Source organism: Cricetulus griseus, chromosome 2, assembly GCF_003668045.3.
Source record: "Cricetulus griseus strain 17A/GY chromosome 2, alternate assembly CriGri-PICRH-1.0, whole genome shotgun sequence".
NCBI lineage: Eukaryota > Metazoa > Chordata > Mammalia > Rodentia > Cricetidae > Cricetulus > Cricetulus griseus.
The window spans coordinates 11,905,634-11,976,133 of NC_048595.1; the positions used below are offsets into that span (position 1 = coordinate 11,905,634).

General features: G+C 52.6%; 1 protein-coding gene across 2 annotated transcripts; it reads right to left on the reverse strand.

The window, feature by feature from the left end:
- Nucleotides 1-19,466: 19,466 nt before the first annotated feature.
- Nucleotides 19,467-47,719, reverse strand: Epha2 (EPH receptor A2). 2 transcript variants are annotated; one of them, XM_027399910.1, is made up of 17 exons: nucleotides 47,638-47,719; nucleotides 42,161-42,228; nucleotides 39,208-39,883; nucleotides 31,951-32,106; nucleotides 31,541-31,873; nucleotides 29,869-29,984; nucleotides 29,371-29,524; nucleotides 28,187-28,286; nucleotides 27,691-27,746; nucleotides 27,342-27,467; nucleotides 27,048-27,236; nucleotides 26,858-26,919; nucleotides 26,555-26,764; nucleotides 26,274-26,423; nucleotides 25,336-25,529; nucleotides 24,758-24,913; nucleotides 19,467-20,464 (listed from the first exon to the last, which is right to left on the reverse strand). In XM_027399910.1, exons 1-17 carry the CDS (start codon nucleotides 47,717-47,719, stop codon nucleotides 20,359-20,361), a joined length of 2,934 nt encoding a protein of 977 aa, XP_027255711.1. In that variant the 3' UTR covers nucleotides 19,467-20,358. The 2 variants fall into 2 exon arrangements, with proteins under 2 accessions (XP_027255711.1, XP_027255712.1); XM_027399911.2 differs by lacking the exon at nucleotides 47,638-47,719 and adding an exon at nucleotides 46,824-46,928 and having other exon boundaries at nucleotides 20,359-20,464.
- Between the last annotated feature and the right edge of the window lie 22,781 nt (nucleotides 47,720-70,500).

The window sequence follows — 70,500 nt, forward strand, 5'->3', positions numbered from 1 at the left end:
GTTCCTTGCAGGGCACTTTCAAGATATGGAGCCCTCTCCCTGCTATGCCTCCCCCTGGGCACAGTCTTTGGGGAGTTAAGGGAGAGTGTGGATCACTTGCCTCCCAACTAATAAGAGGTCTATGATGGCAGAGGACCAGCACAGTTCCACACTTGACATGCAATGTTTAGTCACAGCAATGCTGGGAGATGCAATAGGCCCCCATGTATCTCAGATACCAACATCGTTCCCATTTCCCAGAGAGATAAACTGAGAATTAAGGCACTGGCCTGAGGCACTCAAGTCCTGGCATAAAGTGAATGTTCTTTGGATGTTTGTTGAAAGAATAAAGCTGCATGGTAGGGCGCAAGCCTTGTCCAAGGGCAAGCTGCAGGATTTGAACTCAGGTCCATGCTTCCTTTGTAGCCACAGAGCAAGCCTGTCTACCTGGCTGCGACGTGCCCCTCACCAGAACCCTGAGTAAAGCTTTCCTTTCAAACAGAAAAAACCAGAAGTGTCCCCTGAGTGTGTGCCATCCCAGCAAACAGAAGCAGTGTTGCAGACTGCCATGTCAAACAAAGCCAAAGTACAATCCTACCGTGCCACACGTCTGAACACAAATGACAAAAGGAACGCATTGTACCACAGAAGGACCCAACATTCTCCATCCTGGCTGGATGAATGGCAGCGACTTTAGCTTCACTTCCTGTCTCTTCCTTTTAGATAAAAATCTCTAAGATTCCCCATTTACAGTCACCTCCGCTCTGCAACAACACCTGACCCAGAACAAAGCCACACTTCCTAACAACCCCCAAAAGCACCCAGTACAAGCTGAGGTCATCTCAGTCCTTCCCAAGACCACCCTCACTCCGTGCTCAGACACCCCGCATTTTCCAGGTGTGTGCACCCAAGTTCTAAGCAGCAGTAGAGTCAGCCAGCTTTGTCCTGTGGCTGGAAGGCTTGGACATAGTCCTTATGACAAAACAAGACCTGTTTTGTTCAGCCCATTTTGTTGATGTTTTTGGAGCTGGGAGCCAGTGAAGCGTCAGTCTCCCGTGAAGCATGACGGAGCTGGAAAGGAACCTTAGTCGCTGATGCTGCCAGGGGGCCTGTTTCCAGGATCCCAGACAGGGAGCTAGCCCTACAGCACCTGCCTGCCCCTGGCCACTAAAGACCAAGTATGGGGTGTGACAGCCCTGCGGGTCCCTAGGGCAGGCCCCCATCCCCTGCAGGCATCCTGTGTTCAATGATAGGTCAGAAGGGAGGGAGCACTAGGCTGGGAGTCAGGAGACCTGGTTCTGTTTTGTGGCTGCCTCTCTTATGGTTTTATGGTCTGCATCTTAGTTTTACCATCCAGACAATGGACAGGGCGGGGATAAGTGGGACCTCGCTTCATACCCTGGAGCAGGTAGGTGGAAGTCTCTATACTGGCTCTGTGAAGGTTAACCCATCAACACTGGGCTGAACTGAAGAGCAGATGAGGGTTCAGGTGGGCCTCATAGTCCTCAGTCACTAGACTCCTGGCTGGCAAAGCCATATGGCTGAGACCATTGCTAAGAGCTCAGGGTTCAGGGCTGTGTTCTTCTACCCTGTCCCTCCTTGTTCCTAGATCAGGGCCCATGTCCAAGGCAAACAGGACAGAGCGGAGGTGCCACAGGAAGGCCCGGCAGAGCCTCGGGGCTCATTGCAGGATGAGGACTCTACACGGTGGGGGTGGTGAAGGAGCCTCTCTGTAAGGTCTTTCACCTCTAAATCCTGTTCTCTGAAGCAGCGGGATGTGGCCTCCACCATTCCGCCCTGGGCAAGAGGGAAGGAAGGAGTCTAGCTGTGGGACTGAGGTGTGAGCCAAGCACTGTGACCTTTCCTGAAAGCAAGAGATCAAGAGAGCTAGCTGGCTTTCCTTGGAGCACAGGGTCCTCCACCGGCTCTTGTCTAGAGGAAGAAGTGGGAGCACTAAAGTTTGCCCTTCCCTCCTGCCCCAGCCACCTTCTCTCCCCAGAGGCGGTGGTGGTGCATTGACAAATCCTTTGCCTGGGCTGCCCTTCCCTCCCACAACCCTGTTTGCCTGGTGATCGTTCCTCATTCTTGCAACCTCAGCTTTAATTTGCTTCCTCCAGGAAGCTTTCCCTGATAGCATCCTGGTTGCAAGGTTCCTCAACCATAACCATGAAGGCTTGTAACTTCCTGTCTATAGCCTGTGTGTGTGTGTGTGTGTGTGTGTGTGTGTGTGTGTGTGTAGGGGGGGGGTGGCTGTGGCTTGTAACTTCCTGTCTGTTATCTTCCTGGTGTGTGCCGGGGGTCAGGGACAGCCTGTCTCATTCGCAGCTGAATTCCCAGTGCCTGTGAGGTACCAGTGCTGGACGTGGCACAGTGTGCCTGCTTGATGACGAGAGACAGCAGCAATGGAGCGAGCGTTGGGGAGCTGATTGCAATGGGTCTTCAGTTGGGATGGCTTGTCATGATGACATAGTCCTGGGTAGGGCTTGGAGACGGTGCCAGAGATAGGTAGGTAGAGGCTACACGCTGGCTGAGGCATAACCTGGGCAAAGGTGAGGGGAAACCAGTGTGACGCTGTGGCTTCAAAGGGACTTTTACTTCAGGAAACACAGCTGTCACTGAGACCCACATTGCTACTGAGGAAGATTAAAATCTCAAGGTCCAATAAAGTACTTTTTATATTTGGCTGGAAGATGGCTCAGCAGTTAAGAGCACTAGCTGCTCCTCTAGAGGACCCAGGTTCAGTTCCCAGCACCCTCATGGCAGCTCACAACTGTCGAAACTCCAGTTTCAGGGGATCTGACACCTTCACACAGACATACATGCAGGCAAAACACGAATGCACATGAAATAAAAATAAATACATTTGTAAAAAAGATTTATTTATTTATTATTTATTATGTGTACAGTGTTCTGTCTGCATGTGTGCCTGCATGCCAGAAGAGGTACCCAGATCTCATTACAGATGGTTGTAAGCCATCATGTGGTTGGTGGGAATTGAACTCAGGACTCCTGGAAAAGCAGCCAGTGAGTGCTCTTAACCCCTGAGCCATCTCTCCAGCCCCCTAAATGATTTTTTAAAGTTTTTATGTTTACTTATTTATTTTACAGGTATGGGTTTTTGCCTGTATGTGTATATGTGAACTGCATGCATGCCTGCTGACCATGGCAGTCAGAGGCAGGCATCAGATCCCCTAGAATTGGAATTATAGATGGTTATAAACCACCACATGGGTGCTATGAACTGAACTAGAGTCCTCTGCAAGAGCAACAAGTGCTTTTAACCTATGTGCCATCTCTCCAACCCTGCACAATTGAATTTTAGCAAGATATTTAAAAAATTCAGTGTGTATGTGTGGTGGGGGTAGGTTTCAACACATTTTCTGGATATACCTCACACACAAAATGACTAAGCTAAGATGGCCATGCCTTTAATCCCAGTTCTCAGGAGGTAGAGGCCAGCCTGGTCTACAGAGTGAGTTCCAAGACAGCCAGGGCTACACAGAGAAACCCTATCTTGGAAAAAAACAAAACCAAAACCAAAGCCACCCCTCTATTGCATGCTTGTATCACATTCACCATTAACTCTCGGTGAGGATGGAACCCCCAGGATGATAGTGGCCTATCACAGAGCATCTGAGGGCAGGGCGTTACTGCACAGGCCCATAATCCCAGCACCAGGGAGGTAGAGGCCAGAGGACCAGAAATTCAAAGTCATTCTCATCTACCCAGCAAGCTAGAGGGTGAGTTATATGAGAATTTATCTCCAAACCACAGCAACATCAAAAGAAGGGGTATGAGCCCCTCCCCTATCACCACAAGAGTGTCCAGCAAGAAGACAGTGACTGCACCAGGGAGAGGCCCCTCCCCAGAGCCAGCTGTGTGATCGCTGTCAGCTTAGACTCCCAGCTCCCCAAAGTCTGAGATTGTTTATAAAATGCATTTATTTATTTATTTATTTATTTATTTATTTATTTATTGCCTACCTACGGCACACATGTGGAGGTCAGAGGACATGTTTAGGGAATCAATTCTCTCCTTCTGCCGCGTGAGTCCTGGGGATCAAACTAGGGCCAATAGGCTTATCACCAGATATATTTACCCAGAGGGCCATCCCACTGGCCCAACTGTGAGAAATTTGTTTCAGTCGTTTGAGTCACCCAATCTGTGGTATTTTTGTTACAGCAGTCTGAGTGAAGACAATGTCATTAGTCACTAGGAAATAGAAACCACAATGAAATTCCTTTTCACACCCACTAAAATGGCTGCAACCAAAGAGACAGGCCATAACAAGTGTCACCAAGGATGTGGGGAAACTGGAACTCTCAGTAACATGACGGGGTGTAAGATGGGCCGCCATTTTGGAAGTCAATGTGTGGTCTCACAGGACCCAGCAATTCCTCTCCCCGAAGGACCTCAGAGAACCGGAACAAGTGTTCATGTCACACACCTGTGATCCAGCCCTCGGGAAGCTGAGCAGGAGGACAGAAGGTTCCAGACTGCTCTGTGAAGGGACCAGCTTCCCTTTTGGCAGCCATAACGGCCGAACACGTGCTTCTATGACCTTGACCTAGTCACTAGAAAGTCAGATGCCTGCCTCGTGACAAGGAACCAATCAGAAGTTAGCTGGTGGCGCTATGCTTTACGACCCTGGGTGTGCTTTACGGACAAGCGCACAGCAATGATGCACAAAGCATAGCAACCACCCTGGGAGGGCCTGTGGGCCATAACAACCAGTTGACCAATCAACACAGGGCAAGCCCTCCAAGGCTGGAGGCACACCAATCCTGAGCCTGTGCGTACCCCTAGACACTCCCCTTACGCTGCCCTATAAGATCTTTCGGAAGCCCCTTTTCTAGCCATCCGCCATGGCGGGTGGGTGAAAGGCCCGAGCTAACATGGGGTTAGCTCGTTAAATTACAATAAAGCCTCGTGCAGTTTGCAGCAAGCTCTCGAATCCGCCTGGTGATTGGGGTGACCGAGAACGTGGCCTGGGACCCCGGATACTTGAGTTTTCGGGGGTCTAACACTCTGGATGACGCAGTGAAACCTTGTCTCAGTAACAAAAACCAGGCCTGGGGAGGGATGGGCTGGGGAGTAAGAGTGCTCATTGCACAGGCCTGAAGAATTGTGCTGTACTCTCAGAACCTGCGCGTTAGAGGTACAAAGCCAACACCTGAGGATTATCCTGGGGCCTCCACACTGCATGTATGAGACCACACACACTCACGCACACTCACACGCACCCACAAACACACTCACACACACACTCACGCACATGCGCACACGTGCATGCACGCACACGCGCACACACACACACACACACACACACACACAGGCGCAAAGAACCGAGCAAAGGCAGCTGGGCTTGGTGACGTAGGTCTGTAAGCGTGGATACTAAGGAGGCAGGAGGCTTGACAGTTCAAACCAGCCTGGGCAACTTGATAAAACCCTGCCTAAAATAAAATGTAAAAAGGAGGCTAGAGCCAGGCATTGGTGGTGCACGTCTTTAGTCCCTGCACTTGGGAGGCAGAGGCAGGTGGATCTCTGTGAGTTCGAGACCAGCCTGGTCTACAAGAGCTAGTTCCAGGACAGCCTCCAAAGCCACAGAGAAACCCTGTCTCGAACCCCCACTCCCCCCCTCCCCCCCCAGAAAAAAAAGGAGTCTGGGGGCTGGGCATGATGGCTCATACCTTTAATCCTAGCATTCCAGGAGGCAGAGTCAGGTGGCTCTCTGAGTGCAAGGCCAGCCTGGTCTACAGAGTGAGTTCCAGTACAACAGCTAGAGTTACACAGAACAACCCTATCTGGGGGAAAAAAAAAAAAAAGGAGGCGAAGAATAGAGCTATACCCTAGCCCTGGCCCTGGCCCCACCCGAAATCCCCAAAACCAAAAAAGAAAACAACAATGAGAGCAGATGAATGAAGCAGGCTGCAGAGACACCAGGAGTGACCTTGAAAACCTCAGGGCAAGTGCGTGTGGACACGCTGCAGACTGCATTTCCATGAATGTGTAGACTGGGAACACCTTGGAGACAGAAAGTGGACAGAGGGTCTCACACCTTCCCCCTCAGCTCTAGTACCAGTCTGGCATCTTTAAAAGGTAAACACGAGCCTGAGAGATGGGTGACCCTGTCTTCTGTCCTCCTGGTTATGTGCTCTGCCTCAGGTCCTTTGAAACTGCTGTCCTCAGATGTCACCCAGCTGCCCCCTTCTCCTTTCAGGGGAATGTGCTTCAGATGGCGTCCCCCTCCCCCTGACACCCAAGGCTACCTGCACCTTGTCACAAACCTCCTGGCATTTGTCCCTCCAATTTTTTTTTTTTTTTGCACATGTGGCATGCCTGCATAGATAAGTTCATATACACCCATGTGTGCAAATACCCATGAATGTACAGTGTGTCTGTGTGTGTGTATGCATGTGTGTGTGTGATAGGGTGTGTGTGTGTGTGGTATGGTATGGTGTGTGTATGTGTGGTGTGGTGGTGTGTGTGTGTGTGTGTGTGTGTGTGTGTGTGTGTGGTGTGTGTGTGTGTTGTGTGTTGTGGTGTGTATATGTGTGGTGTCTATGTGTGTGTGTGTGTGTGTGCACACGCACGTGAGCACATAATTTTTTCTTTTGAGACAGGGCTTCTCTGTGTAGTCCTGGATGTCCTGGAACTTGCTCTGTAGACCAGGCTGGCCTTGAACTCAGGGATCCACCTGTCTCTGTCTTCGGAGTGGCATAGGCACTACACCTGGCTTACCGAGTAATTCTTTGCTGATTGCGTTTATTGAGACATCAGATCTCTGCTTGGTCGGTAGAAAGACTGCTCGCCCCTTACCCCAGTGTCAGGAAAAGGCCTCCAGACAGAGCAAACAATCCCTCCGGGGAGGCAGACAGTGGCCTGTAGCTGAAATGCAGTCACTATTCAGGAAAAACGTAAGAGGCCATAGTGCACAGGATCAGAGCAGGGTGGGGCGAGGGCTGGGTGGCGTGGCTGCTCACATTTGAGATTTCAGCATTTAGAAGGTGGAGGCAGGAGGATCAGGAGTTGCAGGTCATCATGGGCTATGTAACAAGTTTGAGGCTAACCTGGGCTGCATGTCCCCTGTCTCAGAGGGGAAAAGAAGTTGCTTGGAAGTGGACCAGTCACGGCCCAGTTCTGCCTGTGGCAGAGAGTGGCAGACCAGCTGTAAACCCAGCTTCAGTTTCATTGTTCATTCATCTATTTTCCTTTTTAGATGCTGCATTTCATTTTTAAAATTTTTCGAAAGTACGTTTATTTACTTGTGTGTGTCTGCGCCTGTATCTGTGTAATGTACATACGTGTGAGCTCAGGTGGAGGTCAGAGGACAACTAGCAGGAGTTGTGGCTCCCAGGGATGGAACTCAGGTCGTCAGGCTTGGCAGCAATCACCTTCCCCTGCTGAGCCATCTCACTGCCCTCCGGTTTCCTTCACAGCCGCCTCTGAAGTTCCTTTCTGGGCTTCCACAGCACCCCCACCCCATGACTCCTGTCTTCTCTCTGGGCTGGGGTCCTCCGGTGGCATTTGCAACAGGTCCTGGGGTTGGTGATTTCAGAGCCACCAACCAGAAGGAAATCCAGCCACAGTGTGCACAAGTCTTCTCTGGACCCCTAAGTCTGAGCAGCCCCTCCCTGCAGATACTCACACTCCCTCTTCTGAGCTATCAGTTTCTGATCATCCTGTCCCCAGCCCATCCGGGAGTCTCTGAGACCTCTTCCCCTTTGTTCCCAGTGCTACTGACATGACATCCCACACGCTCCAGTCTGCATCTTTCTGCCAGTTTCCATATCCTTCTCTCCAGACTCCCTCACCCCTGCCCTCCTCCCCTCCAGAGTCTGTCTCTCCCCTAGTGGCTCCAGTGGTTTGGACACCCTCAGCTCTAACTGCCCGCATGACCTCACTTCCCCCACCACATGCACACGCCCGCTGTCACACACAAACTCACAGACATGAACTCATACAAACACACAAGGACACACGCAAGGCACACACAAACATGAACACACTGCCACACACAGCGCACACACACACACACACACACAGACACACACACACACCCCTCTTCTCAATATCTTGCCAGATTGGCGGAGTCAGCCTTGGTGCCTCATGGCCCCCAGTCAGGAACTTGCCTACCTCATCTGGTCCCTGGGGAAGAGAGAGTAAACTCACATGGGGCCAGGCAGGCTGGGCTTATAGAGGGCCAACTCTGCACATGGTGCAGCCTGTCCATACCCTGCCTGGCCTATGCATGGAAGCCCCAAACCCCTCTTCCTGTAGCCTACCTTCCACTGGAGAGCTGAGGAGCCTGAGCATATGGGTCAAGATCTCCCTATTCTTCCGAGGGACTGACAATCTCCTCTGTTCCCCACTCATCCCTCTGCTTTCTCCAAAGGAACCAAATCCTGGCTGGGAATTGGAGAGTTGGGCCCAGCCACCTCAGCCATCATCGCCCTGGGAGACTCTGGCATGTGCCTCAGTTTCTTCTCTGGAAACCAGAGTCCTGGCGCCAGTCTGGTGGTGTTGCTGGCAAGCTACAGACACTGGGCAGTGATGCACAGACTCCTACCCTCTTTCAAGCCCCCCATTCTGGGCCCTGGGTACCTCTGTAGTTAGTCCTCCACTCGTGGCCTGTGTCCAGGAGAGCTTCCCAGCAGACTTGGGGGGTCGGAGGGAAGGGGTAACCGGCCTTCTGCCTTTTAATTTAGATTCCTGGGTTTATGGCAGGAAGCACGGCAGGGCTGACGCTGTAATTAAGGCGATTCCTGAGGCCAGAGGAGGCAGAGAGGGGAGCCCACTAGGAGGCTGGTTCCCACATCTCCCTCTATCCAGCCTGAGTCCCAACCTTAGCTTCAGCAGGCTCCTCTGCCTCAGCGCCAAGGCACTGACTCTCCATTCTGCATCCCAGAAAACCAGAGCCGGGCAACTGCATGCCAAAGGTCGCACAGCAGCAGAAGCCTGTGTCTCCCTCAGATACCTGTGGTCTGTCCAGGAGTGCAGACAGTGTTCAGATTCTGGGACTTCAGGCTTATCTTCCCTGGCATCCCGGCACCCAGTCCTCACACCTGAGGAGTAGGTCAGAGTCTGGCTAGGGATATGGTGGGAGGGGCAGATCCCACCCAGGGTCAAGACCAGGCCAGTGTAGCCTAGGGCTGCTGAAGCTTGCCAGCCAAGGCCCAGGGCCCTGCTGGGCTCTGCTGGGCTAGTGCTGCCGGGAGACCTGGGGACACAGCATCTCCCATCCATGGGCCCAAGAGCTGGAACTTAGATTATCTGCAGGTTACTGGATCCTCACGGTCTTTTCTTTTGCTTCTTCCCTGTATGATGCCTATGAAGGGAACAACTGTCATCAGGGCGTTCTCTCCCACCAGGACACTCACTAGCTTTTACCTCCCAGCTCCGAGTCCCTTCTTCCTTTGTTGTCCTCCCAGGCTGTGCACCCTTTAGCAACCCCTCTTCTCTCTGGGCCTCTGAGGTTAGAATCAAGGGTCTGGCTTGACCAGTGCCTCAGATCTATAATTCCAACTCCCAGGAAGGTTGAGGCTGGGAGAATGAAAGTTCATGTCCTGTCTGAGCTACAATACAGGAGAGATGCTGCCTAGAAAAAAAAAAAAAAAAATGGCTGAGTGACTGGAAAGATGGCTCAGCAGGTAAAGGTACTTATGACCAAGTCTGATGACCTGAGTTTGATTCTCAGAACCTTCACACAGGAAGGAGAGAACTGACTCCCTAGGTTGTTCTTTGATCTCCACACAGGCACTGTGGTAAACGTGTGCATACACACACATCAATCAATATATATATATAATATATATATATATATGTTATATATATATATGTTTGAGACAGGGTTTCTCTCTGCAGACCAGACTGGCCTCTAACTTAGAGATCTGCCTGTCTCTGCCTCCAGAGTGTTGGGATTAAAGGGGTGTGCCTTCCCTGCTTGTCCTATAATTTCTTTTTAAAGAAGGCTCTGGAGACAGTTTAGTATACATGAGGTTCCAGGTTTAATCCCCAGTTGTAGGCAGAATTTTTTGCCAGGACCACCAGCTCCCAAATAACCACACAGAGACTTATTAATTATAGCTCTTTAAAGGTAACATACATATCTGCATTAATACAAGTATAGCTGTGTGTTGTACACAGTTAGCCAAAGATGATTTTTTGTTGTTTTTGTTTTATGTTTGAGTCTTGTAGTTTTTCTAGATTTATTTCTTTATGTCTGTAGCCAGGATTTCCAGGGGGTCTTCCTCCTCCAAACTTGGTCGTCTTCAATCTTGAATGAATCCACAGCCTTTCATTTTCTTTTCCTTTTTTTCTTTGTTTCTTCTTCTTCTTCTTCTTCTTCTTCTTCTTCTTCTTCTTCTTCTTCTTCTTCTTCTTCTTTTTTTTTCAGACAGGGTTTCTCTGTGTAGCTTTGTAGCCTATGCTGGCACTTGCTCTGGAGACCAGGCTGGCCTCGAACTCACAGAGATCCGCCTGCCTCTGTCTCCCGAGTGCTGGGATTAAAGGCGTGCACCACCAATGCATGGACGCCTTTCATTTTCTGTGGGATCAAAAACATAGCCTCTTCCCCAAAGCAACACATCTTTGACTTCCATTTTGAAGTCAAGACATTTTAAAAACCTATAAATTGGTTTAATCCAGCAGCCCCCATAACCCAATGTGTCTCAGCAAGTGTCACTCATCCATCAACAATCAAAGAATCTAAAGACAACACAATAGCATACAGGATCCAGACCCCTGTGTTTTTTTCATCTTTAAGTGGCTTTTAGTTTATATTACTTTACACCTTTTTTAAGGACTTTATTATTTTTTAACTAATTTTTTTCTATGACTATATACTTTCTCTCCTAAGTTTATATTTTTAAACACACTGTAACCTATTTAGAGGTTTCCTTCATCTGGACCTGTCCTTCCTGAGTATCTGTAATATTTCTGTCTGCATGACCAAAATCTTAAATTTTCTTTAGCTTTCTCAGGTTTTACACTGGATATTCCTGACCGCACATTGGCCACCATATGTAAATGGAATTTTTTGTCATGATGGCTGGCTCCCAAATAACCATATAGAAACATTGTTGCTGGACATTGGTGGCACACGCCTTTAATCCCAGCACACGAGAGGCAGAGGCAGGCAGATCTATGTGAGTTCGAGACCAGCCTGGTCTACAGAGTGAGTGCCAGGATAGGCTCCAAAGCTACACAAAGAAACCCTGTCTCAAATAAACAAAGAAAGGGCTGGAGAGATGGCTCAGAGGTTAAGAGCGCCGCCTGCTCTTCCAGAGGTCCTGAGTTCAATTCCCAGCAACCACATGGTGGCTCACAACCATCCGTTATGAGATCTGGTGTCCTCTTCTAGTGTGCAGATATACATGGAAGCAGAATGTTGTATACATAATAAAAATCTTTGAAAAAAAAGGCAGATTTAGATTTACAAGAAAAATAAAAGAAAAAAAAAGAAAAAGAAAAGAAAAAAGAAACATATTGTTAATTATAAATGCTCAGCCGATAGCTTAGGCTGGTTACTAACTAGTTCTTATATCTTAAATTAGCCCATATTTCTTTTTTTAAAAAAAATTATTTACTTATTATGTATACAACATTCTGCTTCCATGTATATCTGTACACCAGAAGAGGGTACCAGATCTCATAATGATGGTTATAAGCCACCATGAGGTTGCTGGGAATTGAACTCAGGACCTCTGGAAGAGCAGTTGGTGCTCTTAACCTCTGAGCCATCTCTCCAGCCCTAACCTGTATTTCATATCTGCACTCTACCACGTCCTGGTTGTACCTTTTTCCACATGGCATGTTCATCTCCTGTTTCTCCTGAGTCTTGCTGGAGAACCCCTGGCTCTGCCCCTCTTCTTCCCTGCATCCTCTCCATTTGGCTCTCCTGCTTAGCCTCTTTCTGTCTAGCTATCAGCCAGTCAGCTCTTTATTAATCCAATCAGAAGGCACCTTAATGAAGACACATCTTCACAGTGTACAAAAAGATTGTCCCATAACACCCAGTTCTGCAAAGAGGGCCATGGACAGAATACTAATTCTGAAATCTGTTATCAAGCACAAAGACATAGAACAGCTGGGGGGTCGTGGTCACAGAGCACATGATAACTGTTCAGCTCCCAGTTGGCTGGGGACATTTTTGTTTGGTTGGCTCTCTTTTTTTTTTTCGGAACAGGGTTTCTCTGTGTGGCTTTGGAGCCTATCCTGGCACAGAGATCCACCTGCCTCTGCCTCCCTAGTGCTGGGATTAAAGGCGAACGCCACCAACGCCTGGCCGGCTGGGGACAATTTTGACCTCAACTGCTTAGTACTTATGGTGGGACTTGGGGTCCAACCTGAGGGCTGAGTTATTTGGAGAGGATAATGAGCATGTATGTCACAGTGGGCTGGGCCTGCAGCTGCCTAGTGGGCGGCTCAGCCTAAGCCCTATGGAATAAACCCTGGGGTTTGGGTCCTGAAACCAGAGGCTGGAGGGAGTGCTAGGCATTCCGCAGGCTGGGGAGAAAGGGGTCTTTGTTGCCTGAAATTGAGCCCTCCCTCAGCCTCTTTGCATGCCCAGGCACTCTGCCAATGACAGAGGAGAGCCCGCATGGTGTTGTTGGGGATGCCAAGGCCTCTGCTGGAACCACAACCCATCCTGGCCTGGGTGTCACCCATCATCTGTGCCCTCCTCACATCAGAGGCCAGGACAGGTACAACAGAGGGTACAGGCCCAGCCAAAGGGCCAAGAGAGAGGGGAGTTAGGGTGATAGTTAAGTTGGAAACCTCTTGCCATCATCATGAGGCATGCTGGCCTGCATTGTCCTTGGTTCACAAACAGTAAACTGAGGCTCAGAGAAGGGAAGGACTGAGCACTGAGAAAAAGGCCACAAGGCCAAGCTGGAGCCTTCAAAGTCCCATTGGCCCCTCTGTCCAGCTGTGGCGAATGTGAGAATTTCTGGGGAACTTAGGACCAGCTTGGTCCTTCTCTGAGAACTGACAGAGTGGTCATGCTAGAGCTGGTGATGGCCAGTACCCTTCTAGGTTTATGAAATTAGCTCAGTGTTTAAAAGAACTTATTAGAGCAGGTGTTGGTGGCACACACCTTTAATTCCAGCACTCAAGAGGCAGAGGCAGGCAGGATCTCTGTGAGTTCAAGGCCAGCCTGGTCTACAGAGCAAATTCCAGGACAGCCAGAGCTACACAGAGAGAAACCCTATTCTTAAAAGACAAAACAAAAACAAACTTGGGTGGTGGTGGTGTCTTTAATCTCAGCATTCAGGAGGCAGAAGCAAGAGGACCTCGGTGAGTTCTAGGCCAGCCTGGTCTACAGAACAAGTTCCAGGACAGCCAGGGCTACAATAGTTTATTGATGTTCTGGGTAGCGGGACCCTGGTACACTCCCCTGCTCACTTGCCCCTCCTCTGCCGTCTCCTAAGCCTGCCTCCACCAGGCCTGTCAGAGATCTCTGCTCTCTCTGGCTCTTGATGGTCCCTTTCCTTGTCCCAAATGCTGGGGTTCCTCTGGGGCTCCCCTCTTCATTCCACAGGCAGAGTATTCAGACTGGTGCTGGGCTCTGGACTTTGCCTGCAGCCTCCTCTATGGCCTCTTGCTTTGTGGGTGATGTGAGCTGGGAAACTTAAGATAGCCCACAACTGGGGCAGCCAGGCCTTGCCCTGACCTGGAGGCCCAGCTGGGGGTGGGGAGAGCAGGCTTTGGAATGCATAACGCTTGTGCCTACCCCTTCCTCAGACATGGTTAAAACAAAGTCTCTTCCTTTGTCCAGACACCCCCACCCCCCACTGCTTGTTTAATAGGATTGGGCGGGGTGGAGAGCGGGCCTCTGGTGGGGCAGGACTCCCCCTGCATAGGCACAATGGGGCCCTGTGAAATCACACTGCCCCCTGCTGTGATGTCAGGGGCGGTTACAATGGTTCGACCCAGGCTGGGACAGATGGCTGGGGACTGGGCCATGGGGGTGGGATGGGGACACCTGCACCAAGGAGCTAGGCACAGGCTGGGAACCAAAGGACAGGCCCAGGGCCCCACAAAGGGGCCCTCGCCCAGTTTTGGTCAGAGTCAATACTTGAGAAGACAGGGTGAGATGAAGACAAAGACAGACAGACAGACAAGGGTCTGCAGGCCATGCCCCCTGCTGTCATACGACCATGGCTGACAGCAGGGGTCTGTGCAGAGGTCTCTTGGAGAAGCAGGGTAGAGGTATTAGGGTAAGGGGACGGTTTCCAGGGCTGAGAGGGCCTTGCAGGGAGGAGGGCCTGTGGAGTTAGTGTGAGTCAGGGGACAGCGGGGGCGGGGGAGGGGCGGGGAGTCTGGGAGCAGTAACTATGTGCAGACGTTGGGATTGGCCAGAAGCCCCTGGACCTGGTCCCTGATGGAGATGGCCTGGCCATCTAGCAGGGGACCTGGTCCTGAGCTTCCAGGCTATGCCAGACCAATGTGGAAACTGCGTGGCTTGGCCTGGGCTGCCGAGCAGGGAATGTGATGAGATTGCTGAAACCCAGCCTGGGCCTAGGGGGAGGCAGGGGCCGTCCTCAGCGGGCATCTGCATGGGCAACAGTTTCAGAAACAGGCTGGCGTGGTGCTGAGGCTAGGGGTGGCAAGTCTGGGAGTGCCACCCTGCACTTGAGGGTCACCCTGCCCCTGGGGGGTCATCCTGCCCTTAGGGGGAGTCACCCTGCACTCCCTTATACTACACCACCACACCAAAGGCCCAGGAGAGCGTTGCAGGCTCTCCTACTATGTCCTCGTCCAGCCCATGGCTTTTCCCACCGAATCCCAAGAGAAACCATCCAGCCTTCAAATGTCAACAGAGGTGCTCCTTGTCATATCCCAAAGCATCAGTCACCTCGTAGCTATGGCATTTTGTTCTATAACCTCACCAACCTTGGTCTTTCTATCTGTAAAATGGAATAAATGAGGAGGAGTCTTGCAGGGCCATGATGGGGGGTGCTGGGGGTGTAAGGTAGTGGGGGGCTGAGGGTGTAAGGTAGTGGGGGGCTGAGGGTTTAAGGTAGTGGGGGCCTGAGGGTGTAAGGTAGTGGGGGGCTGAGGGTGTAAGGTAGTGGGGAGCTGAGGGCGTAGTTCAGTGGGTAGAGTGCTTGTTCGCACACAGGAAACCTGGGCTCAATCCCCATTACTGCATAAACCAGGGTGGGGTGGACGGCTGCCCGTCTGTCAAGCCAGCTCAGGAAGGAGGATCATAGGTTCAAATTCATTCCATGTTAGAGGAGAGGACTTTGTTGGCTCCATCAAAGGGCGGCCGCAGCCCCTGCAGCTTGGAGCCCAGGAAAGGTAGCTGGCTTCATGCTCATTGCCCACAGGGAAGACTGAGGGCAGACATAGGGCTCTGCTCTGGGTGGACATGAGCAGGCTGGTGACACAGGGCTGTTGGCAACAGGGTCACCCGGGACTCAGTGTGGGCATGGAGGTGGAACAGGCTTATCCTAACCAAATGAGACCCTGGTGTGGAAAGGGGCTCAGCCCCACCCACAGATGATGGGGGGGGTCAAGGCAGAACCAGGCTCTTCTGGGGTACACTCTTGTCCCTCACCTCAAGGGCTCTCTCCTACCTTAGTTTTAGCTAGTGGGCCCCCCTCAGATATTCCAGAGTGAGCCAGGTGGTCCTCTCTGGTTCCTTTCCCTAAGCCTTGTTCTCACTCCATCGTCATCGCCACCCTACTGCTGAAGGCCCAGTAGAGACAGAAAGACCTCAGGGGGCCTGGTTCTTGTCTGGCCTCTGTGCTGGCCTCACACAATGGGAATTAGTAACCACTTAGGGGAGGAACCAAACAGCAAGCCACTTGGATGCCTGGGGTGTAGTGTTTAGGAATGTTCTGGAACTTCAGTCTCCCCAGATCTGACTGTCTCCCCTGCCCCTTTATTTTGAGACAGGGTCTTCTCGTAGCCCAGCTCCCATTAAAACAGAATCTTTGAACACCTGATCCTTTTGCTGAGTCCATAGGTGTGTGCCACCGAGTTCAGCTGCTTAGATCTTTTCTGGAGAGCCCATGGTGGCAGAGGGAGGAGCTTCCTGTCATGGTGGTTGAAGTCGGTAAATGGGAAAGCCGGACTTGACTGACCTCCCAAGAGAGCTGAGTAGTGGCTCTGGAAGGTTCCACTCTGCCCTGGCCTCAGTGTTCAAACCTTTAAAATGGGACATCACACCAAGCACTTAAGAGCAGTGGGTGGTGGCTGGCAGCCAGGGGATTCCCTGCTGTGCAATGTTACTTTTCACCCACAGGGCTCTGGCTCTGGTAGCTTTTGTTTGCTTTAACTGGTGATGTTGACTTTGATCCTTGGTTACAGCAGCACTTGCCAGCTTTTCCCCATTGGGAGCTTGCTTTTAAGCCTTACTATTCTTTCACACTTCCTTTTCTAAGATTTTGTTTTTAAGCTGGTGGCGCACACCTTTCATCCTGGTACTCAGGAGACAGAGGCAGGTGGATCTCTGGTCTAAAGTGAGTTCCAGGACAGCCAGAGATATACAGAGAAACCATGCCTGGGGTGGGTCAGGGAGGTTTTGTTCTTAATTACATGTGTGTGTCCATGCACATAAAAGTAGTTGTCTGTGGAGGCCAGAAGAGGGCGCTGGATCCCCTGGAGCTAGGGTTACAGGTAGTTGTGAGTCACCACATGGGTGTTGGTTCTCTGCAAAAGCAGTAACACTGAGCCATCTCTACAGACACAACACTTCCTTTCCTTGGAAGGGCCAACAGTCCACTTGCAAGAGAGCAAGGACATGAGCTCCACCCAATGTAGAGTGAGAGAATCTATATGAACTATTTTGAAATCTATAAATCAATCTCTCCGTCTACCGACCTACTATCATCCTTCTATTTTCTTTCTTTCTTCTTCTTCTTCTTCTTCTTCTTCTTCTTCTTCTTCTTCTTCTTCTTCTTCTTCTTCTTCTTCTTTTTTTTTTTTTTTTTTTTTGATACAGGATTTCTCTGTAGCTTTCTATCTATTTTAGAAACAAGTCTCTCTGTGTAGCCCAGGCTGGCCTCAAACTCATGTTCCTCCTGTTTCATTCTTCCTCAGCACTGGGATTTCAGGGTGTGCCACTAAGCTTGACTCTTCCTCATTTATTTGTTAACTCGGCTGTTTATTTGTGCTAGCATGAACTCATATGTGTTTCTTTCGTACTTTGGGTCCTAAAGTGATGTCACCATATTTGTTCTGTTGCTCACCTTGCCCTAGATCTGCCCAGTGGAGGCTTTGTCATCTTGTTCCTGTGTGTCCTCAACATGGTCTGTCTGGGTTGTTTTTGTTTTGTTTTGTCTTTTTGGTTTGTTTGTTTTTTGAGTTCTTCCTTACTCTTTGTAGATGCTCCTGCTCCCAGCTCATCTTGGAGTTTCCCTGCCTGAGCCCTAGGGTTTTCTCTGAGAAACCATGGTTATTTTTATTGGAGAGTGGAGCCCTAAGACTGGGTAACTAGTGGCTACAAGGGCATCACTACATCCAGTCTTCCTAGGGAACACACTTCAGTTTGCATTCATTTAAAAATGAAGTTCTGGGAGGATGAGATGGCTCAGTGTGTAAAAGCACATATCTGGAAAACCTGGTGACATGGATTCAACTCCCAGACCCCAAGGGTGAAGGCAACAATGGACTCCCAAAAGCCGTCCTTGGGTTTTCATGCATGCACTGTGGTATGCACACACCTGTGTTCATATATATACTATTCAGGCATAAATAGTAATCATAAAATTAAGGGCTGAAAAGATGGTTTAGTGGTTAAGAGCAATGGTTGCTCTTCCAGAGGACCTGGGTTCAATTCCCAGTACCCACATGGCAGCTCACACCCGTCTGTAACTCCAGTTCCAGGGTTCCAACACCCTCACAGAGACATACATGCAGGCAAAACACCAATGTATATAAAATGAAAATAAATCATTAAAAACAAATAATAAAATTAAATGGCATTTTTACTTTTGCTGATTAAAGTGTTCATTGGTACATCAGGTAGCCTCTCGCTACCACCCACCTCTGAGCACTGGGCAGTCTTTGGCCCTCACTTGATGCCACCGTCTTACAGGTCCTTAGGAAAGCCTTACACCCATAGGGGCTCAACGGGAAAAGCACCTGAGGTTGACACCTTTATGCTGAACCACCTCTTTTACTATGTCTGTTCAAATGAGGACATCAGGTAGTTACCTGAGGACAGGACCTGTGCTGATTCTTCAAACTCTGTCAGTAGTGAGAGCTTGGAACCTCTCTGAAGAGAGTGGTCACCCTGGCTAGGTCAGGTAAGGGTCAGCCATAGAGATCTTGACTCAGCCACTGTGCCTAGGACACCCAGGTAGCCTAGCCTGGCCCTAACGGGCAGGTCCTAGCTGCTTTGAATGACCATGTTGTCACCCAGGCCCAGCCACCCAGGTGTGTCTCACCAATGCTCAGTGGGCTAACAGGACAGAGGAGGCCAGCTTCAACACCTCAGAGCAAGTGGGGTGCTTGCTGGTCTCTCTTGTCTCTCCATTACTCGATACTGAGAGCCAGGAGGCCTGAGTTCCAAGCTTGGCACAGCCTGCTTGAAAACTTCAGTGTCTCCCCATTGCTGTCAACTTAAAGTCCTTGCTGCCGGACCTGCCTTATGAGGCCCTGGGGATCTCTCAAGCATCCCACAGCGTCATGCTTTAATAACACCAAATTGCTTGCAGCTCCCTTGCACAACTGTGTGGTTTCACACCCCCACACCCGACTGACTGCCCTGTTCCCTCCAACTGCTTCACTGGTCAATTCCTCCTAGTTCCAGAGGCAGCCCAGGGCTGTCCCCTTCTCCAGGGAAGCCTTCCTTTGGAAGTTCTGCTCACTTAATCATTCTCTGGTTCCCTGTGTGTGACATCTTCCAAAGTCCCCACTGTGACCAACCTGATATGTAAATCCAGTAGAGGCAAATGCTTGGGATTTGAAGAGGGGAATGACTTCCTTGGAGGCTTTGGCTGTGTGACCTTGGGCAAGTCACTGCCCTTCTCTACACTTCATGAGAAAATGGGGGTGGGGGTGGGGGGCTCCTCTAGGCCTTTTTTCAATTCTGGTCTGACTCTAAAAAGCTATGTGGCCTCAGGGAAGTCTGGTCACTGGACATAGCCTTAGCCTTCTTCCATAAAATAGAGATGCCCACAAAAATTCGTGAATGCCTTGACTCCAACATGACGAAACGTGTAAAGGCTTTGTAGCTAGCCCTCCTGTCTGTTATAGCGTCTCCCACCAGGGGAATGAGTGGGAGGAAAGCTAACAGCTATTCTCAATACTTCCCAGCCCTGCAGAAGCCTAGAGATCAAAGGTGATCAGGCTTGCTGGTGTGGAGGCCGGGGCATGCTCCCTGGCTTCCTGCCCACTCCTTCTCCAAGGGTGACACAACACCCTTCCTTGTTGTGCAAGCTCTATTTAAATTCAACGCTTGGAGTCGGGGGTCCCCTTTGGCCCCAACAGGCAACCACAGACCCTACTGAGCATCCAGGATCAAAAAGCCAAGGTCAGTTTCAACCATCTGCAGCTTTATTCCAGAGCAGAAATAAGTTGTTTTCTAACAATAAATATAAAAAAAAATTAATAAGTTAAGGTTCAAAAAAACAGAACAAAAACAACCCAATAAAATCAGTAACACTGACAGCATAGCGACAGTCGTCCAAAGGGGCTAGAGATGAGGTGGCTGGGCAGTGACTCTCCTGCAAGTCTGGCCAGCCCCCAGCCTGGGAATGTCTACTGCAGGGCATCCTCTGTCCCCAGCCTTGGCAAGGTCCCTGCCACACACTCAATCTTTCCACAAGTACAAAATAAGTATTAAAAAAAAAAAAAACCTCAACACAAACAAGCATCCTGAGGGGGCCCCAGGAAAGTAAGAAATTGGCCCAACAAGGGCGGAGGGCAGGGCCCTGGGTCTGAAGAAGGCACTGGTAGATGGGTGTGGCTCCACCCAGCCAAGTCCATATTCTACCCTCTACCAATGAGGGTGGGGCTTACGGTGCCCTAGTCATCTGGTCTTGGGCTCAGCGCCCAACCTCAGCTCCTGAGGTGGCTTCTTGGGGAGAAAAGGTGATGGGAAGGTCTGTTCAGAAAGGTCCCACGTGGCAGTCAATGGTCTTGGTGCCGCTCTAGCCCCAGGGCACACTGGGAATGCAATGGTAACCGCTAAGTGCTTAGCTGGGTCCTTGGCAGAGGAAGAGGCCCCTGCCCAGAATCCAGGGGTTTCCCTAGCTCAAGCCAGGGTGTCGTTCAAGAGGCCCCTGCAGAGTGAGTCCTCAGGGTGTCGTAGATGAGGAAGTCGAAATAAATTAAGTCCTAGTGGCCCGGCACAGGGACGGCAGGGAGACCACTGCGTTTTTTTCAAGTATTGTTGGTCAAGGTGGGCACAAGGCTCTGCCGGACTCAGATGGGGATCCCCACAGTGTTCACCTGGTCCTTGAGTCCCAGCAGGCTGTAGGCAATGCGCTTCTGGTGGCCGGGAAGACGAACCCCAATCCTCTTGATGTCACTGTGGGTGGGGAGGGAGAGAGGGAGTTAGGGACAGGGCTGAGAGGCAGAGAGGAATGCAGGACACAGGAAGGGGACTTTGAGAGGTCCTGTGGTGAGGGTGGTCCGGCTATGGCGGGAAGGAGTCACATCCTAACATGGGCTGCCAACTGACTCCCACTGAGCCTCTTTTCCAAGCAGCTCTTCACAGGGAGTGTGGGGGAGGTGCTGTGTGTGTGTGTGTGTGTGTGTGTGTGTGTGTGTGTGTGTGTGTGTGTAAGCGGGAACACACACGTGTATAACAGATGGGGATGTCAAAGGGCTGGCTCACTTTGGGAGCTGCTCACTTTATTCTGAGACATGGTCTCTCAGCACCAAGCTCACGGACATGCCTGTCTCCTCCTCAGCACTGTGAGTGCCACTGTGGGTCCTCATGCTTGCCCAGCAAACACTTTACTGGAAGAACAATTTGCCCAGCCTTAGATGCCCTTCTTACCCCTGTCTCCTAGGCTAGGAAAGTGAATCTCAGAGAGGTATAGGGACTTTTCCGAGGCCACACAGCTAGGAGGTGCCAGAGCTCAGAATTACACCAGCTGTGAAGAAATGTCTTCCTGTTTTCCTCCCTAATCGACAAGGGGCAGCTTCAGGTAGTGGCTTTTCAGGGATTCTCTAGGAGTGTCCTATCAAGGCCCTTCATCCAAGGACTGCCCCATCCACCCCCTCCACTCTTTCTCTCTCATCCCTCCCCAACTCCAATGGCAAGTATTGACCCTTCAAGGATAAGGCTCTGCCAGACCCTAGTGGGCAAGGCCTGCAGGTCACCAGAGGCAGGCTGCCTTTCCTGTGGGAATTCGAGGGATAATATCGTCCAACCCAGGGCTTAGGATTCAGTGCCAGGCTGACAATGGGTCACAAGGGACCCATGAGCAAGGGGCAGGCTGGCCTGGCCTCTCCCCCAACCCCCATTCTAGGCAGAGCCACGCAAGCTTTTTGTCAGCAGATGTCTGTTGCTAACTTCAGGAGTTTTCTCTTCCACTGTCCTCACCCACCAGCCCTCGCTCATGAAAACACCCAGGTTTTTACAGGCCAGCTCTTGGCTGTAATTGGAGTTAATTATATGGTACAAGCTCCGGGAGCTCGCAATGCCAGAGACATGACTTTCCCACAGGCTCGGAAAGAGCCAAGCATCGAGCAGGGATGGGCAGACCCAGGTGGGGAGGGAGGGAAGGAGGGACTGCTCCTGCTGCAAGCAAGAAGGCCAGAAGACAGATGGGGGGAGACACGGGGGTGGGGGAACCACCTCCAAGCTCTACCACAAAGCGGCTGGGATGTTTTGCACACCCCTTAAGGGATCATAGTGTGGGGACTGGATAAGCAGAGTAACCACCAGGGAAGGGGCTCTTATGCAAAAGGTGGGGCCCTAGGGAACTGGGGCTCACTGGGCCTGATCCCATCCTGCAGTGCTGAGTAAATGGGTGTGTATGTGAACACCACTGTAGGGCTGCCCCCTGCCCCACCTTGAAGCCTTCTCCCCAGCAGAGCAGTTCCTTTCCAGGCTGAGAGTCTAAAGATTCTCAGACCAGATTCATGTCAAGGCTGTGGTCGGTCTGGTTGCACCTCCCAAGCCCGTTTCCTTTTACAGAGGCGATGATGTATTCCTGAGCAGTGCGCTCGTTCCCCAAACAACACAACCAACCAACCAACCAGCCAGCCAGCCAGCCAGCCAGCCTTCCTGAGTCAGGGTCTCGCTGTATAGTCCTAGCTGGCTTGAACTCGAGTGCAGACCGTCAGACTGTCCTTGAACCCAGAGGTTCTTTCTTTCTCCCTACCTCCCCAGTGCTGTGACTAAAGGGCACCTTTTCTTGACGACATATAGAACAATGCACTGGGGTGAGAGTTAGAGACACGCCAGGGTCCAGGCTGGCCCCCGTTCCCACCTCCGCTCTCCCCTAAGGGATGCAGTGCAGATATCCCATTGACCCTTGTGCATAAATGGAGAGACATAGGCCAGGTCACTTCTGTATCCTCTTTTCTTTCCCCTGAGCCAGAAATCCCAGGAATGCAAGTACCCATCTTCATGGTCTCAAAAAACCTACCATGCCCAGGGCAGGGTGGGGGGTGGGGGATAATAGTACCCAGAGACTCAGGAGTTGCATCATTCACACCCAGCAAGTGGATTCCAATCCTTAAGACCCATCTAGAGCTTGTGCCCAGCTTGCACACAGGATGCTGTATTCTGTAGCTTTAATGTTGGGCAGGACTGGCTTCTGGGTCCGCTGTTTTGTTCAAGATACAGTACAATCAAACACTTTCTGTGCCAGGTGTTGGTGGCGCACACCTTTAATCCCAGCACTTGGGAGGCAGAGGTAGGCAGATCTGAGTTCGCGGCCTGGTCTGGTCTACAGAGAGTTCTAGGACAGCCAGAGCTGTTACACAGAGAAACCCTGTCTCAAAAAACCAAAACCAACCAAACAAACAAACAAACAAAAAACCCCACTATCTCAGGTCCTCAGAAAGCCATTTTGATTGTATCCAGCTAGGAACTCAAAATAGCATGGGAGATGCCCGCTGAGAAGAGATAGCGCTGAGAAGAGATAGCGACTATGGGGAGAGGAGACCAGGTCCTTGGAAAGGGAGGCTGCTCAAGGCAGGGAGGGACAACTGAAGCCTAAATCATGGCCCTACCAGGAAGGGGACTGATTTCTTCTACCACGGGGTCCTGTTGGGCTCCATGGTACGGTCAACAGTCTGTGTGTTCAAAAGGCGCTCAGATCCATCCCCACATCCTCTCAGAGAGTCAGAGGTAACCCTGTGAGTCGGTGGGTCTGAACATAGAAGGAAGGAGCGCTCAACGACTTCCGGGCTTTATCCAGACACTTTCCAAATAACCCGTGAGCATGCACACTGCCTGCTTGTGTGCACTGCCTGTCTGTCCAGGAACCTGTCCTGGCTCGTGGGAAAGGATTTGGCGAGGGGCGCCCCAGGCTATTTTGGGATGTTTCTACGGCCATGTGTTTCCTGTAAACCTGCTCCTCACCCTCAGTGCTGGTCACTAGAAGAAAAGGCTGTGCTTTCCTGGGGGAGAGGACCTGAAGGAACCCAGGGGGCTGACCCAGGTTGCCAGGGAAATGGAGAGGGACTCAGGAACCAGGGCATGATGTTTGGGCTCGTGGGAATGGCAGAATGAAAGAGATAAGGATCGAGACATCTCATCCATCTGAATCACACCCATTCAGTCCCCACATGGAGAAAGGGGCACCAAGGTCAAAGCCGGACCAAAATCATTTGCATGGCAGACCTGGGACATGAACTCAGGTGTGAGCCCAGATGCTGGCTGGCAGTATGGGACATGAACTCAGGTGTGAGCCCAGATGCTGGCTGGCAGACCTGGGACATGAACTCAGGTGTGAGCCCAGATGCTGGCTGGCAGCAGGAGGTGTCCTGGGTTCTCTTGCTAACCCTCCATATTCTTGCACTTCCCTCTACTCAGTTTTCCCTGTCCATTTCCCATGACCCACCGTTTTCATGGCCACAGTCATGGCCAGCAGGTCAGAAGCCCAGCTGGAGGTTGTCAGGGACCCCGGAGAATGTTTGAGTTTAAGCCCAGGTCCCAGAGCGGCTAGAACCCAGGAACATGGGACGCCCAGGTCATCTCCTCCAAGCAGTTCCCAAAACCTTCCCACCCCAGGGTTTGTTTCTAGTATGGCCTTGGACACTTGGATCCTGGGCTGTTGGGACCCACAACTATTTTTAGAAGCACAAAGGCTAAGAGGACAATGTTGCATCCCTCCAGGGACGGGAAGAGATGTCCCTGCCAAGGCTGTTCTGGGAAGGGTCAGTGATGGAGATGGGTGGGGTGGCGTGCAGAGAAGAGTGCTGAGGAGTGACCAAGTAAGTCACTTACATAGACTGACTAAGGGCATCTCCAAGGCCAGCAGGGGGTGGGTGGCAGGGCTAAGTTAACCACACAGGGAGAGGTTGGCAAGGCTCTGGTTCCCAGGCACCAGGAAAAGAACGCCAGGCTCTGGGTCCTGCTTGGTCAAAGCTAAAATCTGCTTCTGGTGGCTGTAGGATCCTGGGCCTATGGAAGCAATGATTCCTTACACTGCAGTCCAGGGTGGGCAAATAGCCCTCCATATAGGACAGCTTTGTGATGTCTGTATCTCCTGGTGTGTTCCCATTCTGGAGGAAGAGGTGTGTGTGTGAGGGGGAGAGTAACAGAGGGAAAGAGAGAGGGCGAGGAGGGGGAGGGGGAGTGACATTGGATCAGACACTGTCCCTGGAGGTGAACAGGAAGCCAAAGGTATGTACTCACTCATTGGACATCTGTACCACCTTCTCGATGGCTGTGTAGCCAGCTGCCATGAAGTGTTCCGTGTACTGTTGCATTTTGATGCTTTCCAGCCACTCGGACACTGTACGGAAGGGGACTCCCTCTGAACCGCTGGTGCTGGGCAGCCGGATGGACACTCTAGGGTGGAAATCCACAGGCTTTGAGTGAGGGGCTGCTGAACATGACCTACTAAGCCCCTACCCTCCTAACTCGGGCATAGGGCATAGGGCTGGCTGTGCCTCAGTTTCCTCTAAGTAAATGAGAAAGCCCAGACAGGGAAGAATTCATAAGATGTCCTGGTACCCTGTGCCTCAGTTTCCCCATCTGCATAGAGCTGGTTTCCTGTGCTGGTGTTACTGGACCATGCTTAGCTAGGCCTTTTCCTTTTTCAGTTACTGGGGACTGAACAATTCACCAGTTGGCTTCATCACCGGTGCTGATACGACACTTCTGAGCCCCTTCACACCCGACTCCCACCTAGTCATCCAGTCAACCTGAGAAGCCGAGCGACCCACATGAGTGAACTTGATGCTAGCATGGGCAAAGGACGTGAGGCTCACCGGGGGTCAAAGTCAGCCAGGGTCTTGAGGGAGTCAGGGGCTCGGATGAGCTTGTCCAGGATGCTGACAATATCAGCGAACTTGGGCCGGCGGGAGCGGTCCTGCTGCCAGCACTGCATCATGAGCTGGTAGATGGCAGAAGGGCAGTCCATGGGTGTGGGGAGACGGAAGCCGTCATTGATGGCTTTCATGACCTAGGAGAGAGACACGAGCACCAGGGAGGCCTTAGCAGGAAGCCACACAGAACCGTTACACAGACGCCCCGGCCCAGGGGCCCCAGCTCAGAAATAGGGAGAAGAGCCCCAGAAACAGACAAGCACCCTTTCTTAAGTACATACACAGTTCAAAGTCATCCATGGGGCAAGTGCTGAGGGGCCCTAGAGGTCAGCGCCATGGGCCCCGCAATCCAGCCTGCTCCCATCTCTACCCTCCCCACATACTGGGGATCAGCCTCTCTGCCATGTCTTAGCCTGTCTGCTTTATTCACTCTCCCAGGTCTCTGCAGGGATGTGACCCCTATGAGCAGAATCCCAGGCCTCCAGACTAGGTGAGGCACCAGGTACATGTAACATGCACACATACATGTACACACACATATACAAATGCACATATACACATGTATCTATACAGACGTTCATATACCTACACGCAGACATATGCGCACATGCATGTGCCTACACACACAGCCATGGACACACATGCAAATGCACACACACCCAACACACATTCACACGTGCACACAACAAATCCTCCTCTTCTTGCCACTTTTGTGTTCACTAAAGGGGCTGGCTGCTCTCCACGATGAGCCACAGAAGAACTGTCTGCGTGCCTCTACTCGATGAAGATTGAACCCAAAGCTCTTCTGTCAGGGAGGCCCCAAGGTATGGGAGGGAGGGAAACCTTGATACTGAATCAGTTTGGGAGAAAGAGGAGCCTACCTCGTGGTTTGACAGCTCCCAGTAGGGCCGCTCTCCGTAAGTCATCACCTCCCACATGACGATTCCATAGCTCCACACGTCACTGGCTGAGGTGAACTTTCGGTAGGAAATGGCCTCTGGCGCTGTCCACCGAATAGGGATTTTGCCGCCCTGCAGGAGACCAGCCCAAGTTACCCCTGTGCCAGCCAGACTCTCTATGACCTAGAGTCATCATCTTCACTCCTCAGGTCCCAGATCCAGCCCTCCACCCCCAGGTATGACAGACGCCACCTTTGACTCACACTAGTGGTGTAGGTGGCCTCAGGGTCATCCTCCAGCACACGGGACAGGCCAAAATCGGACACCTTGCATACCAGGTTGCTGTTGACAAGAATGTTTCGGGCAGCCAGGTCCCGGTGCACGTAGTTCATATTGGCCAGGTACTTCATGCCGGACGCAATGCCACGAAGCATGCCCACCAGCTGCAGCACGCTGAACTCACCATCCTTCTCCTGCAGACACAGTCCCTCAGTGTTCCCAGGGGCCCCAGCTTCCACCCGTTCCCTGCCCCCTCCCGCCCCCACCTCCCCCGACCATGCCCTTACCCTAAGGAACTTATCCAGGGCCCCATTCTCCATATACTCTGTGATGATCATCATGGGCTTGTCTGTAGAACATGGAAACAGGTGTGAGTGAGGCCAGCAAGCAGGGTGGGGGCTCACGCAGCCAGCGGCAAGTGGTCCCAGAACCAACCCTGACTACCTGGGCCACCCCTGAGCACCCCCCAGGCCTCACATTTAGAGACGACACCCTCTAGGCGGATGATGTTGTGATGGCTGAACTGGCCCATGATGCTGGCCTCGCTCAGGAAGTCCACGCGCTGCTTTTCCGTGTAGCCAGCTTTCAGAGTCTTGATGGCGACAGGTATCTCTTTCTTCCCTGATGATGTCTTCAGTGTCCCCTTATACACTTCTCCAAACTCTCCTGTGGACAGGCAAGGCGTGGAAATGTCCTCATTAAAGCCTGGGCATTAGGTGGACCACCCGTCACCTGTCTCCTTCAGGTGAACAGTACAAGGGTGAGCCTCACCTGCTCCAATCACCTTCTGCCTTGCAACACAGGATGGGTGGATCTCGGTGGTAAACTTGAGTACAGCCTGGTTGGGGTCTTCATAAGTGTGGGGGTCCACATAGGTCTTCAGGGGCTTCAATTGTTCTGGAAGGGAGAAAGAGACAGGGTGGAGGGGCGTTCACGGAGAGCCTGAGGAGGGGTTCCTGGGAGGTGAGGCTCTAGAGAAGGGGAAGGCACATGACTAGGGACCTCAGGAAGATTTGGATCAAAGGGTTTCAGCCAGAGACCCTAGGTGAAGCCTCTAGGTCCACCATAAGCAGGGAAAGCTCCCGGGGCACAGGAGCTGACTGGGGTTCCTGCATCTTACCTGACTTGGAAAAATAGACATCTTCGGAGGACTGGCGGGCTCTCAGGGTCCTCCTCCTGGAAGAAACCCCCCAGAACAAGACACACGTGGTCAGTACAGCCTGGGCTGGCCAAAAGGATCTACCGACCATGCCCTGGCCACACTGCCAAGCAATCCATTAAGCCTCCATGTGAGGCAGAGGGTAAGGGGAAGGCAGGGGAAGCCACCAGGTCCAGACTCACACTTGGAGCTCTCTGCAATGGCCACATAAGCAACTAGCACGAGGGTTTCTCTCGTTTGAACTAGCTAGAGCACCCTGCCCCATGTCCGGAACAAGTTAAGAAGGAACACAATGACTTACGGCCACTGTGGTCCCTAAAATCCCACTCATCCTCCCATAGGCAAGGATCCCACAAGCCTGGATTAAATTAGATTAAATCAGCTTGGCCTACTTGGGGCTCTGCCTTTCTGTATCCAACCAAGGCCCTTGGGGAACCCAGGAGGAGGTGTGACAAACCTTCTATGGATGAAGAAGCCGACTCCTGCCAGCCCTAGAAGCAAGACCACGCCAACAGCCACACCGCCGATCATCGCCATGTTGGCAGATCCCTCCGTGGCTGTTGGGAGATAGCAGCTGATGAGAGAGCCCCCACTCCAAATCCTACAGACACACCCTACTGCACTCAAAGCTCCCTTTAGGGACCTGAGGAGCCTGGGCACGAACAGCATGCTGAGTGTGTTTACTTTCAAGTTTCTTCAGGATTTCAATTTTTTAATTGAAAATTTTTTTTTTTCTTTTTCTGGTCACACTTTTCCCTTCCTAGATCCTTCTGCCCTACCAACTCCAGGCCTTCTCTTCTATTTAAGAAACAAACAAACCCGCAAAGAAACAAAACTAAAAAACACACATACACAATACAACCTTATAAAAACAAAAAGAAAATGGGAAGCAAAATATACAAATAAAAGACCAATAAGACAAACAGATTTGTTTTTAATTATGAATATATACATGGGGGTGTGAGTGCAGATGCCTGGCCCTGGAGTTATAGGTGGCTGGGAACTGTCCCACGAATGCTGGGAACTTGGGTCTTCTGCAAGAGAAGTACTCCATCTTACCCAAGCCACCTCTCCAGACTCCCTCCTGGGGACATTAATTACCAGCTCACAGCCAGGCAGAGGGGGGCCTTCCTGATGGTCCATGGAGGAAAAATTAAGGACCCTAATCTTTAGCTGTTTGTTAATTTTGTTTTATGTATTTATTTAAATATTCATTTAGGTTTTAAGGCAGAATGGCTCATTAGCCCAGGCTAGCCTCATCATGTTTAACTGAGGATGACCTTAAAACATCTGATCCTTCACAGGCACACACTGGGGATTTACACATGTATAAAGGATTGAACCCAAGGCGTTGGGGATGCTAGGTAAGTCCTCTACCAATTGAGCTATATCCCAGCCCAGTGCTCACACTTCCTTGTGCAGGGTTTGAACTCAGAAATATCAATACCAGGGCCACAGCCTCCCTTCACCTCTTAACACTGCCCTGAACACACATCCCTGGTCCTACATGCCAGTCTTGGTCCTGGCCCTCCCCCACATACGCTGCTCCATGCCCTGGCTAAAAGGAAGGGGGCATTGTAGACTCTTCCTCCCCGACAATGTCCTACTTAGTTCAGGGTCACCCCCGGTCCCCTGACTTACACAGTGTCTGGAACTCGTGCACCTTGCTCCCGGCGCCCTGGCCTTCCTGTGTCAATGCCTGCACCTGCACCAGGTAGGTAGTATCGGGAGCCAGGTCATCCAGGGTCACAGAGAAGCCTTCCGTGCGGCGCACATTGTAGCTGTTGGCATCCCCCTGTGGATGGTGGTGGTTAGAGGATCAGACAGTGAAGGTAAGGTAGGCCAGGGCCTCAGCTACGAGCCAAGACCCCAGCCAGAAAGGTGGTTTCCTGTGTTATCCAACTAAACAGATACTCTTGGGACCAGGAAACCAAGGTGCAGAAGTACAAAGACTCACCAGAGGCCAAAAGGGGGACCATGTGACCCCAGAACTGTCTGAATCCCAAACAGCCCACTCTAACTGGCTTTGAGAACCCAAAACATTCTCCCCCATAATCCTCTGCTGTGCTGTCCTGGGAGACCTCAGAGTCCCCGGATGCACTGAGCGTCTCCATGGCCTCTGCCCAAACTCAGCATTACCTTCTTGCGGTAGGTGACTTCGTACTTCCAAACGCGGCTCTGCTGTGGCACTGGGATGCTCCAGGTGACACTCAGTGAGGTGGTACTGCGGTCTTCGAGCCTCACCTTGGGGGGTTCTGGGCAGAGGAAGATGGGGAGGGGCATGAGAAGCCATTAAGGGGTGAAGGGTGGAGAGGTGAACGTCAGCTACCCCACATCCACCCTCTTCAGGCCCTGCCTTGGGCTCTTGAACTCCCGCCCTGACCGACCTCAGAGGCGCCCTGGGGACAGACCTTCATTCACGAATGCATAATAACTAAGGCGCTAGCTGATTGGAGACCAGGCAAGGCTTGAAGAGCCTTCTATAATATATTCTTCTGTGTGTGTGGTATATGTGGAATGTATTCACGTGGGTGTGTGCACCTTGTGTGTTAGCATGTATGCACACGTGTGTGTTCATGTGAAAGACAGAAATTGACGTTAGGCCTCTTCCTCAGTTACCCTCTGACTTATTTTTTTGGGACAGAGGATCTTACTGACTCTGGAGTTCACTAATTCAGTTAGACCCATAATCAAAGAGCTTCTGGGATCTGTCCTGTTCCCACCACCCCGCCGTTCAGGTTACAACGGCACTCACACTGTGGTGCCAGGTGTTTACATGAGTGCCAAGGACCCCAACCCAGTCTCCAGGGTTCTGCGGCAAGCACTTCCCTGACTAAGCGCCTTCCCAGCTCTCTAAGTCTTTCTGAAAAAAAAAAAAAGAAAAGAAAAAGAAAAAAAGAAATTTCCAGAGAAATAACTTGAAGTCCCAGGGCTAAGTGGTCCAGAGATGCCAGGCTGGGGAGGGCAGGTATGTGCTCATTCACTTGTGTGAGTGTGCGTGAGTGTGTGTGTGAGTGTGCATGAGTGACTCTGTGTGTGTGTGCGTGAGTGTGTGTGTGAGTGTGCGTTGAGTGTGTGTGTGAGTATGCACGAGTGACTCTGTGTGTGTGTGAGAGTGTGCGTGAGTGTGTGTGTGAGTGTGCGTGAGTGTGTGTGTGAGTGTGCGTTGAGTGTGTGTGTGAGTATGCACGAGTGACTCTGTGTGTGTGTGTGTGAGAGTGTGCGTGAGTGTGTGTGTGAGTGTGCGTGAGTGAGTGTGTGTGTGTGTAAGAGGGGGGGGGAGATGTGTGTATGTGGAGGAGCCAAAGCTTGTCTTCTTCCATTGCTCTCCGCCTTTTATTTTGAGGCAGAAATCTGTTACTGAAACCCATCCTGGCTTCTTCCTGGTCTCCGCCCGTGTGGGTTCTAGGGATCCTAACGCAGTCCTTATGTCCTCCCTTTGCCTCACACGGGCCTTGAACTCACTATGTAGCTGAGGATGCCCTTGAACGCCTGATTTTCCTGCCTCCACCTTCATAACATGCGTTGGGATTATAGGTGAAGGCCATCATGCCCGACAGGAATCTTACTAATTTATCTCTGGCTAGCTTGGCACTCACTACTTAGACCAGGCTAGCCTCAAACTCATAGAGATCCCTTGCCTGAATCCTGAGTGCTGGAGTTAAAGTTCTGCTGCCACACCCAGGAACGATGTTAGCCGCTCTTAGCCACTTATTGTTGTCTCTCTGAACACAACTGAGTCCCAGCCACCTGCCCTCGAGTCTCACCCAGGCAGGTCCCCCTGGGTAGTCACTATCGTCCCTCGGCTCACCTGTTTGGTTAATGCTGACACTGGCAGTGCGGAAGCTTCGGCTGCTCACCATGCCTGAGACGCCGTTGCGGGCCTCAACAGCAAAGGTGTAATTCATGTGTGGCTCTAGTTCACTGACGGTCACACTTGTTCGGGTCAGGGCATGAGGAGGCTCTGAATAGCGCACACTGGCCTCACAGGGCCCACACTCGCCAGACTCTGGCCAGCACTGTTCACAGGTGACGCTGTAGACAACATCCTTGCGGCCCCCGCTGTCCTTGGGGGGTGTCCAACGCAGTTCTACTTTGGCACCCATGCCGATGGCAGTGAGGTAGTGGGGGGCAGATGGTGGACCTGTCCAAAGACCACACAGAGGTCAAAGGGCAGTCTCCTCACTCAGCCACCCCTCCCCAGATTTCTGCAAGACTCACGTGTACAGGGCATTGACAATGGATCCTCAGGTGCCCTGAAATAGCCTTCTTCACACTGGCAGGAGGTGGCACCCTCAGATGATGGCAGGGTATGCTCTGGACATGCCAGGCAAGCGCTCTCGGATGCCTCAGACTTGAAGAACCCTGGCGAGCAGGCTGAGAGGCACAAGGACAGACAGGAGGTCAGTTCATATGTCCTTCTCCAGCATACTCTTCCTGACATCACACCCATGGCCTGTGCCTGCTGGGTACCAAAATAACCTGTCCCAAGTGCCCCAAACTCTGGTACATTTGATGCCAGCTGCCTCTTGCAAGAAGTGTCACACCTCCAAGCCTAGCACTCGAGGACCAGGCACTTGCCCCCAGCATAAGTAGGTCCTATAACCTGACTTGTGCAGACTGGCCCAGCGGGATCTCTACTGTGTACAGCAGATGTGAACTGACCAGGGTAGAGACTGTAGCCATGTACCCCCACCCCTGACTAACCAGCTGGCCTTCCCGGGTCAGGATGCCCCCCTGCCAAGGCTCCTGTACTCTAGGCCTCCATCTCTTTCCTGTTCCGGGGCTGGCCTCCAAGAGGCAGGAAAGGCCAGGCCCAGCTCTTCCCCTGGATTCGTTTCCAAAGCCATTTCATTTCTTCTCTCAGGGGGCCGCCAGGAAGTAGCCTTTCCTTTGTCAGTGGTCCATCCTGGCCCAGCTGGCTAGGGACTTGGGCACCTGACTCTGGGGGTCCCTCCTTACCGTGCTCCTTGCTCCAAGCCCTTTCCTGGCCTACAGGCAGGAAGCTGCTCAGACACAAGGCTCACCTCGCAAGGCTCACCAGGACTTGGGTGGCTTTGGAAGAGGCCAGAGTGCTGTCCCTGGGGACCCCTTTATCAAGCCTGCATGCCCCTTTTCACTTTTTCTTCAGGGAGGGTCCAGCATCAATCACTCACTGACCGCCTCCTCAGCCTACCCCCATGTGGTTCAAGGACTCCAAGGTAAAACTAAGACTCAAGGACAGAGAATGGGGATGTGTGACACGTCTACCCTGAAGTGGCTGGGCATCTGAGGAGCCAGAGGGGAAACTTCAGCTGGGGTTTAACGGCTGTGTAGAAGTTTAACAGGGCCGAGGTCCTAGAGTAGAGAATCAGGGTGAGTAAACGCTAGTCATACAGAAGGTATGAAGCGGCCTTCTGGATACAAACAGAAGGAATGGTCGCAGTGACGCAGGAAGCCAGTACAAGACTCCTGACCAAGCCAGGCTGGAGAGCATAGCCCAGCTCTCTTTGGGCAATAGAGCAGAGTGGAAAGGAGATGGGGTGGAGGGCAGGGGTCTATCTCGGGCTAGCCTGTGCCCTGCATTTGCTAGAAGTCAGGCAGACAACATCCTAACTCTTTGTGGCCCCTTGATGTAGCCCAGGTTGGCTCTGTCACTGGGGACATACACCCCTCTATTTGTGAACTTGGGCACCTATTTTGAGAAGGGAGTTAATTCAGAACCAATAGTCAGACAAAGGTACCAGCACCAGCTCTTAACCTGCACAAAGCATGAGTTCCTACAGATGAAGCTCGACTGTGCAGGGCCTGGACTTGACAATCTATTTAATCTTCAAGGTGATCCTTTATATGTGGGTGCATTCACCCCATTCTGCAGTTAAGAGAACTGAGGCTCTGACAGGCCAATTTGTTCAAGGTCTCCAAGCCAAAAGATAAAGCGAGGATGCCTGAAGCTAAGTCCCTTCCTCTGTCATCCCCTTCTGTTCCCAGGAACACCTCCAATTTGGAACAAAGTTCAGTGCTGTGCAAACCTGGTGCAAGCCATGAGTCCTGCTGCCCTGCTTTACCAACCAGGGAGTCCTGACCAGAGCCAGACCAGCCTGGAGAGAAGTGCCTGGATCGTTCCAAACACCACCCCAATGGGCTAATGGGGTTAGCTACAGTCATCTCCTCCAAGCTGCAAAGCCTCCTAGTGGGTTTGGGAGAGCTGTGTGTCACTGGCCTCGCTCCCGTTACATAGCTGTTACAATACAAAAATAGCTCTCTCCTTCCCTTAACTTTCACACAAAAATGAGACGCCAGAATGCCAGGCCCTGCTGATCCCAGCTTTCATTCCCTTAAAGCTCTCACTTAAACCCAGAGACGCCTGCATGTGAGTAAGTGTTGGTTCACTGGGGACCAAGGTCAGGGGACTGGCAGTCGGAGGGCCCAGCCCCCAAAATCACAATTTACCTCTTCCCAGCCCTGGTGCTCAGTGTGGTCACAAAGGCCTGAGCCACCTGCCAATCCTTATGTCCCTGTTCCCCACCATCTCATGCCAGGAGAGGAAGTGGGGGAAGAGATGGGTTCTATTCTTTGGCCCCAGAGCCTGGGGGTGGCCTGCCTGCCGGCAGGAAAAAGGGAATTTGGAGAGATTTCCGCTACGGATGTGCCAGATAATACACGAGAGGCGGCGTCCACAGGGCATGTGCTTGCCTGCCGAAAATGCATTGCCCCCCTCCTCCAACCACAGAGCCCTGGGGCACCCCCAGGCCCCACCTGCCAGAGTCTGCAAGTGTCTAGGGAGTCCCAGAACACGTTGTGAAGACCACCAGGACCCTCAGACTTGCTCGCATTTCCCAACATCCAGGGCAAGCAACAAAGGCCTCACACGCACAAATACACCCACCACACCAAGTACCCACCCACTGCCAATAGCCAGCCAGCTCAACTCCCCTATAACCTACACCAACTGTTCAGTTTCAGACTCCCTGGTGCTCCAATAGGACATCTATTACTCAGGTTCAAGTTTACCAAACAGAAACAAGCCCAACCTACGTGTCTGGCACGATGCTGGGAACTAGGATACCGTGGTGTGACTGACAGATTAGCATCTTCCCAGCTCCGGGGAATTCACAGCCTAGCTTTTATGCCTCATTTGAAATTATTTGTGCACATATAACGATCCTCTCTCTCCCTCCCCCACCCCCCAGACTGGCAGTTTTGAGAACAGGAGTGGGAAGCTAGTCTACCTGCCCCATGTGTGGCCTGGTGTGAAGGTCCTCAGCAGATGGGTCTTGAATAAATGGATGAATGAATGAAGGAAGGAAGGAATGAAGGCGTGAATGAATGGTAAACCCACCATGCACAGCCAAGGGCTTCAGAAGTGAGTGCCATTTCGGCCCCTCAGGGATAACATCCACTTGGCCCACCTGACTGGCACGAGAACCTGGCTCGGGCACACCTGGGGCACCTGTACAGTGTATCTCTGGCCCTAGTTGCCTGGCAGGCCTGGGCCACTCCAAGCAGGAGAACTGGGGCACAAGCACTGTAGCAAGGGCTGCACCCTGGTTTTTCCAGTTCTTGATGCCCGCCCCTCGGGTGGCAGTGCAGGGTGACTCAGGGACGGACGCCCTCTGTGTGGAGCTAATCCAGCTCCTTGTGGAGCCCCTCCCCAGGCCCAGCCACCTCTCAGGCTTCGGGTGGTGAGGTTGTGAGGTCAAGAGGTCAGTCCTGGTGGCAACTGGCCTTCCCAATCCAGGAACAGCCAGCAACCAGAACACTACCTCATTACCTTGGCCCTCTGCATGGAACCGCAACCTGTGAGTTACTGACCCAGGGCATGGAGGGTGCCCCCAACAGGCTCTGTGTTACCTACAGGAAAGGGGAACCCCATTCCTGATTCTAAGGGCCCTGCTCCTTTCACATATGCCCCGGGAGTTATCTGTGGGCATATCCGCCACCCAGCAGATAAGTGCTCCCCTCCGCCCACCCAGCCTTTATCTTGTTTGGCTTTCTCTGCCTGCCTCCTTCCTTCCGTTCAGGGGACCCGCTTACCTTCTTACCTCCGGTAACTAGGGAGGGGCCCAGCCTGCTTGGCAGGGCTACAGGGGCCTAGCCTTGCTCTTGGGAGCACAAGGATGAGGCTAGGGGATAGCTGCCACAACCCTTAGCCTTGAAACTCAGAGAAATAGGACTTAGTATCACATACCAGGCCAGGCATAAGCCTGAGAGCCGCTATCAACGTCCCTTAGAGTCCCCAGTCCCACCATGCTCCAAGATCACTGCTCTGGGCCCTGGGCTGAGAGTCCCTTCTCGACACCCACAGTAAATCACATGTAATAGCTCAGACTGAGAGAACGTGACAGCTTCTAGGATGCAGCCACAAGGTGGGCAGGTCCCTGAGAGCTACTTGCAGATGGTGAGGAAAAGCCCAAAGGGGGTCTGCCATAGTCACTGCACTCCACAGGCAATGGGGAGAGCATACACCATTCCCTCACTGGGCCTTGACCTCATCTGTAAAATGGGAGAGTCCTCAGCCTCTCTGGGTACTAGGCAGACATACATAGAGCTTGCCTATGAAGTGTTTACTCTGGTACCTGGAATAAAGTATTCCTGTATATGAAAGGGGGGCATGAAACTGGAGCCAGGCAGGGGCACCCCATAGGCCAGCCTTCCAGCTGTTGGGCTGAGCCTCTGGCCTAGGCCGCTGGCCACCTGCTCACCTGGCCTCAGTCTCCCTGGACTTAGGCGAGGCGCCAGTCGGGGGCCCTGCAGAAGCCAGCACAGGAAGCACAGACAAAGCAGCCCCCAGGGAGATGGCAGTCAGCCTGAGTGACTCCACTGTCCCCTGGGCAGGGCTGGGGGTGGGCTGGAGGGAGGTTGGCTCATTCCTGACATAGCTCTGGGTAGTTGCAGCCGGGCAGCATGCCCACCTGTCCACCTGGAAGGACCTTCCTTTCCTCTGACCACTTAACTCTTTCCTGTCTAGCTCCAGCCTTCCGGGGCGGGAACCCCCAGGAAGAACAAATATGCAGCCTGATTACCCTGGAAATGACCTTGACCAGAAGGAAGGTGCCACGCCCCCTCTCATCAGTAAAAGTTGTAACAGAAGCACCTGGGGCTACAGCTTAAAGACAGCCAAGCAGATCAGAAAGACCCTGTGCCCGCACCCATGTTCCCAGCACACCCAGCAATGGCCCTCTAGTCACCCCACCCCTCCCTCTGATGGAGCCTCAGCCCCGGTGCCAAGACCTGCCATCCCAGAGCTGCCCAGCGAGCCCGTATCAGTGCCAAGAGCTGAGTCAGGGATTCCACAGGATCTGGTCATTTCCTGCCCCACTTCCTGACCCATGGAGGCCTGGGTACTGCTGGGCAGCATGATTTAAACCCTGACGTAGCTGTATGATTCCAGGTAAGCCTCCAAGCCTCAGTTTCCTCATCTATTCAATGGGACCAACAAAGAGTCCTAGCCTCACAGAAAGGATGGAAGGACTCAAGAAGACGAACTTTTCAGAGCACACTGTCATTGACCCCGGCTCAGTGCCACTGTCACAGGCTGCTGAGCAGGATGAAGAAAGGAGAATTTTGAAATTGTGTCCATGATTGCCTGAGTGCATGCACACACCATGGCACGCTTGTAGAAGTATACTTGGTGGACCTGTCCCTCTCCCTGTGTTTGGAGAACTGCTCACAGGCTGCCAGGCTAGCATGGCAGGACCCTTTCCCTGCTGGGAAGAGGTGCAAAGGGGACAGAGCCAGGGCCGTGGGTGGCTGGAACTCCAGAGGGCCCATGCCAGCTAAGTCAAGTGTCCCTCTTGGGAACTGGTCCTCCTGCTGAGCTAACTCCCCCCAGGGGGCCTGGCTGGGGTCTTTATACACAAAGCCTGCCAAGAACCCTGATCCCCAAGAGAAGGGGGATGCCTTACTGCATGAAGGCCCCCCCAGCCCCACTTATCTCTGTAGGGTCTGAATCACCAGGGTGGAAAGTTTTCAAGCGCCCCTCCTCCACCCGCACATTCTTGTGTTAGGATGTCATGGGGGAGGAGCTCCCTGGCCCACTCGTCCTGTCCAGCACCCCCCCCCCATACACACACACACCCACGGTCATTGTCTGAAGCTGAGAGTGCGCATCTGAGGTCACCCTAAGCAGGGGCCACCTAGAGAAGGGGGCTCACCCTAAGCAGAGGGCAAGCTGGGAGGAGAGTAAGGGTGATGGAGAGAGAGTTCACAGGAAACCTTCACAGGGGTTTATGCACTGTGTTAAGCAAGCTTCTAAGAACTGATTTCCGAGGCACACAGACTATCTATTAGAAAGGGCTTCGGGGTCTTTCGGCCTCCTCCATGGCAAGCTAGGTCTGCAGGCAGAGGTGGAGTTTTTTTGTTTTTTGTTTTTTTGTTTTTTCAAGACAGGGTTTCTCTGTGTAGCTTGAGTCTATCCTGGCACTCGCTCTGGAGACCAGGCTGGCCTTGAACTCACAGAGATCCACCTGCCTCTGCCTCCCGAGTGCTGGGATTAAGGTGGGTTTTTTGTTTGTTTGTTTTTGTTTTTCCAATTTGCTCAAAGGAAAAGCTGAGGCCAGAGATGAGGAGTGACCTACCCAGCTCCAGTCACCCACCAGATCACCCAGCAGGTATGCGCACCTGCAAGACATGTAAGGCCCTAGCCCCCAGTTTCTCAACATGAGGCTTATCTCTGCAGAAGCAGCTCCCAGGGACAGGCGACAGTGGCCTTCCAAAGGTCAACTGCATTCCACACATGCTCTGCCCCAGTCACTTCCAGAGCCAGCCATCGAAAACCCGAGGTGGTTGTACATTTCCGCTGTCGCAGGCCCTGGCTGTCCCCACAGCCTCCCCTGTGTGAGTTCACTAATGCCCAGACCTGTTCCCAGAGAGTCACGCAAACAGGGCCCTTTGCAATCTCAACATGTCATCAGTAAACCCCAACGGAGGGGCTGCGAGAGCCCAATGCACCCCACTTCACCAGCTCTCAAATGCACTCTGGGGGAACCTAGCATACCCTGGGTCAGAATCAACAAACTACTCAACTCTGAAGCCCAGAGAGGTTGGGCAACTTGCCTGAGGCCACACAGTGAGAGAATCAGAAATAGTTTCTGGGAACAGACTGCTGCAGAGCCCCAGCAGGGCAGGAACTATTCATGGGATGAATCAAAAAATAACAACCACACTTACAGGTATGTGTGTGTCAGGCGCTGACCTAAGCACTTTACGAGCATGAGGTCATGTGATTATCACAACTACCCCCCAAGATAGATACTATGACCCTCTTCACTTTCCAGGTGATGAAACCCAGGCCAGGAGGTGAAGGAAATGGACGAAACTGGGAACTGGGACCCATGCCATTGTCGCCCTAGACCCACAGGGCCATCACCCATCAGAGCAGTGACATCCCCAGTGTACTTACTAAGACAGCGCAATCCCAGAGCTGTGACCTCCCCACCAACACCTCCCCTCCCACCACAGCCCGGCTTCCCTGCCACCCCAGGAGCCTCCACTCACCTTGGCAGGCGTCCTCAAACTTCTCATAGCCTGCCTGGCACAGGCACTGCCCAATCGGCACCAGCCACTCGCCATTCACTGTGCAATGCATGAGAGGCTCCTCGCCCCCATACGGTACCACTGCGTGGTCTACGCAGGTGCCAGCCACAGTGGCCAGGGGGTGTGTCTCTGAGACGGCCACAGCAATGGTCTCAGGGAATCGAGCCAGGCTCTGCAGCATCTCGGGGCACTTCTTGTAGTAAACTCGAACGGAAAGTAACGCCACGCAGGCGCCGATGTCCTGGAAGGCCAGGTAGAAGCCCTTCCGGGTGAGCGGCCCCACGATGCGCTCCTCTACATTGAGCTTGACGTTTCGAGCCTCGAAGTCGCTGCTGACTGTTATCTCGTCAGGAGCTATGGTGTCGATCTTGGTGAACTGGCGCTTCTGGAAGTTGGTGCCATAGTCCACATCCGACTCTGCATAGTAGAGGTTGAAGGTCTCTTTGCAGGAGCTGGCGCCTCCCGGGAAGCTGTTGCAGTCTCGCACGGTGAACTTGAGCTCAATGAAGATGCGCTCGGCCTCCTCCCGGTACACCCAGTTGGTTCGCAGCCAGTTGTCCTGGTCTCCAGACACCACGTTGCAGACCGAGTACATGTAGATGGGCATGTCATCCATGATGTTCTGCATAAGGTCCCACTGTGCGTGGGTAACAGGTAAGGGTCAGAGGGGGCACGAACGGAGTCCCAGGGGCATTAGGTCCCACTGTGTGTGGGTAACAGGTAAGGGTCAGAGGGGGCATGAACTGAGTCCCAGGGGCATTAGGTCCCACTGTGTGTGGGTAACAGGTAAGGGTCAGAGGGGGCATGAACTGAGTCCCAGGGGCATTAGGTCCCACTATGTGTGGGTAACAAGTAAGGGTCAGAGGGGGCATGAATGGAGTCCCAGGGGCATTAGGTCCCACTGTGTGTGGGTAACAGGTAAGGGTCAGAGGGGGCATGAACTGAGTCCCAGGGGCATTAGGTCCCAGTGTGTGTGGGTAACAGGTAAGGGTCAGAGGGGGCATGAACGGAGTCCCAGGGGCATTAGGTCCCACTATGTGTGGGTAACAAGTAAGGGTCAGAGGGGGCATGAATGGAGTCCCAGGGGCATTAGGTCCCACTGTGTGTGGGTAACAGGTAAGGGTCAGAGGGGGCATGAACGGAGTCCCAGGGGCATTAGGTCCCACTGTGTGTGGGTAACAGGTAAGGGTCAGAGGGGGCATGAACTGAGTCCCAGGGGCATTAGGTCCCACTGTGTGTGGGTAACAGGTAGGGGTCAGAGGGGGCACAGCTTCACAGTTCCTTCCCTTTCCACCGTTTATTTTTGTTGTTCTATTGAGACGGTGTCTCATGTAGCCCAAGCTGGCCTTGAACTCACTATGTCATGTGGGATGACTCTGAACATACCTCCTGCCTCCACTTCTGAAGTGTTAAGGTGATGGGTATGTACCACCACACCCGACTCCCAGTTCTTATGCCCTCATTCTACAGGACCCCGAGAAATGCAACCATAAAACAGCTGAGCCAAGACCTGACTCTGGGTCTTTCTGGTCCTAATGTCTGGGCCTGAGGTACAGTCTGGGGCGCTCTCATCATTTGAACCCCCTGAACCCATCTGTAGAATGGGAACACAGAACTGCTGTAAGGATAAATGACAAAATGTCTACAAAACGCTGAACACAGCACGTGGCGTTCAGGGCTACAACCAAATGAAACCGCTGTCATGGTGCATTGTGGCTAGGGTCATCACTATGTGCCATGAGTCAAAGCAATGGAAGGTCCTCCAGGCCCCGGAGTTGATCGGCTTATGTTTACAATATAGTTCAGGCTCCTCCGGGATGTCTGGGTGGGGCTGTGTGCCCCTACGATCTCCATGTCCCCTTTTACCACTGAGGACTTGGCATATGGCAACACAAGCCTGGCTCCCAGGGCCGTATTCTGAACTCCTCAGTGTGGGAACAGAAACTGACTCAGCTCTGAATCCCCAGGGCCTCTCTGGCACTGAGTAGGTATTTAGGGAGGTCCTAGATGAATGAAATGTGTGAATAAATGAAATGAATGAAAAAAAATCAATATGAATGCAAGTAAAGGGAATGAGAGAGACAGAGAGGCCTGCCCTGCCCTATGTGACATTGGCCAAGACCCACATGTCCCCAGGACTCAGTTTCCCATTGTATGTAATGACTGGGTAGGATAAGGCTATTTGCCTCCAGCTGGACATTCCAGGGTCCTGGAAATCTGTTCCAAACTCTACTTCAGGCCTTACTGGCACCATGATTTGGGGTAGACTCAATTCACTCAGCTCTAGCCACTGTCCCAAGAGTTCCCTAGAGACACAAGCCTCTCCCTGGCTCAGAGCCCCAGGATCAACTTAACAAGGGTATACATTGCACGTAAGGGAAACTGAGGCCCAAAGCACAGCAGTAGCTTCTCCAGAGTCCCCCACCCTCTGACTCTGAATTGGGGGTCAGGCCAAGCAAGATCACTGTAGAGCATAGCAGAAAGGGAGATGTCCCCAGTGGGAGTAAGTCAGGGTGGGAGGGACAGGGAAAGGGGCCCCAGGCAGGCAGGGAGTTAGTGTCCCTTATCTGTCCTTCACTCTTCACCTCCTGCACTAAGACCTCCGAGACAGGGCAGCCTTTAACCCTTCCCTCCCAAGATGCAGGTAGAGCTGTGAGCCCCTCTGGAGCATCCCATTCTGCTGGGGCCTTCAGCTGTTTCCCCACCCACATACACAAAGGCCACCTAAGGTCCCATCCTTTCTGCCTAGCTCCAGCCTGCCCTGGCCTGGGTCACTAATTCACTCAGTCCTGTGTGGTAGAACAGTTTGAAGTTTGGTTGAGCTGTTGTATTTTATCCAGGCTCCCATCTTCCATTTCTCCAGGGACCCACAGCCCTCCATCCCGCCCACCCTCAGCCCTGGAACTTTACTTACTCCTTTGCCGTAGGGGTGTGTGAGCCAGCCGAGTTCCCCTTTCATTGCTGCAAAGTCCAACAAAACAACTGTAGGAAAGACAGGAAAAGGACCAGTGAGCTGGGGCTTTCCCAGGAGCAACACAGCAGGACCAGCATGGGGTGGTAGCGGCAGTAGTGGCCGCGGCGGTGGTGGTGGTGGTGGTGTGTGTGTGTGTGTGTCGAAGACCCCAACCCCAGGAACTACACATGACTCGACCTGGGAAGAGGCAGGACTCATGCCTCGCAACCACCTGTCACCAGGGTTTCAGCTATGCTGTCCCCTAAGGCCCCAGCTGGGGCAGGGCAGGGCAGGGCAGGGCAGGCCTTGGCACTACAGGGCAGCAGCTAGGCAGAGTGATGGGGTGAACAGAATAAAATGATACCCCATTGCCACATCTGCTTCCTCAACAAGAGAACACTTCACACAGGTCACAAGGCAGGACTGTCTGCTTCTGTCATGTCCCCCTGGCAAGAACACCCGGGCCCAAACCAGGCCACCCAGCACACACAGCAGCAGTGGGTAATAGGCATTGGGATGCTCCATGAGCAAGGGTTGTTGGCCAGCCTTTCTTGGTGGCACACAGCTTTAATTCCAGCACTCCAGAGGCAGAGGCAAGTGGATGACTAGGAGTTCTCTGCCACCCTGGTCTACACAGAGTTCCAGGCCAGCAAGACTACATGGTCAGAAAGAAAAAAGGGGATGTTAGCAAGAGGGGACAGATCTGGGCTGGGCGGTGGTAGTGCAGGCCTTTAATCCCAGCACTTGGGAGGCAGAGGCAGGTGGATCTCTGTGAGTTCGAGACCAGCCTGGTCTACAAGAGCTAGTTCCAGGACAGCCTCCAAAGCCACAGAGAAACCCTGTCTCGAAAAATCAATAAAAAAAAAAAAAAAAAAGAGGGGACAGATCTGGGGGAAGCAGGCGGCCTAGAAACGGATCTTCCCAGCACAGTCACTGGCGTGGAGGTCTCAGGAGGTACCCCATGCTACACGTCTCTGGTCAGGTCTCCTCCCTGAGAAAGCCATTCTTATCCCTGGCAGAAGTGCCTGTCAGGGGTAATGATGGATGGAAATCCTCATAGGAGACTTTCCAGGCCCAGAGAAAGCATAGGTGCCGACACCACACTATCCTCCCTCAAGAGACATCTGGAAGGGGGCTGGAGAGATGGCTCAGCAGTTAAGATGTGGGTTCAGTTCCCAGAACCCAAACGGCAGCTCACAACTGTCTATAACTCCAGTTCCAAGGGATCTGACTTCCTCACACAGACATACATGCAGGCAAAACACCAATGCACATAAAATAGAAAAAATTAAATTTAGCTGGGTGGTGGTGGCACACACCTTTAGTCCCAGCACTTGGGAGGCAGAGGCAGGCGGATCTCTGTGAGTTTGAGACCAGCCTGGTCTACAAGAGCTAGGTCCAGGACAGGCTTCAAAGCTACACAGAGAAACCCTGCCTCGAAAAACCAAAAATAAATAAATAAATAAAATTAATAAATAAATAAAAAATTTACAAAGGGAGGCATCTGTGCAGAGGGAGGTTCTGGCAGGGGCTTCCCTGCACCTGGCCTGGCCCTCCGGCTCCTTCCACGGGCCACTCCCACTTCTCTGCCAGGTGCAGCAGCCAAGACCCAAGGTCTGTTTCTCCACTATTTCCAAGTAAAGGTTAAGTCATGCCACCCTCCCTGGAGAGCAAGGTATTGAGGAAACCGATGCTTCGGACCCACGCAAATCCCCAGATTCAGAGGCCAAGGACCTATAGTGGAGAAAACAAGAACTGCAAAGTAATTATTTTCATGGGCAAGGCAGCTTGAGGATTTGGCCTCAGAAGCCACACTCCTCCACACCAAAACCTGGGAGAATGGCTCCTTGGGGAAAACTGAGACAGTCTAGGGTTCCAGATATTGTCAGTGAGTGGAGGAGTCATGGCCCTAAGGACAGTGGAGTACATAATTAGGGGGCGATTCTCACCACTACCAACAACAAAAATAAACGGCAATTCTTGCTCAACATGGACAAAGCTCTGGTTTGATCTCTAACCAGATGTGGTGGCGCACGCCTTTAATCCCAGCACTCAGGAGGCAGAGGCAGGCGGATCTCTGTGAGTTTGAGGCCAGCCTGGTCTACAAAGTAAGTTCCAGGTCAGCCAGAACTCTACAGTGAGATCCTGTCTCAAAAGTAAATACACATCGTGAAACAAAACTAAAAAGAACAGCTGAGTATAGAGACCAAGGGATCTCTGTGAGTTGAGGCCAGCCAGTGCTACATGGTGAAATTCTGTCTCAAACAAAGAGAATGCTTTCCGAAGTTAGACAGTCCCCTTCCTAGGGAAGCCCCAAGGCCTGTCAGAGGCACCACCACCCTGACCCTGGCCTCAGCCACCCTAGGAAGGCTCTGGCAGCCCAGACAAGGAAGAGGAAGTCTGAAGTGGCTCAGACCCCACATCCCACAGCCGGTGGTGGCAGAGGCAGTTGGAGACAGTGGAAGGTGAGGTGGGTAACGGCAGGGATTTGTTCAGACATGCCCAGGGCCTAACCTTGGGAAAGTCTCTAACCCCACAGAATGGTTCTGGGGGTTGCTGACTCCAGTTGGATGGGACAGGCTACTCTCAGTAAATCTAACGAATAGCACACTTCAACACACACACACACACACACACACACACACACACACACACACACACACACGGTGGAAACTTCAGGCTAAGTCCCTTGGGGAAGGGGCTTTGAAGGGTTAACCTGACAGGAGGGCCAGCCCAAGCCTGGATCTAGAAATATGACCAGGTTCAATCTGAGAAGAAAAGAAGGCTTCACACATCCCAAGGGCTGCCAGCCACAGCCCCCTCCCATGGAAATTCCCTAGAACCAACCACCAGGAACAGGGAGAGCCCAGCTGTCCCTCTGCCCTCACAGAGGCCCTGGGCTCTGGTAATCAAAGGTTCTGGCTTATTGGAAGCAGGAAGCTTGGGAGCCCCTCGGCATGACCCTCTCAGGGCATCACCAAAAGGTTGCCCTAGATGGAGTACCCCATAAGTCCTCTGTCCCCTAAGAGACACCGATGGGGGCAGGGGGAATCTGCCACCATAAGGTTACCTTTATGAGCTTTCCCACAACGCAGTGTCCCCCTTGGCACCTCCCTGCTAACCTCATCCCCCTTTACCCAAGATCAGTTTACACCTAAAAGGGGGGGAGGGGAAAACCGGAGACTCGGGATGCAAACAGGCATGGGATTGGGAGGCAGGCATGGCCCTTGCTGAGCTAAGAAACCCAGCCCTCTCTGGGCCTCCTGCACCTCTAACCCCCATCCAACAGAGTCAGCGGCAAGCAATTCTGGCTGGATGAGACAGCTGGATGCATGGGTCAGACCCTCTGTGCGGAGCGAGGGCCCTGACTGACTAGTGGTGGGCCTCCCTCACTCTGATTTGTAAAGGACGGGGTGGTGAGATGGCTCAGCAGGTAAAAGCACTTGTCTGTCACCAGAGTTCCAATTCCAGAACCCAATGGAATTGGAACTCCAGTGTGGAGAACCAATTCCTCCTGCAAGTTTGTCCACACTTGTGCGTTAGCACTCAAATACACACACACACACACACACACACACACACACACACACACACACACACACACTGCAATAAAAAGTAAAAGTTACTGCAGGGAGGCAAATTCAGCAGCTGTCGAGAACCTTACTGGTTCCCCCTGGGTTTCCAAGTTCAGCAAAGAACGGTAGAGGAGACTGCACAGCTGTGTCTGAGGCTAGGAAGGAGACACATCATACCTGCCGGCAGCTCCCCCAACCAGAAGTGAAACCAGCTGGGTCACAACGACCCCCGCCCCAACACACAGGCAAATCGCCCACTAGTTGCTCCTGGGGTGTCCGCAGCCTAAACAAGAATTTTCCAAAACCACGGGGCAATATGCACTATTTTTCTCCTGCATCCCATGCAGGACGGGATTAATCACAAAGGCTGGGATGAGGAGGACAGATGCACCCACAGGCACAAGTACAAGATTGTTTAAGGCTTCCCTGCAGGGGGCTGAGGGCTGGGGGCTGGGGGTCGGGAGCCCGCAGAGCAAAGCAGGCTTAACTCCGTGGCAGCCCAGGAAAGGCCTGTAGCCATTCCAGCTGTCTGCCTTCTCCCCAGCCATAGTTCCCCGGAGTTCCCAGGACGAGGAGAGGGGCATGAGGGTCGCAGATCCTCTGCCCCGCCCTGCCTTTCAGAGCACACCTTGACAAAAAGAACTTCCCGGGGGGAGGGAGGGGACGACGACCAGGGGCTTTGTCTGCCCTTGGGATGGGGCTAGGATTTGACACCGTTCCACCTCAAACTCCCCACACTCCAAAAGCTCCAAACTGGCCTTTTACCCTCCCAACGTGGAAGGCGAGAAGAATAAGTTAACTTCTCACCCACCCGGGTTTCCTCCACGCTTCCCCTGCTGGAGCCCGCAGGAGCCGCGCTATGCCCAAAAGCAGGGAAAAGTTTTCACTGTGGGAAACGGAAGCCAGCTCCGGCTGGGCGGACAGGAAGATCCTCGGCCAAGGGCAGGGCAGGAGTCCCCATCCTCTCGGAGACCCCAGCTGAGGGACAACGCCCCCAGGCACAGCCCTGGCCTCGCCTTGGGCAAAGGCAGTGTCTGCAGCCCCCTCACCTTGCGTGGCTCCAGGACGCTGGGGCGGGGGCAGGTGATTCACTCCCAACCTCCAGGTGCCTGGGCTCCCGGTGGCCCCGAGATGACGGCTCTAAACCGAGGGAGGCCGCAACCCCACCTGCAGCATTTCCTCCTTCTGAGTCACCCCTTGCTCAGAACACTTGACTTTGGGACTTCCTGTCCTCCCTCCTGGCCCTTAACCTGTCTCCTGAACCTGCGAGCGCGGCTTGGCAAGCAGGGAAGGTGAGCGTGGTCAGGGGTGACCCCAGGCGCTTCCTAGGCTGACCTTTGGCACCCGAGTGAAAACGGGGGGCAGAGAAACCATCTCGGTTCAGGCCGCCGAGAAGCCCCCTCCCCAAAAAGCGGGGCCTGCACCCAAATGCATTCCGTACGGATCGGAAGCAGATGAGTTAGGTAAACTGGGTTACTAAGGGTCTGATCGCCCGGAAAAGTCCACTTAGACGCCTCCTTTCCTCCGAGGGACCCCGCGCGCCCTGCGGGGGTCGCGTTCCCGAAGCCTCCGCCAGGCTGCAACCGCGTGGCGGGCGCCGCGTTCCAAGTTCCGCGGCCTCCGAACCCTGCGCGCCCCAGCCGTCACCTCTAAGTTCCAGAGACCCTGGGATCCCAGGAGGGAGGGGGTCCCCAAGATCGTCCCCGGTCGCAGCCCGCGCACCCCACCGAGCCCAGCGCGCGGGACCCAGCAGTCACAAGTCAGTTTCCAAAGGTGAGCGCTGGAGAGGAGCGCGGGGCGCCAGCACCCGGGTTCCTGGGGCCGGGGGTCCCTGCTGGCTGCCGCCACCGCGCAGACACTCACCTTCCTTTCCCTGTGCCGCCGCGGCCGCCAGCGAGCAACCCCACAGCAGCGCGAGGCAGAAGCCGGCCGTCCGCAGCTCCATGCCGAGCCTCTCGCTGCCCACGACCTCAGCTGTCTCACGCCGGCCTCGGTGTCCTGCTCTTGCCGCCGCCCGCCCGCCCGCCGGCTCGCCAGGGACAACTTCTTCCCCTCCTGCCCCAAGTCCTTAATGGAAGTTGGGTGAGAACCCGCTCCTGTTCATTCATGCCCCGCGCTGACGTCACCGAAACCACGCCCTCAGGAATGTCTTTAAAGGGGCCGGGCTGACACCGGGACTGGAGGGCGGGGAAGGGAGAGGGAAGTTGGAGTGGGGGAAGGCAGGGATTTGAGAAGATTGTAGGGGGTCTGTGTAGGGCTGGCGTCCCCCCAGCCCCAAACCTTATGGAGTTCGCGCGCTTCAAAGCGCCTGCCATGGTTATTCCCCGGGGATCTGATCTCTAAGCCCAAATGTGCGGAATGAACCTGCGCTGAGCCTTTCCTATTCTCGCCTTTTGCCCTTGGGCTTCAAGACCTGCGCAGAAATGAGTTGTAAATCAAAGAAGCAGAAGCCTCCTTAGCAACGCCTGGAGAAGGACTCCTGATAACACACACACACACACTAGTTCCTGAGAACTTTAGAAGATATGCCACACCAAACAAGGTCCTCCCTCCAAGCTGTGTACCAAGAGTGGTGCCTCTGGGAACGCTTCAGACAGGCAGGTGTCTTCACTTCCACTTCAGAACAGAGGGGGTTTTGTTTGTTTGGTTTTGGTTTTTCGAGATAGGACTTCTCTGTGTAGCAGTCCTGGCTGTTCTGGGATTTACCTTGTAGACCAGGGTGGCCTTCAAGTCACTGAAATCCCCCTGCCTCTGCCTCTTAAGTGCTGGGATTAAAGGCGTGCACCATCACCGCCTGGCTCAGAATGGAGGGTTTAAACTAAGGTTCCCAGGTTTCCTAGGACATGCCCAAAGGTTACACAGTTCACCAGTCATGGAGGCAGGTTTTGAATCTGGGTCCTCTCTGTTTCAACCACTGCTCCATTTGGGGACCCACCTCATGCCCTCATGGGTAACTCCTGAGCTTTGCCTGTGAATTTCAGCAGGACACCCTCGTCCCCTGATCCTCGGATGACAGAATGAGAAGGTATGCTTTGATTCTCTGGAGACGCTTGCCTCCCGCCCACCCTTTCTCTGCCAAGGTTCCTCAGGTCTGAGTTCATCTTTCTAGACTAGCTTTAGTGAAACAAACGGGCACAAAGTGAACTCAGCAGCCAGCCTGGCCACCCACAACTGTCTGTTGCCCAGTTACCATTTGGCCAGTGCAAAAGGGAACAGTTGTAGCAGGCTTGGTTCTTCATGAACCTTTCCGCCCTCTTTCTAGTCTCTGGCCTTCCTCTCCTTGACTCCCCTGGCCCTGTTCATCCTGGCCCACACTATACTACTCTGGTACCAGGTCCTCCTGGGGTCCTACCCACCAACTTGGCCTTGGCGCCTGTTTCTGAGAAGCGGGTCCAGACATCTCCCCTGGAGGGGGAGAGAAAGGGTTAATTACAGGTGTTGGGGTTAATTAAAGCCTTTGATCAGGATGGGACAAGAGCCTATGACTTCTGAGAATGTGAGCACACAAGTGTCCTGGAGAATGGCTGAACATGTGTGTGTGAGCATGTTTGAATGTAGAAGTACTGATAAGTAGGATTAGATGTATAAGGTTGGTATGTGGATGTCTGGTGGTGGGGAATCAGGAGTTCGTTGTGTACAATATTGAGTGTGGATGTCTGTCAATGCAAGTGTTGCTGTGCTTGTTAAGTGTGTGCTGGAGTGTGAGAGGATCTGTCTGTGTGTGCCCGGGTGTGCCACCCTTCACGGCAGTGGAGAACACAGATTGTGGAGGCAGCAATGAAAAACCTAGACAAATTTTGCTGCTCTGAGCCTCCCTGTGCTCCTTGGGGGACACTGAGAACCTACTTGGGAGATTCACTGTGAAGATCAAATAAGGTCATGCATGGAAACTGCACAGACCAGGATGTGGAACTCGCTAGGCAAATCGCAGCTGTTATTACGGTTACATGCGGTTCAGCAAGAGGAAATCATATCTGGGGAGGCAGGGAATGTGGTGAGCGAAGGTCCTGCGGATAGGCACGTGCATGCAGTGCATGCATGTGTACCTAGATGAGTAGAGCATGTGTGTAGCACACACATGGTATGGGGAAGTGTTCTGTTGGACACGCTAGGCTGGGGGACACTGTGGTTTCTGTTGACTTCCTGTCAGTTGCTTTTGTTTTATTTTGATTTATTTATTTATTTATTTATTTATTTGATATGTGTGTGTTCCTGGTGCCTCAGAGGCCAAAACAGTGCAGGGGATCCCTTGGAGTTGGAGTTACAGGCAATTGTGAGCCCCAAGTTGTATGTGCTTGGAACTGAACTCAGGTCCTCTGAAGAAGACTGCCATCTCTGCAGTCTCAGGATGTGACTGTTGGGGCAAGGTCAGACAAGCCCAGGCTGTTCTGGAACTTACTATGTAGCTGAGGCTGGCCTTGAACCTCTTTTTTCTGCCTCCCATGTTCTAGGATTACAGGTGTGCACCAACATATTTAGCCCTAAGAGTTGTTTGTGAGACCCCATATGTGTGTGACATGACATCTTCAGGCCCTGTATTTTCATTATGACGCTAGAAAACATACTGTGGGTACCATGATGTGTACCATTGATTCCAGCACCAGGAAAGCAGAGGCAAGCAGATCTCTGGGAGCTCAAGGCTGGCCTGGTCTACATAGAGAACTCCAGGCCAGCCAGTGTATATACTAAGACCTTCCTTGAAAGAAAGAGAGAGAGAGAGAAAGAGAGAGAGAGAGAGGAAGGAAGGAAGGAAGGAAGGAAGGAAGGAAGGAAGGAAGGAAGGAAGACAGATGTAGAAGACTAGAATGTTAATAGAAACAGACAGTGCCCAGCAGTCAAAGTTTTCTTCAGAAAACTTTTGTTGAATGAAGGAAGCTTAAGTGAACAGGGTGTTGGTCAGTTCTCCGATGTACTAATTTTCACGAAGGGCTGTTTCTCTTTGTACCATGTATGTGTTTTATGTATAGCCCCCAAAAGTTGATCCCTCCACATACCAAGGTGCTCCTGGCAGGCCTCACTGTTGGGGTCATATGCTGAGAGGTGGTGTGTGCTGGAGTGGGTGTGGGGCTGAGCACCAGGCTGTGTTCTCACCCATCTACAGCATGTAACAGGAACCAGGAGGCTGGTGGGAAGAAATACACAGTGGCAGGAGGCAGGGGCTTTAGTCACTCATTTGCTGGCACACCCTCCCCTTCTCCTGGCTGGCTCTGTGAGAGTGGATGCTAAGGGGGAAAGTTCCCTAGTGAGTCTCATAAATTGGCCCTGGAACATGGTATTTATTGCGGCGTAATCAGCTGTAATGAAGATGGAATTACCCTGTAAAGGCCCCAAGGAGCCCTGGGGGCTTGAGTGCCACTGCAGCGGACAAGGCTTCCAGGACAGGCAGGTGGAACCAGAGAGAGAGAGAAGATGCCAGCTCACCTGCCGGCCCAGGTGCCCACTTTTGCTAGGGCTCTGCTTCAAGCTAGGCACAAGCAGACCACCCACAAGAATGTTGACGCCTCGGTTTCCCCACCCAGCTTTGATCTGCATCTGCCTTTGGCCAAGAGCCAGATATAATCAGAAAAAAAAATCATTGGAGCCAACTGCCAACTGCGTATAAAGGGCTCACTGCATGCCAGGCTCAGTTCTAAGCACTGTCAAGCTGACCCCCATTAGGTGGCCAATCTGCTCTCATTGTGCCCAGGGAAGGAATGAGCTCAGGCTGTACCCAGTCCCTCACCAGAATGATGTGCCGGCTGTCTGTAAGCAGGATTTCCAGGCCAGTGTGATGACTGTCCCCTTAGTGGCTTCCAGGGCTGGGTCCCCTCTCTCCTAAGTCATCCTGGAACAATGAGGATCTGCAACTGAGCCAAAGGAACTCTTTCTCAGATTCCTGCATAGTCCTTAACAATCTCTCCTACCAGCCTGGAGATCTCCCTGAGGCAGGGTTCGACAGTGATGCATCTGCATTCCTGAAGCCAAGAGAAAAGTAGCTTGCAAGCAGGAGTCATTCCATAGATGCTCGCGTCTGGTGGTAACATTCTGAATCAGTTCCCTTCACTTTCTTTTCACTTTTACATTTATTATTATTATTTTTCTTCCTGAGGCAGAGTTTCTCTATGTAACAGTCCTGGCTGTCCTGGAACTCACTCTGTAGACCAGCCTGGCTTCGAACTCAGAGATCCACCTGCCTCTGCCTCCCAAGTACTGGAATTAAAAAGGCGGACACCGCCACCTGGCTTTTTTTTTTTTTTTTTTTTTTTTTTTTTTTTTTTTTTTTTTTTGAGGCAATAAGACAGGGGACATGATAAGTCCCCCAAGCAGGCCTTTAGCTCTTGATTCTTGTACTTGGTTCTGTCTAGCCCTGGCTACACGTGTGAGTCAACAACACATCCAAGGACATCATACACTTTCCTGCCTGCAGGTTGTCCAAGCAGTGTCCTCTCCTCGGGTATTTCCATCTGGACAGTTCCTACCCCACTCTTCAAGACCTGTCTTGATGACGTGCTAGAACAGTGGTTCTCAACTGTCGTGACCCCCTTAGGATCCCATAGTAGGTATTTATATTAGGATTCATAACAGTAGCAAAATTACAGTTATGAAGCAGCAACGAAATAATTTTATATTGGGGGGGTCACCACAATATGAGGGAGGACCTGTACTAAAAGGTCACAGCATTAGGAAGATTAAGAACCGCTGCCCAGGGCTGGAGAGATGGCTCAGAGTTTAAGAGCACTGACTGCTCTTCCAGAGGTCCTGAGTTCAATTCCCAGCAACCACATGGTGGCTCACAACCATCCATTATGACATCTGGTGCCCTCTTCTGGTGTGCAGATGTACATGGAAGCAGAATGTTGGATACATAATAATAATAAAGAAAAAAAGAACCACTGCCCTGGAGAATGAAGTCCTGAAGTGTAGAGAGACCCCAAGGAACGTGAGAGGGTCGGATGGATTCAGAAGGGGTGGGAGTGTGGATAAATGGATGCTAAAACGGAGGCATGCAGGGCCAGCATATCTGCCTCCTGGGAGTAGCACATAGGAGACTTAGCTGTATGGTTTGTTTTTTTGTTTTTGTATTTTTTTTTTTAAAAAGGCACAATAATGGGGGCACTCCAGAGCAGTTGCTGGGATTCCATGAGGTCCCATAGACAGTGCCCTTGACAGCTCGAATGGGTCCACAGTCAATGGGCCTTAAATTCCAGCTACAATCAAGTCACTTCTGAAAGCTGACTGAGCCAACTAAATATCCTCGGCGAACAAACCCAAGGTCAGGTGTAAGGTACCGGCGCCCCCTTCAGCAGGGAGCTCCTTGAGGGGCAGGGGCTGAGTTCACTCCCTCTTGCTGGCCCCAGTGGTGCCTGGCGTACGGTATTTGTGAACCGCACACAAGCTTTTACTAGAGCCTGCTTTTCAAAAGAACGTACTTTCCAAGCGCAGGGGAAAAATGAAATTGGCTAATCAGCTTTTCGGGTGAGGCTTTGGGGTGCTCTAGGTAAAAGCTTTGCAGAGCGCCGCTTCCCGCCCCACCCCCAACACACACACCCGCACCGGGAATAAGGCGGTTTGAGGTGAGGGTCGTGGACTCACGTGTGGGCTCCCAGATTTTAAGGGGGGCACGGGAGGAAACCCGTGTGTAATTGCGGGGCTTCCCCCACCCACCCCTAGAGCTGGATTAGAGGCTGCACCGCTTCCTCTGGGGCTCGCAAGCGCTTCCTGGGACCCTTTGAAGTGGGTTTTCCGCAAATCCTGCCCTCGGGGGGCCAGGGCGGGGCCCCCCGCGAGAGGCGGGGCCTCCGCTCAGTCCCCAGGGTCACCAGGGTGCCTTCCGCCCATCTCCCGTTTAGATTCTCTGCCCCCTCCTCCAGCCCCCGCCCCTCATTCCGAGGGGCCCTCCCTCCCCCATCAGTCCACATCCTCCTGGCCTTCCAGCTGGGTTTAGTGTCTGATCCCTACCTTACTTCTCTGTCTAGCCTCAGAGTGTCGGGCCTGCCTGCAGCGAAGTATTTTAAAAAGCACAGCAAGCCAGACGTGGTGGCTCAGGCCTGCAAGTCCAGCGATTGGGTCTCGAAAGCAGGAGAGGACTTGCCCCGAGTTCAAGGCCAGCCCGAGCTTCATAATGAGAAATCAAAGCAAATGAGGAGCCCACGTGAGTTTATGAATCCTGCTGCGTGCTAGAGAACACAATGCCAGTATGCAACACCCAAAGCCCGAATTCTATCCCCATTTTACACACTAAAACACGAGTCCCACCGCAAAACTGACTTTCCTCCACAAGCCCACCCCACTCCACCACACTTGTATGGAACACGGAAAATCAAGCCCTTGTCTTTCTTTTTTCTTTTTCTTTTTTTTTTCTGTTTTTTGTTTGTTTGTTTTGTGTGTGTGTGGTTTTTGTTTTTGTTTTGAGACAAGGTCTCAGTAGCTTTGGCCGGCCTGCAACTTGCTACATAGACCAGGCTGGTCTCGAACTCATACAGATCTGCTGGCCTCTGTCCCCTGAGTGCTGAAATTAAAGGCGTGGGCCAGCACCCACCACCACCCGGCTCTCTTATTTATTTTTGACATGTACCTATTTTATGGTGCCTGCTTGCCACTGTGCCTGAGTGGAGGAGGTTCCAGGAGACAGACAGTGGCAGCTGGGTCACAGGGATGGGACTCAGGACACAAGCAATTGCCTTTACCTGCTGAGCCATGTCACCAGCCCTATTCCGTGCCTTTTCTATGGAAGAACCAGGCCCATGGAGGGGGAGGGGCTTGTGGAAAATTCCAGAGCCACAGTGAGGACTACAACTCTGGCCCGACTTCAGACTTCAGATCTGTGCTCTGTCTTCTCGGCCTCCCCAGGGCAGCACCTGAAGGCTGTCAGCTCCAGGGAAAGACTTCCTGTAACCCCTGTGCTAGGGAATTTGCAATACAGGCAGCAATCAGGGGACCCTGCTCCTTACTGGCTCTGGCACTTCCTGTCTGCTCTGCCTGGATCTCCCCCTACCCCCTATTTTCAGGGCTGCTCTGTGGTTCAGCTCACCTGTGACACCTTCACTAGACTGCCCTTTTTAGTCACCCACCCCAGCCCTTGCAGTGTGTGGGACTTTGCTCTTTCCCCACACTTTACCCAGGAGGACATACAGGGCTAACAGTAGCTCACCCACTAAGAAACTTGTGCATTTGGCACAGGTATGCCTAGCACAGAGCCTGGCATCCTGCCTAGAGTTCCAGGGCAGGCTTCAGAGACAGTGAGTAGTGGGGGATTCCCACAGCCACAGAGGTGGGGCAGAGGGGTCTCCAGGAAATGCACCTAACTGAGTGCCAGCGTCCTCCGCTCTGACCTGGGGGCCTTCCTTTCTAGGTGTTTTCCCTGGATTGTCTTATGTCATTGTCCTTATGGCTCCATTTCAGAGGCAAGGAAACTGAGGTATCCTGTTCAAACCTGCGCCACCCTGCTGCAGCAAAGATCGAGTCCACCTGACCCTATGGTCCTGGTTCAACTCTACTACACAAGTGGCCTCCTGTGCCCCTCTCTAGTCTAGTTCCTGCCCCCCCCAATAAAACTCCAGTGTTCCCTGGGCAGGTAGGTAGACAGAACCATGGCTGGCCCTCATCGACTGTGAAGAGGCTAAAGGGGTGTGTCTGGGCTCCAAGCTTGTTTTCTCCTATGTCAAGTGGGGATAAAAATAATGCAATATCCACCTTGTGGGGGTAGACAGGAAAGTGTGAAAAGTTGGCACGATGCCTGGCACAAGGCAGGTCCTCAGAACATCAGCTTTGCTTATTTTTATCACTAACACCCTATTTGGGGGCCCCGGGTTGGCATGGGATTTGTCAAGTGTCACCCCTTCCTTTCTGACAGCTGGGCCAATGGCTTGGGTGGAGGCTCAGAGGGAGGAAGAACAGAAGGGTAGGGAAAGCCACGCTGGGGGCTCGATGCCTCTGAGAACCCCTAAACCTGCCCCCCAGCTCCTCCCCTCCCTGGCTGTAGGTAACCTGCTCCAGGATCAGTACAGTTACCCGATTCAGCACAGGAGGTATTGGGAGGGCCACAAAGGTACCTAAGGGCACACACACCCCTGCCCAGTGCTTACTGAGGAGAGCCTCCGCCAGGGAGCATGTGAACGTGGCAAGAACCCAAAAGTGGCCTGCATGATGGACGGGCTAGTGGGTAGATGGATGGATGGGCTCGGAGACAGATGGATGGATGGGCTGGTGGGCAGACAAACAGATGAGAAGCCAGGAGGTGACTACCTGGCAGCGCAGGACTGTCAGTAAGTTGATGGATGGGACACAGGGAGAGCTGAGAGAGATGGGGCCCAGCAGGGAAGAAGGAAGGAAAGATGGATGGATGGATAGATGTACAGACAGACAGATTGACAGATGAGGGAAACAGATCGGAGGGTGAGGGGTGGGTGAGTGGGGGTCTGGGTGAGTGATGAGAGGCCCTGCTGAGGAAGGGAGAAGGGTCTTGCTGGGGTGGGTGTGGCCGAAAGAAGGACAAGACCCAGTGACGAAAGACATCCCTTCCGGGACTGTTTGCAGATAGATGGATTCACACCTCACACCGGATGAATGGGCCATGGGGTTCCCCTGAGACTGGCTGATGGAGAAAGACAGACAGATGGAGGGAAATGGGACAGGAAAGGGGAACAGGGGCAGGGGAGGAGTCCAGGGCCCTGACCCAAGTTGGTATGTAGGGAGCCCTATGGACAGCCATTAGAAAAGCGTTCATTTTAGGGTAGTTTCTCTGGAGCACACAGAAGTGGGTGCATGGGCGTGTGTGTGTCTGCTCTGGCTGCATACTGGGCACTTCTCAGCATGAGTGTGAACTTGTGAGGGTGCAAACCTGGTGATGAGTATAGGAATTAGGGGCCAGAGAGGTGGGGGCCCTCTCCTTCTCTCAAGACTTGGGTAGGAACCTGGGAGTCGAGCACCTTGCTTGAGGACCCGGTGTGTTTGGAAACTAGGAACCTCCTGGGGTATGTGCAAATGGCTAGTTTACTGTGTGTACTTCCTGTGTGTTGTCCGGGTTTCTCACCAGATCCATCAAAGGCCTCTTCAAAATGACACACATAAATGGAGTGTGATGGCTCACACCTGGAATCCCAGATGTTGAAACAGGAGGATTGCTGTGAGTTTGAGGCCAATTTGGGCTGCATAGTGAGACTGGTCTCAACACACACTCACACTTTGGTGTGGTGATTTAGGCCTATAATCCCCAGCACTAGGGAGGTGGAGGCAAGAGGATGACGATTTCAAGGCTAGCCTTGGCTACTTAGTAGAGTTGGCGGTGAGCCTGGACTACATGAGGATCTGTCTAACCAAAATAAAACAAACCATAATTTGAGATGTTCAGCGTGGCCCCAGCAGTGCGCAGGCGGGAGTGGGGACTCAGGCGGCCCTGCCCTGGAAGACCAAGTCCAACCCAGTCCACTCAATGCTATCCTCCGGCCCCTCTGCCCTCTCTGCTGCTAAAAGATGAGCCTGGCAGCAAGCAATAAACGCTGAGCGCGGAACAGCTAGGAGCCCAGCAAAACGCTGAGAACGTGGCGCGCAGAGGCGGACTGGGTCCCGAGCACTGGGGGAGGGGAGGCCACAGACCTGGGGCAGCCGCCCCGCCCCGCCCCGTCTCACACAGGCCGCCCGGGCTTCCGACCCCGCAGGTGCCGCCTTTGACGTCAGGTTTATGGCACCGCTGCGTCTGCGTCCCGCGGAGAGGAACCAGTTCCGAGCCTCGTAAAGGGGGTCGAGGCCTGAAGAGCCTCTGCCTCCGTCGCCTTGGAAACGGGGCGCATCCTCCGCGGAGGGAGAGGCGGGTGAGACCGGCCTCAGGTCACCGGACGCTCCCGCTGAGCGCTCTGCATATCTCCTCCAGCTCCTGCGGGTGGTCCCTGCCCCCCTGCCGCCCTTCTCCGCCCCTCTCCCCAAGCGCCTTTGAGAGTCACCTCCTCCAGGAAGCCTTCAGACACTGCCACCTGCAAGGGGCTGGGGTTGGGGGTGGTCACAGCTCGCTGTGAACCTTGACCTCAAGCGTAGCACCAGGATGCCCTTTGCAACTGTTATTTTTTGTCCTCATACGAATTCCTCGAATGAACTAAGGACCAGCCGGGGAAAAAAAAATCACCTGGCCTCAGTTTCCCCATCAGATTTCCTAAGTTCGATGCCTGGAATTGTGCAAACACAAAATAAATAAGGGCCTGGCATCTGCCTTTGACCTCAACACTTGGGAGGCAAGGGAATCTCTGTGAGTTCGAGACCAGCCTGGTCTACAAGAGCTAGTTCCAGGACAGTCTCCAAAGCCACAGAGAAACCCTGTCTCGAAAAACAACAACAAAAAAAGTAATTTTAAAGAATTATTTTAAAAGGAAGGGTCCAGTATCAAACTCTTGCAACTCCATACCAAAGCGGGAAGGAGACCAAAGGGAGCCTGAGCAGGACACCTTAAATGGAACTCTTTACTGAGCTACATCCCAAAGCCCTGGCTTTGAACACCTCCAGACAGGGGATGCAGGCTCCAGCTGGCCTTTGCCCCCAGTGCCTGCCGAACCACACAGTGCCAGTGAGTGCCACCCTTGTAGCCCTGTGTAGGGCTCGCCAAGCTGTTGGTGAGTCTAGACAATTCTAAGGACCTCCAACTCCTGCATCCTAATGGTCATCATGCATGATTGGTGACCCTGCCTCCCCACCGGGCTGAGTGCCCCACTCAGCCTTTTCTTACAGACCAATGGATGCTAAGGACCAATCCATCCCTGCCACTTGCCCAGGTCTGTGGTCTCCAGAAATGCCCAAAGCCAGGCTGGTGAGGGTTGCCTTGTCTTGCCACAGACAGGCACATTCAGGAGTCCTTCTCAGCCTCCTTCCTGGCCTTGAGACCTGGAGACTGATTACAAAGCTAGACTGCCATGGGAACAGACAGCCTTGGCCTAACTCATGAGACCCTTCCCTTAGAAGGAGAGACCACTCCAGCCATCATCCCCTCTGACTGTGTGCCATTCCTCTTGAATGTGGACAACAGTCCAGCCAGGTGGTCATTTCATGCCTATTTTATGGATGGGAAAACCAAGTCAAGGAGGGAAAATTGCTTGACAAACATTATCCCCTAGCAAGGGGCAGCTCTGTTCCTTCTCAGGCACCCTGCATCGCCAGTGTACCTTTCACTGACTCAAAACTGGCTCCTGATGCATTCCTGGTGCAGGCTGAGTATCTTCAGGGAAGGGAGATTGATTTATTTCATTGTCAGTCTGAGGCTTCAACGCCCAGCCCAGAGCCTAGAACATGACAGGTTTGTTGAAGGCACCCAGCAATTACGTCTTCTTGCAACTGCAGACGTCCTATCTTCCAGAGGCCACACAGCCAGCGTGTGTTGAGCATCTATCTGGCTTTGACCCCAGAAGTCCACACACTGTGGTCACACTGTGGACCCTCTCACAGAGTCCATCCCAAAGACTGTTCGCCTCCCCTTTTCAGGGGTGGGGAGACCGAATGAAGGACTAAGTCAGCATTTGAAGGCTGCTCTGTGGAGTTCACAGGAACTTTGCACCCTGTGGGTCTGTCCTGGAGATAGCAAACTGCTGGCGGAGGGGGTTAAGGAGAGCTTTTCTTGGGTCAGTTCTCTGTGTTTCGGACACATGGGCAGGCCCTTGTGTGAAGGCACATGACACGTGAGGGCTGGGTTGAGCCAGGCTTCGGCTCAGGTGAAAGTGTTGTGCACACAGGCATCTACGTCTGAGTGTTTGAACAAAGGCATTGGGACACAGAGAGACTGCATCAGACAGGCCGCTGTTACCACCCTGCTCGGAGGAAACAGGCGGGGAGAGGAGAGGTTAGCTCAGTCCTACAACTGAGGATGTAGCTCAGGTGGTCCAATGCTTGACTAACATGCAAAATCCCCAGGTTAGCTTGGCCCAAACTGGGCATGTGTGGCGATGGCGGTCTGTGATCCCAGCATTCAGAAGGTGAGGGAAAAAGGATTGCTGTGAGTTTCAGGTTAGCTGTACTACATAGTGAGTTCCAGTCCAGCCCAGGCTATGGAGTGAGACTCTATCTCAATAAACCAAAAGAAAAAAGCCAGATGTGACAGACCCGCTATTGTAACCCTACAAGAGAGATCGAGAAAGAAGCATTCTTAGCTGAAGGCCGTCCTTGGTTACTCAAGAACCCGTCTTTTCCTTAGGTTTACTCATCTTATTGTATGTATATGTACCACCTGTGTGCTTGGTGCCCTCAGGGGCCAAAAGAGGGCATTGGATCCCCTGGTGCTGGGAACAGAACTTGGGTTCTCTGGAAGAACAACAGTGCTCTTAACCCCTGAGACCCTGTCTCTGAAATAACAGGCTCCAAAGCTACACAGGGAAACCCTGTCTCAAGAAATAACAATAGCATCATTATCATCATCATCACCATCATCATCACAATAGCAAGGAAGGGGCTGAAGAAATAGTTCACTTGCCTTGCAAACATGGGAGCCTGAATTCAAACCCATATTTAAAAAAAAGTCAGGTGTGATGGAATACATTTATAATCCAGCACTGGGGAGGAGGGGGCAAGGACTAGCCTAGGCTACTTGCCAAGTTCCAGGCCAGTGAGAGACCCTATCTGAAATGAAAGGGTGCAAACCTGTGGAAGAACATCCTTGCTTGTCCTCTGGCCTCCACACTTAAGCATCTGCATATACGTGAACATACACACATAGACACCCCACACGCACAGACAGAACGATAGACTGTCTCCCTGTGGGTGCACACACAGGGCGGTGTGTGGTGGGAGCTGGGGGGAGGGAGGGTGCCCCCCTGCCACTGCTGCTGCCCTGTAACAATTCTGTCTTGGCCCCCTCTCCCCAGGGAGCAAAGCTAATAACAGTTTTTCACAGAGCATCTGCCTCCTGTGTGTGTTAAGACCTGAACATATGCCTCAGGCCCACCTTGGGGACTCCCCTCCTGTGGACCTGTCCTCATCCAGGCCTGACCCCAGGATCCTGAGGCCCCCATCCTGCCTTCCTCACCTCCAGACTGGCTTACCACAGTCCTGCCTGCCTCCACCCTTTGCCTGTGAACTCCCCAAGGGGAGGACAATGCCCCCTTCCTCAGAGCACAGGCTCCAATGATGGAGCATTTGGCCACCGATGCTCTCAGTACTGAGGGCCACTGTCAACCTCTCAGAGAAGAGGGCATCAGCAAGGCAGCACTGCTACTTGTCAGTGTCATCTGTTCTGAGGGGGCAGCCAGGCAGGGAGGCAGCAGGGCCTTAGAACTGGATAATGGAGTAAAGGGTGCCTGGTCACCTTAGAGCTATCCCTACCCTACCCAACCCATCTTCCAACGGCTCTGCCATTCCATTCTTATCAAAAGTCACCAAAACCAGCCATCGAAACTCCTGGCCTCGTGACACCCCCCCCCACACACACACACACCTCACTCTGTCTGCCCCACCCGGCATCCAGTGCTCATACCCTGCCCATTCTGTTCTCAGCAGGCCCAGAGGGACAGGATCAAGGGACAAGATTTGGCCCTGAAAGCCAGCGTCCCAGACTTCCAATGTCTCTTGCCCCTATGGCTCTGGCCTTCTGCTCCACATTACTTCACTCTTGTTTCTCTGGAGGGAGTCCTGTGTTACCCTTAGGATGCCAGGCTGGCGTGGGGAGGCAGCAGGCCAAGGTGCTGCCCATAAAGATAAGAAGAATCAGGCTGCCGGTACTGTTGGGTGATCAAAGGCGGCCCAGGAGAGGCCAGTGAGGGGTATAACCTGCCCTCTCCTCCGATCCCTCGGGCGTGCTCTTTCCTTGCTTCTGGGGCTTAGAGAGCTTCTGTGAACCCCGGCCAGCTTGGGAAACTGAGGACCAGAGGGAGAGGGGCTGGTCCAGCCTCTCATCGCCAGTCCTGGGATACATCTCAGTTTCCCCACGTGCAAAATCAAGGGTAACGAATGGCTGAGTCAGTTTTATTGCATGAGATAAGAGAGTGGGACACAGCAGCCAGCTCGGCGCCGGTCATGGTCATATGCAGGTGTGCAGCAAAGTAGTCCCCTTTCTCTGGGTCCAAAATCCTCAGCTTGGTCCCTGAAACACACAAGGTGACCCCCAAGTTCTTATCGCCCCCACCCAGACCGCTGGGCCCAGCTTCTGCCACCCCTTCCTGCTGCTGACGTCCCCAATTTGAGCCTCAAGGCACCCCTCCCTCTTTCAGGGGAAGCAGAGAGTCCCAGCAGCCTCCCACCACTAACTAACTGGTGCTGGGTTTCCAGAGAATGATGGGCACCCAGCTTGCTGACTCAGCACCTGGAGCTATGGCTTACTTAGCAACCCGGCCAGGCCTTGGGCAAACAGAGCTGTGGGCAGCCACACCCCGCCACAGGAATGCAGTAGCAGCATTCCTGGGGGCTGCCACAGTAGTAGGGTTGGGACCTGGGGGGGGGGCAGGTAAGCTGCCTCACCTTCCTTCCTTTGCCACCCTGGCACTGGGCAGGAAAGAGCCTCACACTAGAGACCAGAGCTCTGTGGCAGCCTTGGCTCCAGGGCCCATCAAGGGCCTCGGGAGAGGGGCCTGAAGAGGAGGTCCTGAGACTGAATCTTTAGTCTTCTTGACCTTGGACAAGGCCCCTCTGAACCTAAGACTTTAGCTGAAAAGCAGACCTGGCAGGAAAGCCTGCTTCTCCTGAGAATCTGTTCATGAGGGGACCCTCAGTTTAAGGATTCCACATCCCCATGACAGGATGAGGGGAGCCTTGAGGTTTTGAGAAGCTGGAGGGAGGTGCTTTGGCCCAGAGAGGGATTTGTACCCCGGTGAGGCAGCACAGTGCAACCAAATTCCAGGACTAGGCTGCCTGTGACAAGCTTCCTCCATCGTCCACACCTTCCAGAGACCCAGCAACCACCCAGCTGCTTGTGTCTTAGGCAAATTGGAGCCCCAGGTCCAGGACTGTTGCAATGGCTTTAAGTAAAGAAATTCCTGGGTTTTTTGTTTGTTTGGTTGGTTATTGTTTGTTTTTGGTTTTTCATTTGTTTGGTTATTGTGTTTTTTTTTTTTGTTTTTTTTTTTGAGACAGGGTTTCTCTGTGTAGCTTTGGACCTGTCCTGGAACTCTGTAGACCAGGCTGGCCTTGAATTCACAGAGATCCACCTGCCTCTGCCTCCTGAGTGCTGGGATTAAAGTTGTGTGCCACCACCACCCGGCAGGTTTTCATCTCCCTTCTTCTAGGAGCTCTGTCCTAGTGGAGACCTTTCTCCTTCCCCTAGGGAAGCCTCCCTCTTTCCTTTCTATGGGTCAGAACCTCTCCTGTTTCCTCTTCCTCTGGCTGCCTTTGTCCCTTTCTGTCCTTTTTCAGAGAGGGGACAGCTCTTTCAGGAATAGAAGCCTTGACTCTGGACCAGGCCTCCTGGAGCTGCTTGCTGATTCAGTGTCGTCAAGCTGTGTGATATTGGGTAGATCTTCCACCCTCTCTGGACCAGAACCAGTTAAGATTTTAGAATATTTGTCTAGACTTTTTCCAGGCTAAGCATCCTTATTCTGAAAATCCAATTTGAACTTGATTGGGCATCCTTGGGCACTCCCAGACACTGAGATTTTGATGTCTGAATTAGAAGTCCTTGAGACATGTTACCAATACTGCAATGGAGGACAGGATGTACCTAGCTCATTGTCCTTGGAAAGTCAGAGTTTGTCCAGGTGTACAGCCCAGCCCCTCACTGCCTCCCTTAGTGCGCCAGGTCTGCCCACTTTTGCTTCCCCTTAGGCTTCTGAGCCGCTCTCCAGGCCCTGGAAGAACTGCCAGTCCGCACTCACCCTTCACTGCTTAGCCTGGATCCGAGGGTCTTTAACCCTAGGGTTAGCTGTTATCTGAGAGGCGCCCTCCTGGAAGCTTGAGGGGTGTGGGGTATGCTATTGCCTTTCTGGGCCCTGCAATAGGGAACCATACCCTGCATCCTGCCCCCTTCCCTGGGTGTGAAGTGGTCAAGTAAACTAGAATTCTGACTCTACTGTCATCATGAGGAGACTGGGACATGGGCTTGACCCTACTATCAAACTTGAGAGTCACAACCTATGCCCCAAGTCAGGTCCTGCCACCTGTCCTCAATAATCCAATTAAAAGTGGAAAGCAGGTCAGGTGGTGGTGGCGCACGCCTTTAATCCCAGCACTCCGGAGGCAGAGGCAGGCAGATCTCTGTGAGTTCGAGGCCAGCCTGGTCTCCAGAGCGAGTGCCAGGATAGGCTCCAAAGCCACACAGAGAAACCCTGTCTTGAAAAACAAATAAACAAACAAAAAAACAAACAAAACAAAACAAAACAAAAACAGCAACAAAAAGTGGAAAGCAGAAAAAGGAGATGTATTAAGTATGGTCACATTGGGAATAGGAACAAAGAGAGGCTCCCCACATCTTGTCCTGGGGTCCTGAGGTGAGACTAAAGGATATGCACGTCTAAGCATTCTGGGTTGAGGTATGGTCCCGCCCACCACCAGCCCATCATTGTCTGGGTTCTAGCCTCGCCCTGTAAGGTGGTCTAACATGTTGCTGTGGAATCTCTCTCCAGGAGACCAGTTCCCTCCCTGCCCGGGCGGGGCCTTTTCCTTCTCCCATTATGAGACTCCTGGGGGATTTCTATTTATTTGGGGTCCATTGTGTCAATAGTCTGATAATCACATTGAAAGACACAGGCATCTCTTCAGAATATTGTTATTTCTGCCAGGCCCATTTCAATGCCACTGAGTCTCACGGCCCATTGAAGGGACATGGCGGGCTGGTGACACAGATCCCTGCGTGAAGTTCTGCTGCCGAAGTCTGACAGCTTCAGTTTGATCTCTGGGCCCCACAGGGTGAATGGAAGGAGAACTGACTCCATCTATGAAGTAGTGCGTGTGTGTGCGTGTGTGCGTGAGTGTGTGACTGTTGGATGAGTGTGTGAGTGTGAGTGTGTGTGAGTGTGTGTGCGTGTGAGTACGTGTGTGAGTGTGAGTGTGTGTGAGTATGTGTGCGTGTGAATATGTGTGCCTGAGTGTGACTGTTGGATGAGTGTGTGAGTGTGAGTGTGTGTGAGTGTGAGTGTGTGTGCGTGTGAGTATGTGTGTGAGTGTGACTGTTGGATGAGTGTGTGAGTGTGTGTGTGTGCGTGAGTGTGTATGTGTGTGCACTTCATGAAGACTACACTCACACACACTAAACGCAATGAAAGGAGACATGGTAATAGATGCTACCCAGGGCAGGTTGAGGACTCTCTGTGGTTCAGTGTGTGGGGCTGAGACGGTCGCAGAGGTTGGATCTGAACGCAGATCATACACACGTGTCCTTGTATGCAAGTGTGGTTGATGGTGGCCCAGATCAAGCCGATCCGGTGCTTATGGCCAACCTGATACCAGCCCTCTGCCTCCCCTAAAACCTCCACAATCTGGGAACATGCACCTCACTTCCAGTCAGTGTTGGGGGCTGTGTTCCTAGGGAGAAATGCAGTCCTTGCCTGCTTGAACTGTCCAAGCCCTCCTGATCAGACCCCAAGTTAAAGCGGAGAGCCCCAGCCTGAGCCTCTCCAAGGCAGCAGCCTTTGCCTGGCTTCAGGCTGGCTTCTCCCAGCCAACAGAGATCAACAAGTTCAGCTGTCGATCACCTTGGGGGGCATCTGAGAATATCAGGGTCTTCTCTGTTGGGGGGTTTCTCTCCAGGAGCCCTCAGGCCAGAGCCAGTGACAGGGAACAAGGTCCCCCAGTAGAGGAGGCTAAGGCAGACAGCCATGACTTCATTTCCAGACAAGGGGACTGAAGCCCCAAGGTCACACTCCTGGGCTATCGCCAGCTATCAATAGCAGAGACTTAGGGTTAGCCTGATGAGGGCATGTGCCTTCCCTCCCTCCCCCTCTCTCCCTTCCTCCCTCTCTCCCCCCTCCCTCCCTCCGTCTATCATATAGTCTCCTCTCCTGGCCTTCTGGGCCTCTTTCTTTGTCTCTCTCTTCTCTCTCACTATCTCATTCTGCCTCTTGATTTTTCTGTCTCTCTCTCTATCTTCCTTCCTTGCCTTCAGGAGGTAAATGTGACAACCTCCCCAGCTCTGGTGCAGCCCAGAGGGTGCCCTGCCCTTCACTGGCAGGGATGTTTGAGAAGCTGAGGACCCTGGCTTCTGCCTGCACCCGGCTTCCAGGCAAATCTGCTCCTCCATGTCTCTTGTTTACACGGGGCATCAAGAATGTAGTCCTGAAGCTAGAAATACGTTTTAAAACAAAATGGAGTGCTTGCCTATCATGAAGGAAGGGGGGCCCTGCCTATCTTCTTCCCGCCCCACACCAAACAAATGCAGTGTCTGGCATGGTACTTTCCCAATCTGCAACCAAAGTAGGGTACCAGGGCGCATGGCTGCCTATGGCTGCATGGGGTGGGAAAAAATCAGGCCTTCTCATCGTGAAGGGCAGGGCCTCTCCAACCTGGACTCAGGGTCACATTTGTCTCTGTACTTCTTGGGTCCCTGGGTCTTCCAACAGGGAGTTGTACTTTCTAAGAGGTTGGCACCCCTTTTCCTGAGGTGTTCACCTAACACAAGGGACCCCAAGGAAATACCAGGCCTTGGCTGGTCAGCCTTCCCCCAGGACAACCACATTGTAGCCTCCTTCTCCTCCCTGTTTCTTGTGCCAGGCAGTGGGAAGAGAGCTGGACAATTCAGGGACTGAATCACAGGTCCTTCTGTGACTTCAGACATGACCTTTGTCCTTCCTGGCTGCAGTTCCCCATCTGTGCAAGTAAGGCTGGCCTCTGCATGGAGCACTGCCTCCCGTTGTCATACTTAGCGTTCCCATCTCCTGTGGAAGGACATTCTGAAGCCTCTAGTCAGGAATGTAGCCTGCCTCCCAAAGGGAAGAGGCACCCCCTCAGCCTGACATCAACCCCTAGGCTTGAGGGACTCGGCCTCCGGGGTTTGCAAGGACCTTGGATTGCTTTGAGAGGAGAGGGGCACAGTGTGTGGGAGCCTCTTAAGCGGAACTCTACCGTCAAGGCTGAACTCCTGGAAGCCCTGGAGTCATGCCAGGGCTCAGGGCAGGGTAGGAGGGGTGCCTGGTGGTGGAGGGGACTTCTCCCTTCCTGAGTCAAGGTAAAGGGAGATTGGTTGGGGGCAGCCTGTCTTTCCAGGCTGGATTCCTGAACATGGAGGAGAGGGAAGGTGAGGGGGCCCCATAGACATCTCTGATGGGGCCCCCTCCCTTTTTTCTCCCTTCCTCCTTCCTTCCTCCCTCCCTCCCTTCCTCCTTCCTCCCTCCCTCCCTCCCTCCCTCCCTTCCTCCCCTCCCTCTCCTGTTCCTCTTTCCTTCCCCCCCTCTTCCTCTCTGCTTCTCTTCAGGAGAGCCTGGTGTTAAACATTTACCAGCCCTTGGCTGGAGGCCACCACTTTCACAGTGTCCCAGAGGGATCCCTGTCTAAGAAAGTCTAAGCTCAGACACACTGATCCCTGGTCTCAGGCCAGGTGACAGACCTGAGCCTGTGGCCTGAGAAGCCAAGGGAATGCATTCCTCAGCCTTGTCACTAAGAATGAACTTCTCCTTTGACTCCATCATGACAGTTTCCTGTCCAGGGCAAGGAACAGCCCTGACTGTCCCTTTGGGGCAGAGATGAAAAGGCTCACAGGTTCAGAGCCCCTGGACAGGACAGCAAGCCCTGCCCCGTGACACTGTGTCATCAATTAAGTAAATATTTGTCAAGTACCTCACTTAACCTCTGGGGTCTGTTTCTTCATCTGCTGGATGGGGCTCATTGGCTGTATTCAGTGCTCACTCACTCATTCATTCACTCACTCATTCATTCACTCACTCACTCATCCACTCACTCACTCATCCACTCACTCACTCATTCACTCACTCATTCATTCACTCATTCACTCACTCACTCATTCACTCACTCATTCATTCACTCACTCATTCATTCACTCACTCATTCACTCTCTCATTCATTCACTCATTGATTCACTAACTCATTCATTCACTCATTCATTCACTCACTCACTCATTCACTCACTCACTCACTCATTCACTCATTCATTCATTCACTCATTCATTCACTCACTCACTCATTCACTCACTCACTCAATCACTCACTCATTCATTCACTCACTCACTCATTCACTCACTCACTCAATCACTCACTCATTCATTCACTCACTCACTCATTCACTCATTCATTCACTCATTCACTCATTCACTCACTCACTCATTCACTCATTCATTCACTCATTCACTCATTCACTCATTCACTCACTCACTCATTCTTGCATATCCCCTAAGAGTCTAGAAGGATAGTGTCATCTGGATTTATGCTTTGAGTCCTGGTTCACTCCTGGCCCTGCCTTCCTGTGCTCCCTAGCCCTCAGCCTTTCTGCATGTATAATGCCATCATGCAAGGGGGTGGTTCCAGTCTCTCTCCCTATCTACCCTGTATAACAAGGTCCCAGCAGAGGACTCCTGACTACTCAGTCCAGCCAGAGCTCAGCAGGTCAGCAGCTCACATCCCAGGGACAAAGCATTCGATTCCCACAGTCACTTTCTGCCACCTGGGAAACCACTGAACTGCTCGCGTAAACATTGCTGAAATGACTTAGGCATGGTGGCTCATGCTGGCTGAGGCAGGAGGATGGCAAGTCCAAGACCATCCTGGGCTATATAGCAAGACCCTGTCTCCAAAGAGAAAAACTGAAACAAAGGATGAAAATGGTCAGTTTTGCCAGGCAGTGGTGGCGCGTGCCTTTAATCCCAGCACTCAGGAGGCAAAGGCAGGCAGAGCTCTGTGAGTTCCAGATGAGCCTGGTCTACAGAGCGAGTTCCAGGACAGCCTCCAAAGCAATACAGAGAAATCCTGTCTTGAAAACCAAAACAAAACAAAACAAAACAAAACAAAAAGAAGCAATGTATATGTACATTGTTGGCTCATGCCTTTAATCCACCCAGGAGGTAGAGGCAGGCAGATCTCTGAGTTCTAGGCCAGCCTGGTTCCAGAGTGAGAGCTGTTACACAAAGAAACTCTGTCTCAAAAAAAAAAAAAAAAAAAAAAAAAAAAGAAAAAAAAGAAAGAAAAAAGAAAGAAAGAAAGGAAGAAAAGGTGGCACACGCCTTTAATCCCAGCACTGGGGAGGCAGAGGCAGGTGGATCTCTGAGCTCAAGGCTAACCTGCTCTAAGTAACAAGTTCTGTTTTATAGTCCAAGCCAGTCAGGGTAAGAGTAAGATCCCATGCCCACCCGCACCCCCCAATAAAGAGAGAGAGAGAGAGAGAGAAAATGAAAAAGGAGCTGTTTACTGATTTGTAATTTTATTTTGAGTGCTTCACCGGGTGCAGCAACATAGCAATGATCAAATCAGGCAGACATCCCTGGCTTTGTTGACATTCTGGAACAGTGCTGCAGAGAGAGCTCTAGAGAGCTCTCTGGGTGGAAGGCCAGGTGGGTGGGTGTGGCCACTCACTTCCAGTGGCCGTTAACACTCAGAATGAAGTTACTGAGAACAAAGAAAAAGTACCTTTAATACAGTCCACTTTAATGGACTTAAACAGGAGCGGGATGTGTTGGTACATGCCTGGAATCCCAGCACTCAGGAGGCAGAAGCAGGAGGATTATAACAAGGGGCTGGTCAAAGCTACACAGCAAGACCTTGTCATAAAAAGTGAATAAGTAAATATATGTGGAGGCACTGAGCTGTAGCTGGGTTGGTAGAGTAACTGCCTAGGAGACACAAACCATGGATTCCATCCCCAGTGATGCATAACTGGGTGTGATGGCACACGCCCGACATGCCGGTACTCAGGAGCTGGAGGCTGGGGTAGCAGGAGTTCAAGGTCATCCTCAGCTTCCTCAACTACATGGCATTTTTCTTTCCTTCATTGCTTCCTTCCTTCTCTCTCTCTCTCTCTCTCTCTCTCTCTCTCTCTCTCTCTCTCTCTGTTTTTTGAAACAGGGCTTCCCTGTGTAGCACTGGGTGTCCTGGAACTCTCTCTTGTAGACCAGGCTGGCCTCCAGCTCACAGAGATCCGCCTGCCTCTGCCTCCCGAGCGCTGGATTAAAGGTGTGCGCACAGAGATCCGCCTGCCTCTGCCTCCCGAGCGCTGGATTAAGGTGTGAGCATTTGCCTTTACAAGCTCCCAGCTATTGCCTTTCAGCTTCTTCGACATCCTACCTCAAAGTCTCCTGGTAAAATGCAGATTCCAGGGCCAGGCTTAGACACATAGAGTCAGCATCAGGGACACAGGGTTCCAGACTCTCTTTTTATCTTGCTCCCTTTGGTCTGAGACCCACCACCCAGCTGCAACCAGATTCCCTGCTGGAAAGAAATTGTGTATGGTCCTTTTTTTCTTACATTGGGACTTCTGGTCCTGACCAGGTCATGCTTAGAGGCTGGGGGACAATGCTTCCCTCCCCAGGGCTTCCCCAGCCCAGCACACACAGGCTTGAAGATAACTAATTCTGGCCACCAGCCCATGACTCCCTGAAGGCCTGCATCATTGCCACAGAGCAAATGCTATCTCTAGGGAGTTAAAAGGGATGCTGAGGTCCCTCTCCTATGTCCCACCAGCCTTCTATCTCCCCAACTAGCCAGCTCAAGGCTGTCTGGCCCTAACTGGTGGACAGTGAGAGGGAGAGGTTTGGCCTGGTGCCCCACCCTACAAACCAGCCTGGTCAAGCTAGTGAAGGAAGGAAGTGAAGGCAGGCCCTGGGCCAGCGGACTCCACTCCTGGTAGGGCTGACACAGGCCTCAGGAATTTGAAAACAAACATTGGGCCAGGGAAGGAAGAGGCTGCCCCTGGCT

Bases quoted from the DNA above. Each gene is read 5' to 3' on its own strand.
- Epha2 (XM_027399910.1), bottom strand. From the start codon at position 47,719: ATGGAGCTGCGGACGGCCGGCTTCTGCCTCGCGCTGCTGTGGGGTTGC. The intron at 29,525-29,868 runs GTAATGCTGAGT...CACCATCCACAG, and splicing joins AAGTCACCTACCGCAAGAAG to GGGGATGCCAACAGCTACAA. The intron at 26,424-26,554 runs GTGAGTCAAAGG...GGTCTCCTGCAG, and splicing joins AGGCCACCTACACCACTAGT to GGCGGCAAAATCCCTATTCG.